A 65,654-nucleotide genomic window follows, 5' to 3' on the forward strand; every position below is an offset into this window, starting at 1 on the left:
CTATGCTGTACCTTGCGTTTGGTTTCTCTTGCCTAAGTGTAAAAAAACCGTACTTTTCTCACCAATAAATTGCATTTTGTTGGATAGGGTCCAGTGTTCCAGTCCGTCAAAATCCTTCTGAATCTTGAGCCTGTCTTCTCCAGTCTTAACCCTCTTCTCCCCGGGGTTAGTGTCGCTTGCCATTTTTTCTATCCCCTTACCTGAGCCACGTAGGAAGATGTTGAGAGTCCTGGGCCCAAGACAGAAACTAGGGGTAGCCCACCCCGTCCCTCCCTCCCTCCCTCCCTCCCTCCCTCCCTGTAGCTGTCGTTCCACTGAGGGCTACACATACGGAGTTTGGTTGGTCAGCCAATCCATCTGGTCGTGATGCTGTTTAACCCACTTTTTTCTAGCCTACCAATTTTGGCCAACGGTGACGTCCAAGTCTATACTTACTTCCCTGCATTTCTCACCTCCACTAATTTAGTCACTTTATTAAAGAGGGCAGAGAAGGTTTGTCTGGCATGACCTGTAAAAACAGGTGCAAAGAGAGAATTAGGCGGTTCCTCTTTCTCCAAGCTGCCCGTCCTTTCCTTGCCATTGTCTCCCCTTAGTGGACCGGTCCTTGCCTGGCCTTTCCCTGACCTCCCCTCCCCCTCCTTCAACCTTTCCCTGCAAAGGAAGGTGGTCCCTGGGAATTCTTGATCAGCCAGGTCAAGGTTGCCTCAAAGGGGCCTTTTTCAAAAAGTAACCTGACTTTCTTGGGTTGACTTTCTCCGAAGAGCTCCTTGAGTTGATGTGTTGTGCAAAGGAAGACCCCTGTTCCCAGTGGAGGAGCATCTTCCAGGCAAGGACAACCTGAGGCTGGCCTGGTTCTTGGTCCCAGGTGAGCAGTGCTGGCGGCTCTCCTGCCATCAGCTCCCAAAGGCCAGGAGGCCCCGAGCAACTTGGCAACTCCAGGGCAGGTCCCCAAAGGGAGCCAGGCTGCTGTGCCTCTGAGGAGGGCTGTTTGGGGGGCGGGGGGGGGAGGCCTCGGGGAGGAGGAGCGGTGACAGCAGCAGCCAGGAGGAGCTCCGCAGGAGACCTGTGGGAGGCAAGGAGGCCTGTGGGAGGTTGCAGGGAAGGTGGGTGCCTTGGAAGCAGCCGAGGCCGGGAGCTCTCTTTGCACGGAATGTCCCTCCCTTTTCTTCAGCTGGCTCCGAATTCACGGCTCAGTCGCCCTGGCCGGTCTCTGCCCCTTTCAAGTACCTGTGACCAGAAGGTGGAGGAGGACCTGGGGGGCTTCTCCTAACCTGTTTGCAAGGGGATGATGAGTTGGTCAGCTGAAGAAACAGCCTCAAAACTCCACCGCGGTGGGGAAGCAGGAGGTGTGTGTGTGCGTGTGCGTGTGTGTCTCTCTCTCTCTCTCCTCTTTATGGACAAGGAATTTGTGCCGCCAGCGTGGATGAGGATGTTCTTTTCTCCTGGGTGGCTCCTCACCGCAATTAGGCTGTTCTTGGTGGAATTGGTAGTTCTACGGTTGAGGTGTTATTTGCCGCTTGGTGTTCATCCGGGTATTGAGGCTGGCTAAGTGGCACTTTGGTCTTTCCTTTGGGGGTTTTTTAATTGTCTCTTTGGCATGGTGCGTAGATGGGCGTTTATCTCTGTGTGCCTGTCGATAGCTACTGTGCCTGAGTGGAAGGCTGCAGGAATCCTCCGGCTCTTTTGGGCTTGGCTTGAACTGGGATGCTTCCACTGCCTCCCAGTGGAAACGATGGCAAAGTCTGTCCGTGCGTTGTGCAAGTAAGGAGTTCTTATTGTGTCTTCTGACTGCTGGTTGGTAATGGTGACTGCTGTGCTGTGCTGGCACAAATTCTGAGCCCCCCCCCCCCATTTTTGTTTCAACCTGCAGCACGTCTCCCCCCCCCCCCACTCTCCTTTGGGCTGCCTTCACTGTCCCCCGAGGAGAGAACAGGGCTGGTTTTCACCCTCTTTCGTGCAGCAGCCACACCGTGAATTTCTTGGGGCGGGGGCGGGGGGGGTATCTTGAGACTGGAATGAGGAGGAGCCGCCGTGTTTGCTGCCCCAGACCCTGACCCAGCTGGGCCTTGAACCAGGCACCCCGGGCTCCCTTCCAAGCAGTGGTGGGGTTCAAAAACTTTTACTACTGGTTCTGTGGGTGTGGCTTGGTGGGCATGGTCATGTGACTGGGTGGGCGTGGCTTTTGGGGGGAGCTTCCTAGCCTCAGAGGAGCCTCTGGGGGGGGCGTTTTTGCTCCCCTAAAGCTCCTCTGGGGCTGAGCTCCTCCCTCCCTTGTTGCCCTTCCTGGGCCTCCGCGAGGGGAATCCCGGCACAGCTGATCTTATCTATGGCTGATTGTCAGTAGCGGGGGAAAAAAAAGAAATACCTTAGGTGAATGTCGGGCAGGTGGGGTAAGCGAGCGTCGGGTGGGAGGGCGACCGGGTCGGGGGCATGGCCAGCCAGAACTTACTACTGGTTCAGCGACCCACCCCAAATTCTAGCTACCGGTTCGCCTGATCCGGTGCGAACCGGCTGAATAGCACCACTGCTTCCCAGCCCAGGCGCAGCTTCTGTTTGGGGCTGGGGGTGGAAAGAGGCAGGTGGGCTCTGCGTAGGGATGTCCCGGGAATGGGCTGCCCCTCGGCCAGGTGTCCCTGGTTCCCTTTTAAGCCCCGCCCAATTTTACCGATCCAGACTCAGGAGAGGCACAAAGGCTCAGACTCTGGGCCAACCGGGGGTTTCCTTTGGAGCTCCCCAGAAGGGAGAGGAAGGCAGCTCGCTCGGCCCAAGGAAAGCATTGGATGAAAGTGAGGGGCAGGGAGTCCTCGACTTACGACCTTATTTGAGCCCCAGATTTCTGCTGCCACTTTATCCACTTGTTCCTCCCTTCAAGGACTGTCTGATGCTCAGAAATATCCTCGGATAATGTTGCAGGATCCAATCTGAGTCGGTCACCGTGGCCAAAGGTTTACTGTTCCCCCAGGCCTTTGGCCCCTGCTGGAGCCCGTCCCCAGGGAGGCCCCCCCCTCTCTCTCCAGAATATGAGCCCTGAGCTGCTCTACCTGTTTCATTTATGGGTTCCTGTGTCGAGCCCAAAATTGACATCTATGCAGCAGAGGTGGGATTCAGCCGGTTCTGACCAGCTCTGGATAACTGGTAGTGGAAACTTTGAGTAGTTGGGAGAACCGGCCAATCCCGCCTCCGACTGGCCCCGCCAACCCCCATCTCTTCTCTGCCTCCCATTGGGTCCCAGCTGATCAGCCGGGTCTCCTTTGGTTGCCCTGCACAGGAGAACGGAGCTGGAAAGCAGGTTAGTGGGGTGGGGAGGGAAGGGGGATTTTGCAATATATCCTTCCCCTGCCACGCCCACCAAGCCACGCCCACAGAACTGGTGGTAAAAAATTTGAATTCCACCACTGATATGCAGCCATTTTATTTAGCTCTATATACTCTATATAGTTGTGTGTAGCTTTTAATTGTTAACTAGGGATTTTCATGACTGTTGATTGTTGTTTCCTTGTGCTGTTGCGCCCTCGACTCCCAAATTCCGGATCGTCTGGTGGTCCATCAGCACTCCTGACTGACAAGGGGCCCCTTTTCCAGGTTTCAGCCATTTCCTTTGCTGATGGTTGCTCAGCCGCAATCTTAGCAGCTGCGGAATTGAATGCACGTCCTTGTTCATTGCAATGGGAGGCAACCAGTGAGTATAAATACGATGAAATGCGTAGCCCCCTGACCGTATTCTGGAGAGGCCAAATTTCCCTGATGATGGAGTCCAGCAGGAGCCCGAAAGCTTGGAAGAGAAAAAGCTTTGTGATTGGCTCAGGCAGGATCCTGCACCTGATGTTCAAGCGATGGTCCATCACCGATAATCGCAGCACGTCGTCTTGCCTTGCCTCCTGGGCAGGATCAAAGCACCAGCAACACAGACACAATGCTCAGTGTTAATTTTCACGTACCTGCAGGTGCTGGAGGGGGGGGGGAAGACACCCACGGCCCCCCTGAGAAGCTGGGGTGCCCCCTCCCCCCTTCCTCCTGGTCGGAATCCGAGGACTGGAGGCGAGCAGCGCCTGGATCCCCCCCCTTTTCTGCTTCCTCTGTGCTGCTGCCATCTTGGGAAACAGCGCTGTTCTCCTTGCAATTGTGAAGAACCACAACTTACACAACCCCAGGTACCTCTTCCTCTCACGCTGGCCGTGAGCGAGCTGGGGGTGTCCCTCTCCACCCTCCCCACCGTGCTGGGCGCCTTGGTCTTCGGTGCCCGGGAGGTTGGCCTTGGCGCTTGCCTCAGTCAGCTCTTCTTCATCCACTGCTTCTCCATCGTGGACTCAGGGGTGCTCTGGGCCCTTGACCGCTTTGTCATCTACAAGCCGCTGCAGCAGGCCTCCCTCCTGGCCACTGACCGGATCGCCCGGATAGGCTTGGGCGCTGCAGTGGAAAGCGTCGTCTTACTCATCCCACGGCCTCTTCTCAGGGGGCAGCTGCCTCTCCCCTGCTGCCTGCGCCCCAACCCGATCCGGCTCCCGTGTGCCGACCCCACGGCCTTTACGGTCTCTTTGTCTTGCTCTGCGCTTTTGGCCTGGATTCCCTCTTGACCTCCTTGTCCTCTGCGATGCTTCTTAAGACCGTCCTGAGCATCAGCTCAAGAGAAGGTCGCCTGAAGGCCCTCAGCACCTGCATCTCCCACATCTCTGCCGGGGTGCTTTGCCGCACCCCAATGATTGGCCTCTGCGCGGCGCATAGATTTGTCTGGCATGGGTCCCCTCTGGTGCGCTCCCTCCTGGCCCACGTCTCCCTCCTGCTTCCTCTGTTGCTGAACCCCATCATCTACGGCATCAGGACGTAAATCAGGACATAAAAGAGCTCATGTGCCAATCTTCCTGGGTCGGTTGCAATAAGCAATATCTTTTGCAGAAGCAGGAGCTGCGATCCTATATTAGTGAGAGGTGTAAAAGACCAGGTCCACGCGTGAAGGTCCAATTACACGGATTTATTGCTACAAGGCCTCTGCACAGGGCTCTTCTCCACTCAGGGCAGAGGCCCGTTTGGAGGTAGAGAAGGGCCAATGAAACTCAAGGGAGGCTGGACTTGGTTCACTTGTAGCTACGCAGGGATTCTGGGCTGATGCCTTTTTCAATCCTGCCCCAGGTTCCGCCAGCCCTTCTCCTATAATTATCTGTCTGTAAAACATGCGGGGGAAATCAGAATGACAGCGTTGGAGGGGACCTTGGAGGTCTTCTAGTCCACCCCCCTGCTCAAGCAGGAGACCCTATGCCGTTTCAGACACATCACTGTCTAGTCTCGTCTTCAAAGTCTCCAGTGTTGGAGCACCCAGAACTTCTGAAGGCCAGCGGTTCCATCGGTGGTTTTCAAGTCTAAGTTGGGTCTCCTCCGGAAGAGTTTCCATCCATTGCTTCAGGTTGACCCCCCCCCCCCTCTCTGATAGGCCCTCGAACATGGGAAGACGGCTATCATGTCGCTCTTAGTCCTTCTTCTCACTAGGTGAGATCAACCCAATTCCCTCAACTCTTCTTCATATGTTTCAGATTCCAGCCCCCTAATCATCTTCGTTGCTCTTCTCTGCACTTTTCCCAGACTTTCAACATCCTTTTTATAATCAGGTGACCAAAATTGGGTGCGGTTTCCCAAGTGTGGTCTTACTAAGGAGTTATAAAGCGGTACTAATATTTCACGTTATTTTGATTCTATGCGTCTGTTTATACAACCAAGGATTATATTAGGGGTTGTTGTTTTTTGCCTATTGTCGCAAACTGCTAGCTCATGTTTAAGTCATCATCCGCTAGGACTCCAAGGTCCCACTCACAGTTACTGTTTTTGCCTAATCTGTACTTGTACCTTGGTTTTTTTTCTGCCTAAGTGTAAAATCTTGCTTTTCTCCACATTAAATTTCATTTTATTGGATAGGGCCCATTGTTCAAGCCTGTCAAGATCTTTTTGGACCCTGAGTTTGTCTTCTAGGATGTTGACTATTCCTGCCTGCTTAGTGTCATCTGAGAAATGGATGAATTCCCCTTCTATTCCCTCATCTAAGTCATTTATGAAGAGATCGAAGAGTCCGGGGCCTAACACGGAACCTGGTGGCACCCCATTGCTTACTTCCCTCTATGTAGGTGTAGTACCATTAAGGACTACTCGTTGAATACTGTTTGTCAGCCCGTTACAAATTCATCTGGTGGTGATGCTGACTATCCCACCTTTTTTTTAACTTACCAAGAAGTAAGTTGTGGTCTACTTTGTCGAATGCCTTACTGAAATCCAAGGATACCCTGTCCACTGCATTTCGCTGGTCCACAAAGAGCGTTCTTTATTGTCCTCCGTCTTGACAAGAGACCGGCAATGACTTGGCTGGCTGATAGGCTTCTTCTGTCATTACCCAAGACCCCCGAGCTGAGTAGGAATCTCAGAGAGGGAGTGGAACTAAGGTAGACTGGAGCCAGGCGGGGTCTCTGTGGAGGTTTCCAGATTGTCTTCTGTCTCCGGCAGCTCCTGAGGACTCCGTCCTTCCCTTGGGCTGGCCTTAGGCTGGCCAGGAAGCGCCTGCGGATCCTGAGGTTGAACTCCCGGAGTCTGTGAGGCTGGAGACTCCGTTGCTGGGGCTTCTCCATCCTGCCAGAAAGGGGGGGGGCTCTCTGGGCTGGCACCTGGCGCTTCAGCTAAGTCCTCAGTCTGGCTGCTTTCGTCAGTCTGGCTGCTTTCCAAACTAAAATCCACTTGGGTCCCCCTTGAGACCTTCTCTGGATGGAGGTTTCCCTCTTCCGCAACACCTCTCTGGTGGTTGGCCTTGCCCGTCGCCTGAGGCCTGGTCTGCAGCTGCCCAGCAACCCAGGGGTCCGGCAGAGGCGTTCGGTTCTCTATCCTGGGGGGAAGAACGGCCGGATTCGGAGCCGGACTCCCACCCGGTGTAGCGAAAGGATTTGGGTGCTGTTGTTCCATCACGCTCCAGAGGGGCTCCTCCATCTCCTTATACACGCGTTGCAAGATGTTATAGCCTCCCGGGAAACTTTCCATGTTGCTCAGGATCCGATCACAGTGCCTGTCCATTTCCTGCTTGACTTCCGGCTTCCGGATGTACCGGATTATTTCTCCCACGACCTTCGGATCGCTCAGCAGGTGGCCCATCCTGGCATTTTCTTTAGCAAGTTGGATTAAGGAAGGGCTGGTCTCGATAGTGCGCCTCAGCATCCTTTCCTCAAGTTCATCCTGGACCTCTGGACCAGAGAGGACTTGGCGGATGTCCACAAACAACTGGCGGAAGGACTGCAGATCATCCAGCATGTCCGCTTCAAGGCTCATGTCCGGTGTGGGGATGGTGCCCGCCAGTTGCGGAAGCTTCTTATAGATGGCCATCATCTTAGTTAAGCCACTGAGGCTCAACAGCCGGCCAAACTGTGGCGTCTCTTGAGCAAATGTTTTCAGCTCTGGGTTCTCTGACAAGAACTGGGCCATCTCCTTTGTGTTGGCGAGGATGTTCTGGACGACAGGTTCCTCCAGAGCCTCGGCCACCACCTTGCCACTAAAGTCCTCCTCCTCTTTCTCGGCTCTTGACTGCATTGTTCTCAGGCTGACCAGGCCGGAGACTCCCAGGATTGTGGTGGACTGGCAATTGAAAAAATGATGGGAGACGCAGGGAAGACGTCTGAGCAACTGCCAGCCCCGAGAGCCCTCGGGTAGCAGTATTTATTAAGAAAATGCAAATACAAAATCAAAACAATGACTTCAACATTAGCTCAGCAACATTATCTAGCTAGGCCTCAGCGAAGGTGATAAAGTTCCCGTGAGAAAGCAGGGCACCAAAGGTCTCATGGGAATGGCTCGGATAGGTACTGTGAACTCCCACGCAGATTCCTGGCCTCTGAGCTTAGCAGACCATAACAGGATCAAACTCTCATCATAAAGACACTACTGCCCTCATGAGGAGCGTTTGTGATACCCCCAGATCTTACAAAGCTGTACAAGAACTTGCAGAATATGATGGATATATTACCACATTCCCTCCTTTTTTATTTATTCAAAGATAGGGGGTGTTTCAGTGGCATAAAACACAGTTCCCTCGCAAACTTGGTTTCGTACACTTAAGGCTGAGGCACACATTTGAAATAGATTAGGAATACATTGAATACAGCAACATAACATAATAAGTGTAATAACAATTATTACAACTAATTGAAACAATAAACGTAACCATGAGCTGTCAAGAAGCCAATCCCATAGCAAAGCCCAAAGTGACTTATTGAAGTCATCTTTTCCTGCTTCGTGTTCAGCTATGCGGTCTTCCATATCATGAACAGTTCTTGTAATGTTAGGCTCATAATTATGTATAAAAACACAACAATGTAAATGAATTAAAGCACAAACTCCTCCTTTAGCAGCTAACATTATATCTAAAGCATAACGATTTTGTAAAGTAACTTGGTGAATTTCAGACACTTCTTCATTTAACATCTTAATATTCTCAACAGTATCATAAAACATAGCAACAGTAAAATTATTTAAAATATGAATATCTCTATAGTTCATAGCTATTCCAAAAGGTGGGTACATGCATACAAAGCTAACAATTAGTTACATTTAAACTCTTTGCTGCAATCCGAACGTCCTTGATGTAGGAATTTTCCTTCCATAAATTATCACCAAAGTCTCTAGTTTCTGAGATAATGGCAGCTCTCCGCCTCCGCATTAGAGTCCGTGGAGGCATAAGACGAATGGAAAAAGAAGTTGTGTAAAGTAACTTAGGCAACTCCAATTGACACCAATATTGTCCATAGTCTGAAACAGAAACATTAAACAGAATCAGAGTTGTAACACAGGCTGAAGATATAATATCCTTATCAGGTCCCGAGTAAAGAATGTCTTGACCCTTATGCCAGGACCAATATGCTGGAAAAATCAAAAGATGCCGCTGTTTGCAGATTAATTTAGTCCGATTCCCCAAAGGAACCTGCTGCATACAAGTTGATAACCTCAGATAAGCAGTCATCTTTTCCCAGCTTTCACAGCGCCACGCCTGGACTGCCGGCATCAAGAGAATCAGGAACCACGGAAACGCCATCCTGAGAATCAGGAACCTCAGGAACGGAATCAGGAACCACAGGAACGGAATCCTGAGAATCAGAAACCTCCCTCACTGGCACCTGCGAAGGCGCTTGTGAATGATCAGGCCGGATACATCGACCAGGAACCCAACGAATTTGACCAAGATGTTCGACTGCTGCATAACCACGTCCCCACGTAATCAGCTCAGCGGGAACCCATGCTGGATCTGGAAGGAATCGCACCAACACTCGAGGCCTCACTGCATCTGTAGAAGGGGAAGAAAAATGCCTGCTGGCCGCGCTCGCAGGGGGGTTACCAGACAAATTTAAAAAATTTAAAGTATACAAAGCAAGATTTAAATGATCTTGAATTGCCGGAAGCCCCAGGAACTTCCCTCCTTTTTTATTTAATTTAGCTAACATGTTCTTGAGCGTGCCATTATAACGCTCCACAATAGCTTGTCCTGTGGAATTGTATGGAATTCCAAATTTATGTTCCACGGACCACTGTTTGCAAAACTGATCAAAGACTGTGCTCCGATAAGCCGCACCATTGTCTGTTTTTAAAGTTTGAGGCGTACCAGCGACTGAAAATGTCTTAATGCAATGATTGATGACATGTTTAACCGCTTCACCTCTTTGAGGAGTAGCCATTAGAAATCCTGAATAAGTATCCACAGTCACATGTATATACTTCCAAGGTGCAAATGATGGATACTGAGTAACATCCATTTGCCAAATCATTGAGGGTTTCAACCCCTGGGGTTGACTCCCATAGGAATAGCTGTGCCTTGCTTTGAACAAGTTGGACATTGTTGAATTATGGCAGCAGCTTCTGCAGCAGTAAGCTTGAATTGATGTGCCAACGCTTTAGCATTTTGATGAAAATAACTATGGCTGTCCCATGGCTGGACAGTGAGAACTGAAGTTACAGCACTGTCAGCTTTGGCATTGCCTTGTGATAAAATTCCAGGTAAATTACTATGACTACGGATATGGGCAATAAAACACACATTCATACGCTGCTCCAAACATTCTTGCAACAACAAAAGCAAACGTAGAATATTAGGTGATATTCCAGGAGACAAATAAGAACCTGCTACAAAGGGTAACAAATTATATACATACAAAGAATCCACTATTAGATTAAAATCCTGATTTTGAAAATTTTGAAAAGCCAAAACTACAGCAGCAAGTTCTGCCTGTTGGGCAGACTTCTGCTCTGATGTCACTTTTGTATGCCAAATTCCAGATTTATCTTTCCAAACACAAGCACCAAATAAAAACAAAAAAAAATGTTTCTCCATCAGTAAAAACTTTAGGAGCATCTGATATACTGATTTAGGTCACATCCTGTCCCATTGATCTCTCATTTTGCTGACTTTGACCCCCCCCAGGAGCCCGACATTGCGCTTTAAAATGTCCAGGCTTCCCACAATTAAAAAAAGTTTCTTTTTTAGCATTTCCTGCCTGGAGAGCCAGAACTAAAGTCTCCATGTTAAAAGTCTGACTCCCCACCTTTTGGCAATCTGCGTTAGCCTGATCTACTGCTAACTTCAAAAGCAATTCATTCCGGGCAAATTGATTGTCAATTTGCCTTTCAATAGCCACTTTCAATCTGCTAATGAAATTTTCATAGGGTTCATTGTTTCCTTGTTTGATGTTAGTAAAGGTCTTCTCACCACCTTCGCCGTCAGGGAGAGTCCGTACGGCTTGAAAAATTAACTGTGGGAGAAGAATGAACCCCTCCTCAGGCATTCTATCTCTCTGTTGATTTAAAGCAACGTCCACACCAATTTCTACTGGATTAAGTTGAATCTCCACTCCAAAATCTACCAAATCATCTCCTGATAATTCCCCTCTATTTGTTGCTTCTTGAATAGCTGCAGTAACTGCATCTACTTGAACTCTTAAAGGCAAACTCTTCTCTTCTGACAAAGTATTTTCAGTGCCTGACAGCCCTCTGGATTTATCTGGAGGTGCTGTCGGTGTGCAATATACGTACCGCATTGTAAGGCGGCAAACCTTCTTCGGGGGTGCTAGGAGCGGTTGTTCATGCGTAGCTAATGCATCCATAACCACCCTCCAGGTTAACAAAATTGAAGAAGGGGCACGAGGCTCCTCGTGCAAAAATTTCCCTATCTTTCTCCAGCGCTCTACTTTAATACTACCTCCCTCTGGATAACACGGAATATGTTTCCAAACATACTGTAATAAGTCCTCAATTTCTTTCTTTCCTACTTCCTGTCCTCTACTATGAACTCCAAACTTAAAACTATTCCCAGCGATCTCTCTCATTTCCCTAAGGTGCTTTGTCTGAGCTTTCGAGAGACCTTCCCCCATACTCACGAAAAGAATCTGTCTCCGTCCAGCGAAGAAGATGAGGGCCCAGTCGACGTCCGCGACGATGAGTATAGGATGCGGGAAACGTATAGCTTTCAAGCTATCACGCCAAAACGTATAGCCTTCCAAACTATCACGTCGGGGTCACCACTTGTGGTGGACTGGCAATTGAAAAATGATGGGAGACGCAGGGAAGACGTCTGAGCAACTGCCAGCCCCGAGAGCCCTCGGGTAGCAGTATTTATTAAGAAAATGCAAATACAAAATCAAAACAATGACTTCAACATTAGCTCAGCAACATTATCTAGCTAGGCCTCAGCGAAGGTGATAAAGTTCCCGTGAGAAAGCAGGGCACCAAAGGTCTCATGGGAATGGCTCGGATAGGTACTGTGAACTCCCACGCAGATTCCTGGTCTCTGAGCTTAGCAGACCATAACAGGATCAAACTCTCATCATAAAGACACTACTGCCCTCATGAGGAGCGTTTGTGATACCCCCAGATCTTACAAAGCTGTACAAGAACTTGCAGAATATGATGGATATATTACCACACAGGATGAAGGCGACAGTGAGAGGATTGGTCTCCTGGGAGAGCAAGCCCTGGACGGTGGAGCTCTGCACCACCTGGAACATGAGCTCTGGGTGGCGCTGGAAGTGCTGAGGCATCTCACTGAAGACGTCTAGCAGGGTCAGCAGGTCTCTCCGGATGCGCCTCAGCAACGGCCGCAAGGTAACCCCTCCAGCAGACTCGGAGGTGCCAGCAGCCGTGCCAGGAGTGCTACTGTAGCCTGGTGCCACTGAGCGTGTGGGCAAGGCATGGTTGGGTCTGAGCTCCAGCCTTTTCGCCACCACGTGCACCAGGTCTCCACTTTGGATGCCGTGCTGGAGAAGACTTTCCTGGTCCTTCAATATTTTCCCCGCAAATATCAGAAGCACCTGCTCCTTGGTGAGCGGGAAATGGCGGGCGGCCTCGATCTTGAGCTCCGCGACGGTGCTCTTCTCGTCGACCTGGCAGTCCTGTGCTTTCCCCGAGCCTTTCAAAGTCACCCTTACGAGTTTGGGTTCGCGGGTGCCCTCCACAGGGCTGGCACTGGGGTCATGGCTCATGGCTGGGGTGCCACCACCGGTCCATTCCTAGCCGAGGGGCAGGCAAGGCCAGGGGGTCCCGGGGAGGCTCCCAGGTGGTCTGCTCTGCCTTCCGAGAGCCGAGAGCCCCTTCAGCAGGCATGCCTTCTCCCCTGGCCTCGCTCCCAACCTGGTCGCCCGCTCTCTTCTTCCTCACCCTGCTCCCCCAAACCCACTGTGGCATCACGGCCATGACATCACAGTCCTGAAGGGACAGCAGTGCCCGGGGGCCTCCCAGCTGGCATTGCCTCACCCACAAGGCCCCCTCGGCCCCCAGGGCATTGACGGACGGCAACACCAGCAGCGTCCGAGGCTCGTTTGGGGGAGTGACGGAGGAGAGGAGCCCAGGGGGAAACGAAGGAAGCGCCCCCTAGTTTGGGTACTTCCCCCATGGAGGTATCCTGCGTGCTGGCAAAGGATGTTGCTGAGGTCCTCCTGGTTGCGTTCTGCTCGGTTGCAGGATCTGTTTGCTTCTGTCCTGGACCTGCCCAGTTCTCACGGCGGAGCTCTTGAGCTAAGCCAGGCGTCTAAGACTTGTGGACTTCAAGTCCCAGAATTCCCCAGCCAGCCAGCCAGCCTGTCCACAAGCCTTAAAGTTGCCCAGTTTGGAGACTCCCGATTTTAGGTTGTGATGAGGATTTTTCTCTGCCCGCTTGTTGCAATGCTGGCACTGATCGGACGACCATGGAGGGTCTCCTGCTTGAGCGGGGGGTTAGGCTAGAAGACCTCCAAGGGCCCTTCCAACTCTCTTGCTCTGATTAGGGCGGAGGGAGGGGTCCTGAGGCTGGCTTCTGCACCTAGTGGGGGACTAGAACTAGCTCTCCCCACTCCTGGCTGGTTAAAACCAGCAGATAAGGAAGGAGGTGAAGATGGAAGGAAAGGCTGATGACCACGAAGTCCCGAAGGCACAGTGGCGGCCATGCACACAACGGCTCGCTTGCGGGTCAAAATCGAGCCAGGAGGGTCTCCTCAGACAGAACAAGGCAGTGAGGATCACGGGTCACTCTTGACCGGTGAGAATCCAACACCCGCCACCTCCACAAAATGAGGAGTCAACTTGGTTTTAGCCTCCGTCTTTACATCCAGAGGAAACAGGGATTTCTGGGGCCCAGGCCGGAAACAAACCAGGCAGCGGAGGGTGCAGATCTGTCTGCAAGGATGTGGCCAAAGATCTCCTGGCTAATTGGAAGGCCTTCAAGTCCCCAGAAGCCGGGATGGAAGAAAAACCTCCCACACTATCCATGGTCCTAGCCGGAGAGCCTCAGGTCCTCTCTCAACTGTCTCTGGAGAGCCTTGGAGCATTGGGGAGAGGCCAGAGGCCCGGAGAAGAGCGACCCTGGTCCCCCTTCTGAAGAAGCAGGGGGTTGGACTAGAAGACCTCCAAGGTCCCTTCCAACTCTGTGATTTGGTTATTCTGAAATTAAAAAGAGGGTTGTGGCAACTTGTGAGCCTTCTGTCGTGACGCAGCTCAGGACTCAAGTTCTGATTTGTTTATTTATATAATACAGTATACAAGATAAAATAGACTATCAAATTAAGATAATGAAACCATCATAATGTAGCACCCTAGAGCCTCAATGGGATGGATGGGATGGTCCACTGTGGCCTAAGGAAGCTAACCATCTCACTGCTTCTGGGGTGGCTGCTGGGCGATCATCCCAGGTGCCTGGTTTCCTTGCGGACGTTTCATGATCCAAACGAGGGAACAGCACCAGTGCTAGTGAGGATAGCACCAGTACTGATGATGTTCCCTAGTTGGGTCATGAAACGTCTGCAAGGAAACCACCACGCTCAGAGAGCACCCAGGACCCCGGAGTTTCAACCCTGAGCTACAAATATTTACTGCTATGTTCACAGTTCTTTTCCCATACTCAGCTCTCACTTCCATGTGGTGAAGGGAGTAGGAACAAGCTCCGGTGCCTGGTTTTTATTTACCATTGGCTTTCTGGCAATATTTTCCCATCTTAAAGTTTTATTTATTTGTTGGTTTGTCTGTTTATTTGTTTGTTCAATTTCTATATCTGCCCATCTCAGTCAATGATTCCAGATAGCTTACAATTCAAATATACATACATATATACATATATGCTTAATCTGGATGTTTTTAGTGTTTTTATTGTTTTAAAATGTATTCAGTATTTTGTGTGTGTGTGTGTATGTACACACACACACACACACACACACAAATACTAAATACAGATTAAGGAAACATAGGAGCAAGATACCAGTTAGCAGTGCAGCCAAAATTTCCACCGCCCATTTCTTATTTTACCAACCATTTTAGCAAGATGTGCGCACATTCCTCTATTTCTTTCAGTTCTTCAGTCTTTCAATCTATCTTGCGATTGTTCGCCCCGTTTTCCTTATCAAAGGGACTATTTTGGCTTTTGATGCATGACTATTCAGATCAGGCCGAGGCCGGCGTGGTCTTGCACTTTTCCCAAAGAGGACACAACCAAGGGAGGGTTGTGCTTCCAGCCTGCGCAATCGGTCAAAGAAAGCCACGTCCTTCCTCCAGAGCAGCTGCTCTGCAAGGAACGCCAATCTTTGGGGCGGGGCGGGTGGGGGGGCATTTGTAAGTCAGGGGGCATTTAATGGCTGCATTTCACATCATAGCAATAGCCCTTAGACTTATATGCCGCTTCACAGGGCTTTGCAGCCCTCTCTGAGCGGTTTACAGTGTCAGCCTGTTGCCCCCAACCACCACCTGGGTCCTCTTTTAACTGCCTTGGAAAGCGGAGTCAACCTCGAGCTCCTGGCAGTGGGCAGAGCTTGCCTGCAATGCTGCAAACTAACCCCTGGGCCACCATGGCTCCTGGCGCCGTGGAGGTCAAGCAGGAGCAAAACATGCGTTTCCTTGCAAATCAACCGAAAAGATCAAAGGACAGTGGTTTGTCCGAGACCTTAAGAGGGGGATCCATCCTTTGGAGCCTACAGTTTTCTACTCCTCCCCCCCAGAAGGGGAACGGATGACGCTCCGAGAGAAATGCTTTGGGCAAGATAAAAAGTTGGAGCTGAGCCCACCGATCAGAACGTTGTTTGGAAATACAGCGAATGCCCTGCCCCCAGAAACACACCCACACAAGCTCTCCTAAGCGACACAAGGGCCCGCTTTCTCTCTTTTTCTCTTCACAGCCCTCTAATCCCTTGCCTCGGGGTGGAGTTGGGGCGATTGAACGGAGCCGGGGTGTTCACTGGCAGGATGCCCTTCGTGAAGCCCATGTGGAGTTCGCAGCAGGCAATTAGTCATCGCGCCCAGAGAGGGAAATATCTGCTGCTACTTAGGATCGAACTCACAGCACCCTGATTGTGAGGCGAGGGGTTCCACCTCTAAGCCACTGCACAGGTCGTCAACACAAAGACACCGACCAGGTTCTGGTCGAACCTCAAGCAAAATATAAACCACGGTTGTCAGGATGTCACGCGAGGGAGACAGACAGAAAGACAGAGAGAGATTATCGTCCACGTTGTTTGTCTCCATGGCTGGAGATGCTACGGAACAAGGCCCTGGATTGCAGCTACCTGGCCGCCCTGGGCGGAAAAGAGCCATGACGGCTGGAGGCCAACCCTTGGCTTTGCAGCAAGCAGATTCCCACCTTAAAATGCCGCTTTTCAAACATTCAACACCTGGAGGGGCAAGGGGGTGGGGGTGGCAGTGGCCTCTGGTGGCCCAGGGATCCACTTTGGGAGCCCGAAGGGAGCAGCCCACCCGCCTGTCCCCGCCGTGCCAGGAGAGCCCTGGGTTTCAGCCGGAGGAAAGGAGCAGCCAAGGCACCGTTTATATCCACCATGCTGACTTTAGTGTGTCAGATGACCCTACAAGAGGCAAAGGTAAATCTGTAGCTAGGATGCACGAGAGTTTGTTAGCTTTTCGATTGCCAGACTGATATCTCCTTCCGTGTCCATGAGAGCCCGCAGGTTCAGGTCCTGGTTGGGGAAGCCCATCGCTCGGAGCTGCTCCAACTGGCCCTGGTAAAGGGCCTCTGGAGCTTGCTCTTCCATGTCCTCCTCCTCCTCCTCCTCCTCTTCATCGTCTGCTTTGGAGGCGTTGCTCCCCAGCTCCAAGCTCTCTTCAATGGAGAGGAAGCTCTCTGCCCCTGATGACGGGCTCTCTCCCTCCTCGGAGTCTTCCATGCTTTCTAGGTCAACATCTGGGTCCGTCAAAGCTTGCAGGAAATCGGGGACTTCCCTGGTGAGGATCAGCAGGCTCATCTGCAACTGGAGGAGAGCCTGGACCGCTCGGGGATTGGTCAGCAGCAGCGCAGAGGCTGACTTGGCCAGCTTGGACGGGAGCTGCTGTGGCCACTCTTGAGGCGGAGGAGCCCCGTGGCAGTGACTGAGGAACATCTGGGTGGGGCCGTTGGGCTTCGTGAGCGCGTTGGAGATGTTCTGCATGAACTCCAGGTTGTCGGTCAGCTGATGAACCATGTTTTGGATGCTCTCAGTCTTGCTAGGCCCTGGCCGGACTCCGGGCCCCAACGCCAGCAGGACGTAACCTTGCTCAGTGCCGTTACCAGCGTTGCTGAGGTCACCGTTACATATGTTGTCCCCGCCGCTGCTGTTGGGCTGGGGTGTCCAGGGGTTCGGCAGGGGTTCCCTGTTCTCTGTCCGGGAGAGGGGGCTGACCCCCCCCAGGGGAGGGCTTTGCCTCTGAGAGGGGAAACGAGCTGCCCTGGAACTGGGCCTGTACCGCGTTCAGCATGGGGACCTCAATGTCGTTGTACAGCTGTTGCAGGGCACTGTAGCCCCCCGGGGTGCTCTCCAGGTTGCTCAGGGCTCGGTCGTGGTTCCGGATGATCTCGTCCATGACGGCCGGGCTGGTGGCCACATCGATCATTTCCCGCAGGAATTCGGAGTTGTTGAGGATGTGGTGGATCTCCGGGTTCTGTTCGGCCAGCTGCTGCATCTGAGGCACAGACATGATCATCTGCCTGACTTGCTCGGTGTCCCCAAAAAGGTTCTGCATGAAGGGGTGCTGCATCACCTCAATGATGAGCTCCTGCCGAGTGGCATCCTGCTCCTGGGCCTCGCCCACAAAGTCAGAGACGTCCTGGGCGTTCAGGTCCAGCACGTTCATGCCCGTGACCCCGATGAGGAAGCCCAGGAGAAGCGGGTTGCTGTTCAGGGCAGAGGCGTCCAGGTTCAGCGTGACCATCTGCAGCAGGAGGTTCTCCATGGTCTGGGCCACTATTTCGTGGCAGGAGGCCATCAGGTCTTCCGGCTGGCTGCTCCAGTCCGAAAGGTCCAGGCTGTGTTCCGAGGAGATCTCGCGCATCGCTGGCATCGGTGGGAAGGCGGTGGGCGCGGCTGGGCGGTCCCCGGGGCTGCCCGAGGGCTTCCTCTGGGACTTGATGAAGAGGTGGACTTTGGACCCATCGCCAATCTTGCGCTGCACGAGCGTGTCCTGGTCGTTGAGAATCTCACCCGCAAAGATGAGGGACAGCTGCTCGGGGGGCGTCTTGAAGCGGTCAGCGATCAGCTTCTTGAACTCCTGGACGTGGGTGCTGTCGGCCACCTCGAATTGCTCCTTGCGCTTGAGGGTCTTGACCGTGACTCTGACCACCCGGCTCCTGTGGCCTGCGGTGGCCCCGGGGGCCCTTTTGCTCTCGGACATGGCCGCTCAGGGGCTGCAGCGGCTGCGGCCTGGGTGGTGACGAAGGACCTTGGCAACGAGAGCGGAGGCTGAGGGAGAAAGCGGAGGGAAGCGGGCAGTCTCTTTCCAGGCAGGCGGCGGGGCTTGTGAGGAGGTGGGGAGGGGCCAGCGGTCTCCTGCCCCCTTGTGTCTCAGCACCAGCCAAGGCCAGAGCACACATACCAGCGAGATGTTGCCCTTCTCTTCCGTGGCTCACAACCTGGCAGGTTCCTTCATTTTCCTTTCCTCCCCTCTGCTGCTGCCCGGGACACTTGCCTCCCTGGGCTTGGCTGGACTGTGATCTCACTGCTGACCTCACAGAGGCCTGTGGCCCAGTTGGTGGGCCACACCTCCAGGGCCTTTGTCCTCCTGAAGTTCGGCCACCCCACCCCCCACCCCCGCAGGGCCGCCCCGTCCTCACTTCTTGGGCTCTTTGCTGCGCCGGCCTTGCACCACACACACCCCTGGCAGCACAGAGTCCTGGGCGACTTGTGGGAGGGAGCCGGCCTGCCTCTCCAGTCCGTGATGATAAGAACCAGCCTGTCAGGGTTGAAACAAGGGGCCCTTTGGTGCCCCTGAGCTCGGCTGTTTCCTTGCAGGGGTTTCATCGACCCGTTTAGGTAACCCCTTCGGTGCTAGAAGGGAGGGGGGTTTGCTCTCTGTTTATATACCACACAACCCACTGATGATGTTACCTGGTTGGGTTACGAGATGTCTGCAAGAAAGCCAAGTTCAGAGAGCACCCAGGACCTCGGTTATAATTCTGGAAGACTCACCTGGAGGACAATTTTGCTGCTCTTGAGTGTCCAAATTGAGGCAGCAGAACTACCTAAGGCAGGGCCTGGTCCAACCTTGGCCGCTAGGAGACTTGTGGTGCTGATGTTCCCTAGTTGGGTCATGAAATGTCTGCAAGGAAACCACCAAGCCCAGAGAGAGCCAAGGACCCCGGAGTTCAGCCGGACACTCCAAACATTCTCTTCTAATGACACATTTATTTTGTTGATGCTGCCCAGCCTGAACCGCCTTCCTTGGCATTTTCACCCTGCTCTTTGGGGCAAAGGGGAACACGCCCCCCCCCCGGGCTCTTTGAAGGCTGCTCATAGGTCTCCCCTCGATCTGTTCTGCAGGCCAAACATCTCCAGACCTTCCAGGTCTCTTCCAGATGCCTTCCCTTCTGAAATTGATGGGGGACGGTGGGGGGAGGCGCTGATAACGGCCTGGGGCTCCACCAAAGGGACGGATGCCTGCCAAACTCCCCAAGAGAGCGTGGAGAAGATGCTCCCTTCAAGAGTGGCTGGTTGATTGATTGGTTGATTGATTGATTTGCTCATTCCATTTGGATGCCAACCACCTTGTGCTGCTCCTGCAGGGAACCACTCGGGGCCTCCTAGGAAACCATCTTTGCAAATCCCTCCCCACGTCCGCTCTGAAGTTCCCCCGGGGCCTTCCTCAAGGGAGGAGCCCATCGGCTTCTCTCCCTCCCCCCACCCCCTCCCCCACTCTGGAGGAGGAGGAGGAAGAGCTCTCTGCCAGATTCTGGCAATCCAGGCCTGGTACCCCCCACCCAGTTCCTGGGCTGAGCCTTCCAGAATTCAGGCCCCAAACCAGAGGTGGGATTCAGCCGGTTCTGACCAGTTCTGGAGAGCCAGTAGAGGAAATGTGGAGTAGTTTGGAGAACCAGCCAACCCCACCTCTACTCTGCCTCCCATCAAGTCCCAGCTGATCGGCTGGGTCTCCTTTGGTTGCCCTGCGCAGGAGAACAGAGCTGGAAAGCAGGTCAGTGGGGAGGGGAGAGGGATCTTGCAGTATATCCTTCCCCTGCCACGCCCACCAAGCCACCCCCACCAAGCCACGCCCACAGAACTGGTAGTAAAAGAAATTGCATCCTACCACTGCCCCAAACCCTGCCTGGGTGTCCCCACCCTCATCCAGGAACAGGCAAGGAGCGTCCTCTCCTCCAAGTGACCAGCCGTGGCCTAGCGGTCATTCCGGCTGGGGCTACTGAGCAGCCCTTTCGGTGCCAGACTGTCCCGAAGGCAATGAGCAGGCGGGAAGGCTGCGAGTCTTTCAGTTGGGGTTTATAACGTGGAGCGGATGTGGAAGAATGCGTGACCAGAAAGCCGCCCCAGCGCAGGGAGATGATCTCCTGGTTTCCTTCTGACTTCCTGGAGCGGCGGCGGCTTCTGGTTCCCAGCAGGCCAGCGCTGTAGGAATGGCATCTCTCCAACTGGCCCTCTGGGCCGCCAATCGGGCCTTGGAGCTGGCGGGGAGGGGCACCCAAGAGAGGAGACACGATGCCCCTACTCTAACGCAGCCGGTTCTCCTTCCGAGGGGGAGCCGATGGCCACGGCTCCCATCGCAGACAGGGGCCCCAAGCCCTTCAAGTGCAGCACGAACCAGGGGATGAGCACCGGGGCCTCCTCCATCAGCGCCTGCAGGCCCTGCTCCATCTGCACCCAGGCCTGGATGGCCTTGGGGCTGGACATGGCAGCCACCATTTCCGGCCGCTGCATCTGCTGGTAGAAGTTTTGCAGCTGCTGCTGGACGTGGTCCTGCTGACTGGCCTGCGATCCTCCGGAGGCGAGCAGCGCGTTCTGCATGAGGGAGAGCATCATGCGCTGGGTGTAGGTTTTGCAGAGGTTCACAATCAGGGCCTGGATGCCCCCCACGTTGCACGGTCCTGCCCCGGGGTTGGGCCCAAGGCTGGGCAGGGGAGGCCCGAGAGGCCCGGGAAGGCTGCCGGAGAGGCCCCCCTCCTCATGGCTGGAGTTGTTGGTGCAAAACCTCCCGTAGCTGTTGGAGGTGGGGAAAGAGTTGGAGCATGGGGATCCTCCCCCCTCGCCCCGCCTGGCCGTGTGCTCCGGATAAGGAGGGTTCCTGGCCAGGGCGCCAAGGGGCTCCTGGCCTGCACTTGGCTCCTGAGCCTCGCTGCTGAGTTGCCTCAAGGGGTTGTCCCCACCAGGAGTGTTGCTCTGGACGCCGATCAGGAGTGGCTCCGGATTCTTCAGGTCCTGCTCCACCTCAGGGTTCTTTGCGAGGTCCATAATTTCCCTCATCTTGTCCAAGATCACCCGCATGATGCCCATGTGGTTCAGGATGTGGCAGATGGCGGGGAACTGCTGGGCCAGCTGCTGGATCTCTGGGTTGGCCAAGATCAGCTGCCGCACCTTCTGAACAACCATCTCTGAGGACGGCATCGGGTGCCACTCCGTGCCGGAGGGATTTCTCGCCAGAGAGCTGGGGCTCACGGCGGGCAGGGCCAGGCTGGTGCCCATTGGTGCCGAGACTTCTGGGTCTCTCTCCAGGGACCGGATGACCAGGTGGACGGTCATCCCATCGCTGATCCCGCACTGCCGGAGGGTGTGCTGGTCCTTCAAGAGCCTCCCGAAGAAGACCAGCACCAGCTGGCGTGCCTCGCACTGGAAGTGCTTCGAGAGCCCCTCCTTGAACTGGCGGATGGGGGTCTCCTGGGGCAGCACAAACTGGGCACTGGCCTTGGGAGACTTCGCAGTGACGCAGATGAAGTTGGGGTTGGCGGCCAGACCGGGGCAGCCACGGGGGGCGCCCTCTTGGTGCAGGTCCAGGGCCTCCATGGCGCAAGGGGGAGGCAGATCAGAAAGGGCCTGGGGTCTCGGGCCTGGCTGGACCAAAGGAATCGGCTGGTGTCAAGTCTCCAAGAGGGAGGGGCTGCTGGGAGGCGAAACGGCACCCTGGAAGCCAAGCATGGGTGGCTGTCGGAGCCCCCTCCCAGGCCTCTGTTTCTCCCCCTCCTCTTACCTTCCTTCCTTCTTGCTGAGCCCAGGAGCTGCTCCCTCCATTACCCAGCTGGGGGGGGGGTCACTGTGACATCACCAGGTGTCACCCATGGCCAAGCTGGTCCAAAGAGCCCCCAGGAAGAGCCGGTCTGGGGGCCTGAGCTGACTTGCAGGGCCAAACCCTCCGCCCCCCCCAGCAGGGCACCTGACCACCTTCTGCTCTGCAGGGACCCTCTTCTCGGGCGCAGGAAACGGGGAACCTTTTCCTCTCTCCAGAAGCTAGAATAGAATTTTCACCACGGCAGCCCCGGTTGGCTGGAAGTGATGGAAACTGGCTGCCCAGATCGGCCATCCCATAATAGGCTGAGTGACAGACTTCTCAGAGGGAGGAGCCTCAGAAAGATGCTTAGAGGGCAGCATTGGAGTCTGACTCTGCCTGTGCACAGCCTGGAGTTCAATCCTGACAGGGACCAGTTTGAACTCGGCCTTCCGCCCTTCTGAGCTCAGGAGGAGGAGGAGGAGGAGGAGGAGGAGGACCCGGATGGCTGGGGGGCGACAGGCACTCAGAAAGGCTGTGATGCACCGTGAGGTGGCATCCAAGTCTAAGGGCCATCGCTGTGGTGATTGGGGTTGTCCGGCCTTCCGCCAGCCTCTTCTAAGCCTGCGACCAGAACGCCCTGTGGTGGTCTCACTCAACTGTGGGGGAGCAGGAGGACGTGGACCACCCAGGGCTCCTCAGAGGAGCTTTTTCCAAGCGGGCTCCACCCAAACCCTCCGCTTTCAGTCAGACAGAAGGGAAGAAAGAGGCAAAGGAACCCCGCCCCCTCCCCAGCGCTCTTGGCAGTGGTCCAATTCCATGCATGCCGCTGTGTTTGTGTGCGTGGAACACACCACGGGCCAGCTGGAACCCTCTGGTGCCCTTGCTGGCCTCAAGCAGATGTCGTCCCCTCGCAAGTCTTCCTCCTCTCAGGGGTCTCCAGCTAGGAGCCAGCCGAGCCAAGCAGCCCCTGGGCCAGATGGCCGTGGAGGCCCCTGCAGGACTGGGATGTCCACCGTGGCAACGGACTCCTGTGGGCCGGGGGCCGTTACTATCCTCCACCACATCGGTGGCCCAGGCTGCTCCTCCGCAGGGGGAAACCCAGGGCCTTTGGACAGGCGAAACGCGGCCCTGAGCGCCCATCACCAAACCAGTGGCCGCCAGGGCAGACCAGAACAGCGTCTCAGTCCTGCAGGTCACGGTGGTCCCAAGGGGGCTTTTTTCCCAAAAGGCAACTGGACTTTCTTGGGGTTTTTTTCCCTTGAAAATATTTTGCTTCTCCAGCAAGAAGTGCCTTCAGAACTGAGAAGCAAAACATTGTCAAGGAAAAACAGTCCCCAAAAGAAGAAAAGCCCCCCGGGGACGACTCCTGCGGTGGCTTCCAGCGATTCCTTGCCAGAGATGGGAGCATGCAAGGAGGGCGGCTGGTCGCCAGGTCGCCAGCCCAGCCCCAGATTTCTCTTCCTGGAAAACGGGGCCAAACTCCCCGAATGCCGTTAGAGGGTTTGGCCCCTTGGCCAAGAGGCAAATTAACCACCTTGAGGACTAGGAGCCCTGGGCGGGGCCCAAGCAGAGGTGACAGGAGACCGGGTGAAAGATTTAAAGCTTTTAATCAGAAACCATGAAATCCATTCCTTTATGAAGCTCCGGCATCCGCCCAGAAGCTGCCCCGAAGGGCCCCACCCCGCCTGCCAAAGGCTCAGCCCCGGCACTTCAGAGCTTGTACGTCTGCTGCTTCGAAGAGGGGGGTTGTGCCGAGCAGCCCCGCAGATGGACGCTGAGCTGTGGGGGCCTGCAGAAGAAGTCGTCCGCCGCCAGGCTCTGCCAGATCTCGGGAGCAGAGAAGTCCTCCTCACCCCCTGGGCCAGGTGGGGGCACCATCCCACAGAGGGAAGTGATGGAATACGCTCTCCGGGCAGGGCGCTCCGATCGGCCGCGCCTTTCCGCCACCGGTTCGTCGGTCGTCAGGGCCTGCAATCTCTGCTGAATTTCCATCAGCCCCTGGATCTCTTTAGGGCTCCAGCTTGCCAGGAGGACATCCGTGTTTTGGATCTGCTGCAGGAGTGCCAGAATCTGCTCCCGGGAGTTTCTGGATCCGGCCACGTACCTCTGGGCAGCTTTGCCCGCCACCTCCGAGCCAAGACCCTGATCAGTGGGGTGCCTGGGGGGGCTGCTCGCCATGCTCTGCACGAGATGCTTAATGATCTGGTGGAACAGGTTCTTCACGGCCGCTGAGGCCAGCTGGCCCGTCTCCCCTCGCAAGTTGCCGCTTTCCCCTTTGCTGTGGTCATTGCCAGCAGCCGTGCCCACGCTTTGGCCGCTAGACCTGGAGGGCCACGGTTTGGGGGAATGCAGCTGCTGCTTGGCCCGCCCAGGCTTCTCACTCTGGGGGCCTCCCGGGGCTCCTGACCAGACCGTGGGGGCCGGCCTCTTGGGCAGGGCCTTCTGCACCAGGCCCTGCACCTTGATCAGCACATCCTGCAAGGCCGTGTTGCCGTCGCCACTGGGGACGCTCCCGGGACACGGGTGAGCCTGGGGCGGGGACTTGATGATCTCCCGCACCGCCGCCGGGTTCCTGGCCAGCTCCAACAACAGCCTCATGCCTTCCGGAGAGCTGAAGACGTGGCTGATCTCGGGGGCCCTCTGGATCACCTGCCGTATCTGGGGGCTCTTGGTGGCCATCTTCTTCATCAGATCGGGGCTGGAGAGTTTGCTCTGGATGAAGGGGTTCTCCAGAAGCTGCAGCATCAGGTCAGGGTTGGACATCAGCTGGCTCTGGAATTCCGCAAAGTTGGCCGTGTTGAGGCCCAGGCTGGCCGTCAGCTCCCGCAAACCATCACTGTCGAAAGTGCCATTCCTGGCAGGGGCTTTGGGGTCTGGGCCCAGGTCAGCTGGCAGGGTGGGCCCCTGCTGGGGCGGGCAGGCTTGTGGGGACCGGACGACGACATAGACGGCAGCATTGCTGTCCAGGTGGATCCCGTGCTGGGCGAGGGACTTGTGGTCTTTCAGGATCCTTCCGGTGTAGACCAGCACAATTTGGGAGGGAGAAGAGGACAGGTGCCGGGCTACGTGCTCCTTGAATTCCCTCACCAGCATGTCCTTGTGGACCAAAAACTCCTCCTCCTGCCAGGGCGTCTTCACAATTATCCGGACAACTTGGGGCTCTTTGGTGGCCCTGAAGTCAACTCCTGGGATTACCTGGCTTTCCACCATGATGGCCCATAAGAGTTTCTCTCCTCTCGTCTGGGCAAAGAATGAAGGCCAAGTGGGTAGCAAGCAGGGACTGAGAGATCTCCCTTGGCTGTGGCCGGGCAGACTCAGAGCGTGCTGCTCATCCCAGCCCAAAGTGCCCCTGCCTGGCTTCCTCCCTCTGCCCACATGCAAGCTATGGGTCTCCTCTTCTACCGGCACCTCCCACCCGCCCACCGGTGCACCACGCCAACCTTCTGAGGTGGAATCCCTCGTCTGTGATGTCACTGAGGAGGCCACTGGCTGGACCTCAGCCCGGCCTTCTAGGCTGCTCTGTGGGGCAGGGACCTCTCCCCGCGGGGGGCCAACCTAGGCAAGCCACCGGTCATGACCTCCTCCGCCCCCAGGTGGCGTCCCAGCACAAAGTCCCTTGCCTCAGGAGACAACCCAGCAGTTGCACCTCCTGCCGCTTCGTCTCACAACTGGCGCTGGGCGGGAAATAGAGTGGAGCGGTCCGAAGCTCAATGCAGGGCACGACTATGGAGGTTTCCCCTTAACCGCCAGCCATCTGGGCCCCCCCTCCCTTCCCTGGAGAGCCCCACAGTTCACCCCCCGTGGCCTCAAGCAGCAGCCTTGCTGACCTTGGAATTACAAGCGACGGTGCGGCAGCCAAATCCCTCGGCTCTCTCCAGCAAGGTGCCACCTAAGCTTAAAAGAGCCAACTTAGGAAGGCCTACCTGGAACCCTGCACCCCGTTTTGGTCACCACATCACACAAAAGAGGGTGAGGCTTTGGGGGGAAGTGCAGAGAAGAGCAACTAGGATGATCAAAGGCCTGGAGACTAAAACACACCAGGAACGGTGGCAGGAATTGGGCCTGGCCAGACTGAAGAAAGAAAGGACCGGGGGGGGGGGCATGACAGCCGTCTTCCAGTATCTGAGGGGCTGCCCCAAAGAAGAGGGGGGGGGGTGTCAAACTATTCCCCAAAGCACCAGAAGGCCAGACAAGAAACAATTGGCGGGAGCTAATCAAGGAGAGAAGCAACCGAGAACTGACATTTCCTGACAGTGGGGACAATTCAGATAATTAAGCAAGTGGAACAACCTGCCTTCAGAGGCTGCGGGCGCTCCGTCACTGGAGGCTTCTAAGAAGAGACTGGACAGCCACTTGTTTCCCATTTGAGCAGGGGGTTGGACTAGAAGACCTCCAAGGTCCCTTCCAAATGTATTCCGATTGATTGATCTAGATGACTGTATGATGATAAATGTATCTATGGTGACTATGATCATGATTTATCACATAGCTTTTATGTACACTGAGAGCTTCTGCACCGAAGACAAATTCCTGTGTGTCCAATCACACTTGGCCAATAAAAGAATTCTCTCCTATTCTATTCAAGATGTGCTGGAGTCCAACACCCCTCCTCCCCCAATGCCCAGTTGGCAGGACCTCCAACCAGAAACAAGGTGATCCAGAAAGTTCTCCTCTCCTGGTCTCCAAGTTCTTTTCCACTTCTGGCTCAAAGGAGCCCGGTGGTGTGGTCCGGTGGTGGCCTGTGGAGCCAGCAGCAGATTCGGACACTGGGGAAGAACATGGGCCAGTCCTGGAGTCTGGGGAGGGCTCGGACGAGGGATCTGCATCCGAAGCAGAGGTGGCGCCAGGGCCATTGGGGAGTTAGGTGCCGACTCCCTTCCAGAATCTGACAGCAGCGAGGCAGAGGAACAGCAGGAGCCTGTTCCCAGCGTGCGCATGCACAGAGCTGCCAGAAGGCAAGAACAGTTAAGACAAAAGGGGCGACTCGGGAGTAAGGCTTGGAGGTGATTGGCCCCTCCCATAAGACATAAAGGAGGAGCATAGGGACAGGAGCCTTTGTGGGAAGCAACTTTGTTCCTTCTGGTCGGTTTAAACTCTGTGTGGATTTTGTGCTCCGTTTGGCCTTGTGCAGCTAACTGGCAATGTAGTCATTGGGAGCATTTCAAGGGAGGTAAAGGTGGGTGCTTATCAGCCTTATCCCAAAGGACTCTGGCAGACTTCTGCTGGGCTATTCATTGACTGTTTGGGACTCATTACTGGCTGTGAACGCATAGAATTCACAGCCGTTGAAATAATAAAAAAAATGGTTTGGGGGAACAGCGTGTGATGGTTCCTGATTCAGGAATCCCTGGACAGAACGCCCAGTTGTCCTCCCTTCCTGGTCTTGGGTGACCGGACACAAGACTGGAAGCTGCCTGGCAAATGGGATTTAAATTATCCCAACAGCCCCCCGGGGACTCCTCCGCTTCAGCCCCCAAAGCTCTCGGGCCTCTGTGGAGGGCTTTCCTCCAGCCAGAGGCCTCCGTGCCAGGACTGGCGGTGCCCAAATGTTGCCAAGGGGGGAGTGCAGAGCCCACCGGGGAGCGTTGGACCTGCCGCAGCCAGCGCTCTCTGGGCCAGCCTGAGCCTCTGGGGGCTCCCAGCCCAGCCCTCCCCCAGCCACTCCAACAAACATGGCCTGCCAAATGCTCCCTCCCCCTTGGGACAGCTGAGCCTGGAGGAGGGTCTGTGGAGGAATGTTCCTGGGCCAACGGACCCTCCCACGCTGCCCCTCCTGTTTGAGCGCCCCTCCTCCAACACCCACAGGCCTAACAGGAGCTGAGGGGGGGGGGTCGGGGGGCTTGTTTGGAATATCCTTTCCTTGGTTGGCAGGAACTTGTCACCTGGCACAGAGCCACCTGGCAGAGGCCTCCTCAGGAGCTGCTCCGCCCCCAGGGGGCCAAGAAGGGCCAGGCGACATCTGAAGCAGGACAACGGGGACCCACGGGGCGGGGCGGGGGGGGGAGCCAGCCGGGCACAGAAGTTGACCTGGGGCAAAAGAAGGGAGTCTCTGGCATTCCTCTGGTGGGGCCCCATTCCCCTGGTCCCCCTCTGTGGTTCTGGGTGTGTGTGTGTGTGCGTGTGTGTGTGTGTGTGTCTCCTCTGCCTTCTTGAGTGGGTCAGTCCAGCAGCCCCACTTCCATGCGCAGCACTGCAAGACAAAAGCCCCCCTCAGCCCCCTCCCCAAAGGCTTCCAAGGGATCTACAGAAAGTACTAGCCAACGGGGGGGGGAGGGGGGGAGGTGGAAAAGGGCCCAGCCCACCCAAACCCTTTCCAGGGACCCCGTCCAGGAGGAGACCAGGCGGCGCAGCCATCCACCCTCACAAAGAAGCCCCGGTTGTGGACTAAGGCCGAAGAGCCCTGGATTGACAGGGTGGGGGCCCCCCTTGTCCAGCGCTCCGGCTCTCAGAGGGGCCGACCGGAGAGATCCGGAGGGCCCACAAGCGGCAGAAGAGAAGGCAGCTGAGAGCTTTGCTGCCCAGCCTGTCGGCGGCCTGCAATGCTCCTTGGAGGCCAGGGAAGGGGCACCACACCAGGGACGGACGGGCGAGGCGGGGGCCGCTTTAATAGATCTGTAGCCACACTGACCAAGGAACAAGGAGTTTTTCCCCCTCCCTGGTGGGGCAGGAGGCAGAAGAGCGGCCACGTCACAAGGCTCCTCGCTTCCTCCGGCCTGGGAGTCCATCACCCGCTCCCCCTAAGGAGGAGGCAGCTTTCGTCCCGCAGCCGCCTTCGCCCCGAGTCCCCCACCGGAGCTTGTTCAGACCTCGGAAGCAGGTCCTGCCCCCTGGAAGAGCATGTGGGAGACCCGCTCCCGGATCTGCTTCGTTCGGACCCCGTAGACGATGGGGTTGAGCATGGGGGGCACGATCACGTAGAGGTCAGCCAGCAAGATGTGGATCCAGCTGGGGATGTTGTGGCCGAAGCGGTGGGTGAGGAAGGAGAAGAAGGCCGGCATGTAGAACATGAGGATGACCGAGATGTGGGAGCCGCAGGTGCGTAGGGCCTTGCGCCGGGCCTCCTTGCAGGGCAGCTGGAAGACGGCCCGGAGGATCAGGGCGTAGGAGGCGGCAATCAGCACCACGTCCACGCCGGAGGAGAGCAGCGTGGTGGTGAAGCCGTACCAGATGTTGACGGTGATGTCCCCGCAGGCCAGGCGGGCGATGCCCATGTGCTCGCAGTAGGTGTGGGGCATGGTGCTGTGGCCGCAGTAGGGCAGCCTCTTCAGGAGGAAGATGGGGGGGAACATGATGGCCAGGCCCCGGACGATGGCGGCGACGGCCACCTTCCCTATGGCGGAAGGCGTGAGAATGGCCAGGTAGCGCAGAGGGTCGCAAACAGCCACGTAGCGGTCGAAGGCCATGGCCAGCAGGATGGTGGACTCCGCGATGAAGCTGAAGTGGGTGAAGAACATCTGGGCAATGCAGGCGTCGAAGGAGATCTCCCTGGAGCCGGACCAGAAGATGGCCAGCATCTCCGGCACCGTGGAGGTGGAGAGCATGAGATCGGCCACTGCCAGCATGGCCAGGAAGAGGAACATGGGCTGGTGGAGGCTGCGCTCTGTGGCGACGAGAAAGAGGAGAAAAGCGTTCCCCGTCAGGGCCACCACGTACATCAGGCAGAAGGGGACCGAGATCCAGACGTGAGACGCCTCCATGCCCGGGATGCCCGTCAGGACGAAGGTTATGGGGTCAAAGCTGCTGTCATTAAAGGCGGCCATGGGGGGGCAGCTTCGCCCAGTGGGATCCTGGCTCCTGGACAAAGAAGAGAAAGCGAGAAGCCTCAGCCCCCTTGCTAAGCCCCCGGGGAAGAGGGGGGTCCTGGGCTCGCTCGCTCGCTCGCTCTCCCGCAGGTGCTTCCTTGCCCCCTCGGAGCAGCAAGCAGCACTCCCCACTAGCCCTGATGGCGTGGCCCAGTTAGGGCAAGGCCACTAGCAAGCTCAGGCAGCCCCGAACGGTCTCCTTTGCTGGCATCTCAAGGAGTTCTGGGCAAGAGGAGCCCCAGTCAGGAGGAAAGAGAGGGTGGGTGACCTCCCCGCGTGGCCTGGAGCAGAAGGAAGGAGCATCTCCAAGGCCTCCCCCTCTTCACTTGAGAGTCTTAGGCCCCCACTGCTGGGAGCCTCCACCCCCTTTGGCTCAGGACCTCAGCTGAACCCGGTGGACTCACCAAGGAGACGCCCGGCCCAGGAGCTGCCCTGCACCCACCTCTTTCCCCCCAGTCCCCCTCTCTCCTACCTGGGCACAGCTCCTGGCTGGCTCCTTCAGCGCCCACCGGAGGACCCGGCTTGCTGGCCGGGGCTCCCGCTGTGGCTGCCTTTCCTGGGGCCTCCTGGCTGCCGCCTTCCTTCGTTCTCCTTCCCGGCAGCAACTGGACGTCCGGCAGAGTTTCTCTGTTTTTGCTGCGGCCTTCTTGCGCCGAATTCCCCCTGCAGTCTCAGGACATGGTAGCAATGGTGGTTGCTGCAACTTCTCTACGAATGTCCAGTCTGCCCCTCCTGCTCTCTGCCCTTGCAAGGCAGCCAAAGCCAGAACCCACCTCAACCTGCTGAGAAGCAGCTGGCACCACGCAAGGTGCCAAGCCAGGGAAGCCCATCCTACCCGCCGGAAGGCAGAAAGGCTGAGCGGGCAGGAAGTTCACTCCGCAAGCTTTGGAAATGATTAACCGGGGAGTCATTAGGGGGTCGCCCCGGGCTGTTCAAGACCCATTTGGGAAACACGTCCAGGGACAACCCCCCCCCCCCAATTAAGAATGAGGAGGCCCCGCCAAAGTAAACCCAGCCGTCCGTCTTTCCCCGCGGCTCCCGCTTTAAGGCGCGTCCTGGGCTTCGTTTAGGTGCAGGTTGTGGGAATGCAGCCTTAGCGCCTTCCCTGACCCGGGTAAGGGGGTCTCGGGGTCAGAGAGCCAAAGGCTGACCACCCACCGCCCGCGACGCCTCCCTGCTGCTGGAGACCAACACGGGACGTCAGCCGACTCTGGATCCCCGCTGGAGGGGAGAGGGGGGTCCTTCGACGGCAGCCAAACGCCCCTTTCCGCGCTCCTTCCCGCTCCAAGCCCCCCGCCCGCCCCCCTCGTTTCTGCCCCGATTCCCGTCCAGGCGGCTGACAAGCCCTGTCCATTGACCGCGCAGCCGGCGGGGCTTAAAGGGTCGCACTGACCCCTTGGCCGCGCCCACCCTCCGGCCAGGCTCAAGGCCCGAGTGCGGGGCCAGCTCGCCGTCTGCACAAAGCTCCGGGGCCGCCCGGGGGGCTCGGCGGCTTCCAGCTGCGGCGCCGGACGCTGCGGAGGTTCCACCCGCAGCCGGGCAAAGGGAGCCCTCCCCGGGCCCGCTCCAAGCTCCGGGCTCCGATGCCGGAGAGCCGCCGCCCCTCGGGCGTGGCCAGGGGAGCTGCCTCCCCGATCCCGGGCGCCCGGTCGGCTCACAGGTGAGGCGGGCGGGGGCGGGGGGGGGGTCCTCGGCGGGGTCAGCTCACCGGTGGCTCCGAGGCGCCTCCGTGCCGCGTCCGCGCTCGGGACCGCTCCTCGGGAAGGCTCCGGCCACCTCGGGAGGGGCGCCGCTATTATTGCCCGTCGCCTCCCCGCCTGGGAACCCAGCCCGCATCCGCCAAGCGCCCCCAGGGACCGTTAACCATTAACCGGGCTGCGCTGCTTCCCGGCTGCCTGACTAAGTTTTATGATATGCTAAAATATCGGCTCCGCTTGGTATCTGCAGAGCAGCTAACAAGGGGTTAAAAGGGAAGAAGGAAGAAAAGGCAACCCGGGCAGATGAAGACCTTGGGCACGTCTGAAGATGCTCAAGGGAGCTGAAATCGGGGGAAGAGCTCCTTGGGGCAAGGGGCCTCAGAAGCCAGGAGAAGAGGTCCGAAGCCCAGCCGAGGAATCTGGGCTCTTAAGGAACTGGGCTCACAGAGCGGCTAAACTCTAAGCCAGGTTAATATTACACAACTCAACAGGGTTGCTTGACGGTGTGATAGGTCGCATATTTAAAAAATAATAATCAAAAAGTTGACTAATAAACTAACCTGGAATGTTCCAACCAATAAACCCTAAGACAATAGGATCCTTGGTGCCCTCTGAACTTGGTGGTTTTCTTGCAAATATTACCCAAACTATCACCAGCACTGATGATGTTCCCTAATTGGGTCATGAAACGTCTGCAAGAAAACCACCCAGCTCAGAGAGCACCCAAGAACCCTCAGTCCGACCCTGAGCTGCAAATATTCCCTTCGAAAAGGTGGAGGGGGCTGCCTGCACCAGATTTGTTGGCAAAAACGGAGAAGCTGAGACATGGAGGAGGAGGAGGAGGAGGAGGAGGAGGAGGAGGAGGAGGAGGAGGAGGAGGAGGAGGAGAAGAAGAAGAAGAAGAAGAAGAAGAAGAAGAAGAAGAAGAAGAAGAAGAAGAAGAAGAAGTTGTTTATTTATCATCCATCTCACATCTGACTCTGAGTGACCGATGAAGATAGAAGCCTCACAGATGCCCCACATTTCAGTCCAAGTGTCTTTAATGGGGCCTGGAAGACCCTCCGGAGGAGTCCTATGTAACAGGGGTGTTAAGGTATTGATTTAATAGCTGTCCAGCTGCTGTAAGGCTGATGCAACCAGGCTGAATCAGCATGGGTATTGCCACTTTGAGGGTGGGTCCACAGGGTTTTACCACTTTAAGGAAGGAGCTGTCTGTATAAAGGCGTCCATGAGAGGGCATACCTCTCTCTCCTTGTGTTCTGTCTCCATTGTGGTTCTCCAGTGCAGAGTAAAGAAGATCGATTGATCGCCAGGTATTTGCCTACCTCATCTATGTATGTATATAGCAGCCTTGTATATAAACCACTGTTAGAAGACAAAGCCTGGGTTGTCTCACAATAGTAGTCACGTTGCAAACACTCTGACATCCAAAGCTCTGTCGACTCCGTAAGTGAAGAGAGGCAGGATCAAGCCTTCCAGATGTTGAGCAGGACAACTTCATAAGCAACCCCGGTGGCAGCTCTGTGATCATGGATGGGGAGAAACGAGGTCACAGAAGGAGAAGGAGAGGCCACTAGGCATCCTCTTCCAATGACTCCTCGCTTTGCTCTCCGTGAAGGTTTCTCAGGGCAGCGACTGAAGGCCATGCCCAGCTCAGCTACAAAACCAAGACTGAAGCTTTGGCCCCTTGAAAAGCACCTGGGAGATTCTCTTATTTGATGGAATCCACGTCGGAAGTTAAACTCAGAGTCACTCAAACCGCAAGATAGATGGCAAATAGAGAGTTGATGATAATAATAATAATAATAATACAGGCACCTGACCACATAATACCCCAGACTTAAGAACAGTCGATAGAAAGAACCAAAAAACCCGAAGTCTGCATAGTGGACGTGGCCAGAGGCAGCAGAAGAGAAAAGAAGGAACCGGAGAAGATAACAGAATACGAAGACCTGCAAACAGAGGTAGAACAACTGCATCGAAGGCAAGCCAGGGTAATACCGATAGTAATAGGCGCCTTGGGAAAGGCCCTGAAAAATATCTTTTCTTTTGGGCTTAAAGGATAGAAAACTTGGGGGGGCGGGGATCTGGAACTTTGATGTTATATATGCTGACAGCAGCAGGAATATTCCATGCACAAGAACGGAAGGACCCATGGGTTTTGGTAAAAAATTCATCCAAGCAATAGAAGCTATATATCATAAGCAGACGGCAAAGGTAATGATAGAGGGAGAATTAACGGACTCTATTGATATAAGAAAAGGAACAAGACAAGGGTGCCCACTGTCACCTTTGTTGTTTGTGTTAACCTTGGAAGTGCTAAACAGATATATTAGAGAAGAAAAGGACATAAAAAAAAAGAATTTAAATTGCAAGCATTTGCAGATAATCTGGTTTTCATCTTAGAAGACCCACTAGAAACAGCATTAAAATTGATAGAAAAGATAGAGGTATGTGGGAAGGTGGCTGGTTTGAAAATAAACAAAGACAAAACAAAGATTTTGACAAAGAATATGTTATCAAGACAAAAGGAAGAACTGGCGGATGTATTAAAAATCCAGACCACGAATAAGATCAAGTACTTGGGGATACATTTGACAGCAAGATGTAGTACACTAAAAGAGAATAACTATATTAAACTTAAGCAGCAGATAGCACTAGATTTGGCGAAACGGGAAAATTTACAACTGTCATTAATAGGGAGAATATCAACAATCAAGATGAATATATTACCCAGAATTTTATATTTGCTTCAAACAATTCCAATGAGGCTTGGAAAAGATTATTTTGAAGATTTAAATAAAATTGTGTTGAAATACATATGGCAAGGTAAGAAAGCGAGAATAAAATTAAAACTTTTGCAAGATGCTAGAATAAAAGGAGGATTTCATTTGCTTAATTGGGAGTTGTACTACCAAGCTACAAATTTGATGTGGGTTAAGGAACGGATAACATTAAGAAATGCTAGATTGTTGACACTAGAAGGACATGATCTGTTGTTGGGGTGGCATGCTTTTTTATGGTATAAAGGAACTAAAACACAGGGGTACTTTAGAAGACATTATATACGGGAGTCTCTGTGGTTAAACTGGGAGAAGACTAAAAGGCAATGTTATTTGAAAATTCCAGTCTGGCTATCGACTATTGAAGCTTTTTCTTATCCCACAATATACAAAAAGGAACAAACAGTTAGATATGGTGAAATGTTGAATGAAAAGTGTGAACTTAAATCTATGCAAATATTAGAAGAACAAGATATAAAGATGAATTGGTTTTCATAAGTGCAAATACATTCAAGGTATGATAAAGATTCTAAAACAGAAGGTTTCTATGATAAATTGACTGATTTAGATAAGATTTTGACAGGTACTGATGAAAAGGTGATTTAAAAAATTGTATGGATATCTATTAGAAGTTAAGCTAGAAGATGAACAAGTTAAAAAAACAATGATTGCTTGGGGGAAGAATTTTGGATATGGGATTGATCTAGAGAAATGGCAAAAATTGTGGTCTCAAAATTATAAAATGACGTTATCAACAGCATATAAAGAAAATTTGTATAAGATGTTTTATAGGTGGCATTTCCCCGCAACAAGAATAGCAAGAATGTTCAAGAATAAATCTGAAAAATGTTGGAAATGTTATCAAGTACCTGGCTCATATTACCATATGTGGTGGACTTGTGCGGACGTTAAAAAATACTGCACTAAAATCCACATGTGGTTGGAAAAAAATGACAAAAAAGCATATAGACTTGAAACCAGAGATATTTATACTGGGAATTTTACCTGAAATATATAGTAAAGAATTGAAATACCTGACTGTAAATGTATTAACAGCGGCTAGGAATTTATTTGCCAAAAACTGGAAAAATGAGAAAGTACCAACACAGGAGGAAGTTATTAAGAAAATAATGGAATGTTCTGAAATGAGTAGATTGACATCTGAAATCAGAGAACAAGATGATAAACAACTTTATAAAATTTGGGATCTATTCTATCAATGGTTAGACAATAAAACATGGTAATGAAATATGTAGATTTTTAGAACATAATGAATATATAAAAATGTATTTTTTTTATTCTATCTACAAAATGATTGTAGGATAGATCTGAGACGATAATATGAACTGTCACAAAACGAATTAAATAAAATATGGAGCCATGTGGTGACCCACACGTACTGCCAGCACTTGGCCGGGGTGAAGCTGGCCTGTGCGGATGTCACCGCCAACAACCTGTACGGGCTGAGCGTGGCCCTCCGTGTGGGCCTCTCCGACATCTGCTCATCTGCCTCTCCTACGCGCTGATCCTGCGGACGGTCAAGGCCTTCGGCACCTGCGGCTCTCAAGTCTGCATCATCCTCGTGACCCTCATGCCGGGCCTCTTCTCCATCCTGACCCACCATTTCGGGCACAGAGTGGCCCCCCACGTCCACGTCCTGCTGGTTAACCTCTTCCTGCTGTTCCCTCCCACCCTCAACCCCATCGTGTACAGCAGGGGTGTCCGACCTTGGCAACTTTGCTGGCTGGGGAATTCTGGGAGTTGAAGTCCTCCAGGCTTAAAGTTGCCAAGGTTGGGCACCCCTGCTGTACAGCGTCAAGACGCGGGAGATCCGGGAGCGGGTGCTCCATGCCTTCCTCGGGAGGAAGAAGAGAGTCTGAAAACCCCGCCCCAGCCATGGGATGCATGTTCCCCCTCCCCCAAAGCCCCAAGGATGCACATCTGGAAGCAAACAGGGAGCCTTGGGGAGCCCCCTCCAAAACCCTCAGCTGGAAATGACAAGCTCCCATTCTCGGGACAGAGAATGAAGACGGGATCCCTCTTACTGGGCGGCACTTTTCAAGTGACTTTGAACGGTTTCCCGCTTAGGAACATTTCATTCTTTGGTTCAGGACTCCTGCTGGGACGATAATCTAACATCGGGGAGAAACTGGCACTTTGATTTATTGCAACCCGTAACCTTTCAAGTACGAAGCACTTGCTACACCAGAATAAAAACTGCCAGTATAAAGTAGGCAAAGGTGTGTCTTATTTTCTGAGAGATTATTTTGGGGAGGTGGGGGGGGGTAGCTGAGCCCCAAGACCAGGCTCTGGTGACCTGCTGTGCATGATGCAAGTTGCCAGCAGAAGAAGCCCCTTACCAAGAGTCTTGCCCTTTTACGACTTCTGGAGAAGTTTTAATAAATGCATCCTGCTCTTTGCCCTTCATTCTTTTCTCACTTTGTAATCGGTGAAGGTGGGTACAAGCATTCTGTAAACAGATCAGTGTACCTCAACACAGGCCGGCACAACTCATGAAGGAGAAAGGCCTCCCTGGCACATTAAAAATAATTGTGGGTCACAGAGAAACAGGAATGCACCAATCCGTTGTTGGGTGGCACCAATGGAGGCTGTTGAGGTAATTCCCCGTTAGGAGAATGAGCGCACACAGGGAAACGTAGTGAGAGTAGTGAAGAAGAACACACAACCAGCACACAGATACACTGTATAGTAAAACGTAGGTTTTTACTTCCAGTAAAAACGGTTAAGCAAAGTTCAACAAACAGTCCAAGTCATTCACGGTGAAAGCAGTCAGTTTTCAGTCCAGGGATAATCCAATTAACAAACTCCAGTGTCATAAACAGTTTAGTAACAGACTTACATCAAATCCAAGAATAACCACGATCATCAAAAGTCAATAGGGAAATGCAGGGGCAACACTCTCAGCAACAACAGAACAACCCAGGTTTCTGGCTCCATCTTATGGCCGTTTGAGGAACCACACCCAATTACAATTTTTAGCATTCCCTTAAAGAGACAGTATTAAAATGTCTATCCTGGCTTGTATATTTTCCAAACCAACTGTTAGGTGATTTACATTTCTAACAGAGACAAACGTATTGAGGAGGCTGGAGGCATTCTGTTATGCCCCTGTCAGAATGTGATTCGGAGGGGAGGCCGAGCAGTTGACAGGGAGTGGGAGTGTGGCTCCGGTGGCTGTGGAAGAAACTGGGGAAGGGCAAAGTCCGCCGGACAGGGCAGGGGAGAGGTAGAGCAAGGCAGAGGGAATGTGGAGGAAGACCCAGGCCCAACCCCTCTTCATCTTAGGATGCACAGGGAGGAACAGAGAAGGGAGCAGCATGGGTTGCCTGGCTTACAGGGGAGGAAAGGGCCCTGATTCCCTTCATTGGCTGTGACACAGTGTTTAAAAGGGAAGCTGTGCACAGCAAACTATTGGGAGCAAATCGTGAATTATCTGGTATTGTGGAGGCTTATCTGTGTTCCTGGCATCTTCCCAACTGTGTGTGTTTTGGCTGTGCTTTGCAATTTCTTCTCCTGCCCTGTCCAGTTAATTAGTGCAGCATGGTTTGTGTGGATTTTTAGTTACAGTTTGTCTATACTTTGTTTTCGGACTGAATTTCCTCCACTTAACGGCTGTTCCTAAGAGTGTTCTTTCTCCAGCCAAGGGGAACTGGACATTGGGGGCAAAGTTGGAGATAATAAAGGGCCTCTTCTGGCTTTGTTGACTCTGTTGCCTTTGTGCCACGCTCCTTTGGGTCATCTCACATTCAGCAAAGGGTTTTTCAGGGTGGGGGTGGCTGTGAAAACCTCCGGGGTCGTGGGAGTTCCTTCTTGGGACAGCAACACTGGGCAACTGTGCGAGAGTGACTTTTCAGAAATCGCCGGCCATGACCACACCTTGAATAGGCTGCTTTAAAGCTTTCTTTCTGGGAGAGTTTTATTTTTTTAACCGTGAAAGCTCTAATCTCTCTAAAGTTATCAAGTTCATCTTCAAAAAGCAAAGCAATTGGGTGAACGGAATCACCGAGTTGGGAGGGACCTTGGAAGCCTTCTGCCCCAACCCCTTCCCCAAGCAGGAGATCCTGTACCATTCGGGCCACAGGGCCGTCCAGTCTCGTCTTGAAAACCTCCAGCGCGGCTTCACCGTTCTGGCCTCTCGCTTCCTGGTTCAAATGCTGACGCAGCAAAGTTGCTCCAGTTTTGTGTCCCGGTTTTTGACAGCGTGCAAAAAATAAATCTAGTCGTTACTTGAATCCATTGAAAGCGTTGCAGATTGTATCCCTGTAAAGTGGGTTAAGAGAAGCTTCCCATCTGGGGCCGTCTATCCCTTCCTCAAGTAAGGAATTCAGTTTAAGGCACAACAGAGAAATGGCCACGCTTGCAAGGTTGCAGGAGATGCCAATCTACACAACGTCCAGCAATCTGGTTTTATTTATTGAAACAATTCGTATGGCCAGTCAAGTCACAAACTGCAGCTCCAGATGTCATAGCATGGGAATCACGGGAATGAAACAAAACCCTACAAAACAGAACCTCAGGAAACAAAGAGACAGGAGGAGAACGTGGTATTGCAGGCTGCCCACAGCCTGGAGTTCGATCCAGATGGGGCTGGGGATGGACTCAGCCTTCCACCCTTCCCAGGTCAGTAAAACGAGGACCCAGATTGTTGGGGGCAAGAGGCTGACTCAGACAGCATGGTAGAGCAGTATATAAGGGCTGTTGCTGTTGCAATGTGGTTTAATTAAGGCCACCCCACCACTGTTTATCCAAAGACCTTTCCATACGTGCCCATCCGTCACTCGTGCCTAATGCCCAGAGGGGAACCCTTGGCCTTCAAGGCCTTACAGAAAGTCAGGAGGGTCGTGGCCATCTAAATTCTGGGGGGGCAAGGTCTTCCAGAGGGCAGGTGCCCCGTCAGGAAAGGCACGGCTCCAGGTTCTCACCAGATGGCATGGCGGAGGGGACCTGGCACATCTCCACCCCCTGCCATCTGAATCAGTGGCGGCCTCCGGGGGGGCTCCAACTGCAGCCCCGATAAAGAGTATTGCAAGAACCCAACCCCAAGAGGCGAGGAAGGTTCGAGGCTGTAAAACCAGGCCTGCTCCTCAGCCTTGCTCTTTCCTACCCACGCCCCCAGAAACTCCACGCCCTGCAACAAGCCTCTGCACCACCCCTTGGTCCAGGTGTGCAATGGAGAACCTTCCGTGTGCTGGTGTTACTTCATTCGTGGTGGTGGATCACCCCACAGGACGTACAGGAGACTCCTTGGGCCTTGGGAGGCTGAAGGCTAAAAGACAGGAAGAAGGGGGTGAATGTGTGCTGTTGCCAGAGTGGAGGGTGATTATTTTCCTTTTTTCTTCTTTTATGTGGTTTTTCTGTTCAGGGAAGCTGCCTTGAGTCTCCACGTGTGAGTAGGGGGCAATATCATTTTTCTAAAACAAAACAAATGTCTAATTTAATGAAAAGAAGGACCAGAGGTGGCACGATAGTATTATTCCACCATTGGAGGGGCTGCCCAAGGAAGGAGGGGTCAACCTATTCCCCAAAGCACCTGAAGGCAGGACACGAAGCAACAGGTGGAAACGAAGGAGAAACTTCCCAACAGGGAGGACAATTAGCCAGGGGAATGACTTCCCACCAGAAGTTGTGGGGGCTCCATCACTGGAGGTTTTTGGGAAGAGACTGGACAGCCATTGGTGTGAAATGGTGTTGAGTTTCCTGCCTGAGCAGGGGGGTTGGACTAGAAGACCTTTAAGGCCCCTTCCAAGTCTATTATTCTATTGTTCTACTGTGGACTTCAACTTCCGGGAGTTCAAGTCCACCACAAGTCTTAAAAGTTGCCAAGTTTGAAGTGCAACCTCCGGCTCAAGGCAGGAGGCCAGTCAAAAGGTTGCCCGGTCTATTTTTGAAAACCTCCTCTTACCTCGACGTCAAATAGAGGAGAAAGCAGAGCAAACCCATCAAGTCGCTTTCACACCTCCTCCCTTCTGGTGTCACTGACTGGAACTGGTCGCAAAGAGAGGAGAACGACTGAAACGCCGTGTCTCCCGTTCCCAGCCCTGGGAGGCCATCCAAAAGAAGGCCAAGATACTGAAGGCCACTAGAGTGTCCAAAGGGTAGAATGAAGGCACCCCCCACCCTCGTGCGGATACTACCAGTTGCAGCACAGAGATTTGTAATGCACACTTGTCAACTGCCCAGAATCACTCGGGTGAGAGGGCAATGTAAAAATTCTCAAGCTGCGGGTCAGTTTTGGACCTCTTGAAACGGTGCAGAGACTCCAGGCTAATGATGCGCTTGAGTCCTCCCTCGCCCGGTGGGTGTTTCCCTACCCTTACAGTTATGCAAATTAAAATATGCCCATGATTGACGAATGTGATTGGGCCAAAGACACACGGGGCTGGCGCATGCGGTTAGTGAGGCCAGACGTGGAAGGATCCTTTGAGGAAAAGGGGTGGAATGACGACAGCAACGGGGTAGTGAGGCAAGCTGCCCATTCATGAGAATTACCTGAGTGGGTCTATCTTGCACCGTCCTTCATTCCGGGGCTTTTTCTTACTTCCAGGCATCCTCCCTGCATTTTATTCAGGTTTCTTGATCTTCCAAGGTTACATGGCTAAACTGACAGAGCTTTGCCCGCCAAAACAACCGGACACAAAGAGAGTTCCCCGCTCCCATGCTAACTACCACTCTGCTGAACAACTAATTCCCACAACCGTCTCTATGCCTCAGAACGTCAAACATAGGAGAGCTGTATGACCTGTTATCCTTCTCTTCTTTCCATCTTTCCCGTTACCTGCATATCCTTCGCTCCGCCCCAGCGGTGTCGCCTAGTTAGGGTAAGGGAACATGTGCAAGGAACAAGCAGAGAGCACCAAGGACCCCCCGATAATTCTGTTGCTCGTGTCTCGTGATTCCTGTGGATTGCCTTTATTTGGTATTTGATTCTCGTTTACCGTGACTGGTTAGTCTCCCACAATCACTGAGCGCTGTCTCTGATGATTTACGGGGATTGTCTTTTATGAGTATGATTTATCACTTGCTGTGTATATATACACTGAGAACTTCTGCACCAGAGACAAATTCCTTGTGTGTCCCGTCCATTTTGGCCAATAAAGAATTCAATTCTATTCTATATTCTGTTCTTATTCCCTATTCTGTTCCCTACTCCCATTCTTTTAAGTTTTTCAAAACCTGAGAACATGACACAGAGAGAGGAGGATGGTTTCCTTGTCCTGACCAAGGTCGTATTTTCTCTTCCACTCTTGCCTTCCCTTCAAAACTCCCACTGGAGCCCAAGGAGCCCCAGTTGGCCAATGTTTTGCCCTCCCTCCCCCAGGGACTAAGGGGAATGGCTGGGTCCACCGGGTGCCTGAGGAGACGGCTCCCAGCCCACTGGGTGCCCCTCTTTGCTCCATCCGTGCCATCTGCAGAGGCTCCGGCCCACCCTGGGCCTCTTCCAGGACTGGCAATACTGCAGGGAGAGCAATTTCTCCCAGGAGGGAAGACTTGAAAAAGCAACGAGGACCCAGAGACGGGCTGAGCTTGAATTCCAGGTGAGGCTTTCTCTTGGTCTGTTTGAGTCTATAAAGGGTTCTTTCCTCATGGAAGGTGCAAGACTTGTGCCGCACAAGGTGGGCTCTGGAGGATGCGTGACACCCCACTCGAAAGGACCCCACAAAGCTGCCTCTGCCTGGTGAGTGTCCAAGCCCAAGAGATGCAGAAATGCAAGCATCCTGTTTGCTAGCATTGTTGGCTTCCTGGTTCGGTTTCTAAATCGGTAGCCAACATTTGCCTGCTTTTTCAGGGGACTGGAGGCTAAAACTTACGAGAGCGGTTGCTGCAACTGGGTATGTCTAGTCTCGTGAAAAGAAGGACTAGGGGAGACAGGATAGCTGTCTGCCAATATTTGAGGGGCTTCCCCAAAGATGAGGAGGGAGGGTCAACTTATTCTCCAGAGCCCCGGAGGGCAGGAGAAGAAGAAACGGTGGAAACTCATCAAGGAGAGAAGCAACCTGGAGTTAAGGAGGAATTTCCTGATGGTCGGAACAACCAACCAGTGGAAACAGCTTCCGATGCTGTAGTTGTTCCATCGGGGAAGTTTTTTAGAAGATGTTGAACAACCATTTCTTTGGAATGGTGCAGGTTCTCCTGCTTGGGCAGGGGCTGGACTAGGCGACCTCCAAGGTCCCTCTTCTTCTTCTGTTATTCATTTGTAAAGTTGCCCCTTTAATTTCCACTCCTACCAAAGCACATTGCTGTCACTGTGGGACCCGAGCTGCCCACTTCTTGTGAAGCTCTTCCAAGCTTCTGCTGGAGATAGTTTAGCCTAGAACAAGATTTGCATAGGATCGGAGGAGACTGAGAAGGTTTCCTGCCCTGGTGGATCCCTGATGCTCTCTGAGCTTGGTGGTTTTCAGTGGAAGATCACAACAGACGATGTTGCCTAGTTGGGGTAATGAAACTTCTGCAAGGAAACCATCAAGCTCAGAGAGGATCGCAAGGATCTCACTGTCCTCCTCCTCCTCCTCCTCCTCCTCCTCCTCCTCCTCCTTTGCTCTGCACATTTTCCAGCGATGTTGCCTCGTTTGGTAATGAAACACTTGCAGGAAAACAGCCAAGCTCCGAGAGCAGCCTCACTGCAACCCTGAGCTACAAAGATTCTGGCTTTCCTGCAGCTCTGAACTTTCTCAACTAAAAGCCACACCCAGCCAGGCACCGCCACGTAAATACTAGACACAGCTCAGTGCATACATCCTGGGGAGAGAGAGAGAGAGAGAGGAGTCCCCAAGGATGGGCTCCAATGAGAGGCTGGAAGCTTGGAGCCTCCACTCCCAGTGACCGTCTTCATCCTCTGCCTCTTTCTCTGCTCTGATTGACAGGTGTTACGATCTCCAGTGAAGCTGGTGGCCAAAGCGATAGGTGCACCTGGGATGACCTGAAGGATGGGCAACTTGACATACTCCTGGTCCTTTCTCTTTGTGCTGCATGGCATCCCGGGGCTGGAGGCCTACCACCTCTGGTTCTCCGTGGCCGTTTGCGCTGGCTATGTGATCCTTATTGCTGGGAATTCTATCATTTTACTCGTCATTGTCTCAGAACCGGCCCTCCACAGGCCCATGTACTACTTCCTCTGCATGCTGTCTACTATCGACTTGGCAGCCACCACCTCTGCCTTGCCCAAGATGCTTTCCATCTTCTGGTTCCAGGCTGGGGAGATCCAGTTTAATGCCTGCTTGACCCAGATGTTCTTCATCCATGCTTTGTGTATGATGGAGTCGGCGGTGCTGCTGGCCATGGCCGTAGACCGTTACGTGGCCATCTGCTTCCCTCTCAGATACAATTCTTTCTTCACCGGCTCCCTAGTTGCCAAGATGGAGATCGCGGCGGTTGTCAGGGGGACCCTGCTGATGTGCCCGTGTCCTTTCCTGATCAAAAGGCTGTCCTTCTGTCGGACAAACGTCATCCACCATACCTACTGCGAGCACATGGCGGTGGTGAAGTTGGCCTGTGGGGACACCAGGATCAACAGTCTTTATGGGCTGAGTGTGGCCTTGATTGTCATTGGAGGGGACCTTCTGTGCATCGGCCTCTCTTACTTCTTCATTGTCCGTGCAGTGCTGCGCCTCTCCTCCAGCGAGGCCAGGCTGAAAGCTTTCGGCACTTGTGGCTCCCACCTCTGTGTCATCACCATATCTTACAGCCCAGCCCTCTTCTCGTTTTTCACCCACCGCTTTGGCCACAACGTGGCCCCCCACGTTCACATCCTCCTGGCCAACTTTTACCTTCTCTTTCCTCCTTTGCTGAATCCCATCGTATACGGAGTGAGAACCAAGGAGATTCGGAACCAGGTCATCAGAGTGTTCCTCCCAAACAAGGTCCTGGTCCAATCCAGGTCTGTCTGAATCTGCTCCCCAGATCTCCTTCTTGCCCGCTTAGCTGCAGCTGGACTGTGGGACCGGTTGGGGATCCCGCGCTTGTAGGCTGCCCCAGGGGGCCTCAGCTGCACGGCAGGCTTGGCCCCCTTTTCCAGAGGCCCCCCAGGGCACACAGGCAAAAAATGGAGAAACTGCCTTGGCTACCAGTGCTGTCAAAATGTACCATCACCAGATTTAGAACTGAATTTCCTCCAGTCACCTTGATTGCTTATGCCAGAAATAAGATCTTGGGAGGAGGAGGTGAATGGAAGGATAGGTGCAGATGTGCCGAGTGGATGGGAGCCTTTGTGCTCAAATCCTGCTTGCGATGAGCTTGTGAGGGGCCTGCTCAGAAGGAACCAGGCAGATCCAACGCAGCCAAACCAAGCGGGCCTCTGGACCAGGCCTGGGTCCTTGCTCCCAAAGGTCAGAATTGCCACGGAGAAGGTCACAGAAACAGCACCCATCAAGATCAGACAATGATCACAGAACCACCACCAGTCATAAGAAGGTTAACCGTTAACTGCCATGCAGTGAGTCACAAATGACCCAGCAATTGTCACTGAAAAGCTGAGGTGTGATATAAAAGTAACCTGTACTAATGATTAATGATAAATAAGGATCATAGGTATTAAGGATAGGTATGAATAGATGTTAAAGGAATAAGCCAATATTAAAGATGTATAATAATAACTGTAATATAAAGGCAATATGTATTGATGATTAATGATAAACAAAGATAATATAGATTAAGATAAGTACGAATAGATGTTAAAGTATAAGATAATATATGTGGATGTCAATACTGTTGAAAAAGTAACTGAGATTTGTACTGGTGGAAAATAATAAAAATTTATTGGGAAAAAAGAAAAGAAAAGCTGAGGTGATGTGAAAAGGAATATGTGAGGGAGGCTTTGGGCAAAGGGAAAGAGGACAAGCTGTTGAAGACCCCAATCCGTGGACATCCCTGTCATCTGCAGAAGACGCTCCGCTCTTCCCCAGTTCTTGGGAAATCCCTGGGCCTGAGCATAGCAGAGCAAGTGAACATGTCTCTGTATGCGCTCTGTACCCACGTATGATGCAGAAGAAATTGTGAACAATAAAGCTTGTGTAGGTTGACAGAGATTCTATGTGTGCTTTGTGCTCCCTGGAGACCTCATCACGGCTTCCGATCCTGAACTCGTCCGTCTCCATTGAAAGGGAGTAACTCCAGAGGAAGGAATGGTAGACTGAAAAAGTCCGTGCAAATCTTTCCTTTGGGGTTCCACCATTTTACTGAAACAGGGGACAACTGCAAGTTTGGTATCATCTACACCTTCTTGTTAGCACCTAACTGAAAATTGGGTGTTGTCCTGTTATTTTCCAGTTCATTTTACCCAGTGCAATTTGAACCAACATTTATTTATTTAGCACAAAGGTCTTCAAACTTGACAAGTTTAAGACTGGTGGACTTCCACTCCCAGAATTCCTGAGCTGACATGACTGGAGGAGGAGGAATTCTGGGAGTGGAAGTCCACCAGTCTGAAAGCTGTCAGATTTGAAGACCCCTGATTTAGCTTATGGCAGTGACGTTCCTGCTCCTCCTCCATCCACCCTGCACCCACAGGGGAGGAACTAGCTCCGCGTTCAAACTGACCGGTGGCATTCTACAGCGTCATCTGGGGCTTTTCCCCTCCACCGCTTCAGCCCCAGCGGGATTCACTCCACTGCATGAAACATCATTATTTTCCCATCAAAGTGGCACTTATTCATCTACTTGCTGTAACGTGCTTTCAAACAGCTAGGTTGGCCGAAGCTGAGGCAAGTACTGGGAGCTCATCCCGTCCCATGGTGCTGGGACTCGAACCCCTGGAGCACAGGCCTCCTCTAATATGTTTAAGCCACCACTCCACCACACCTCGCTTGAATCAATAGCCAAATGTCAGGCTGTGATTTTTCGTTCTGTGATATTTGCTGCTTTCCTCCCCCCCGCACCCCGAAAATCAGGGTCAGCAGTCAAAATCAAAACACTGAAGGAATATCATCCGTCTGGGCTCTCAAATTGACCAAAGCGCTGACCGCATCCCTGAGATCAGAAGGCAAATAGCACATCATAAGTAATAGAATAATATAGGTGACCAGAAGACCAGAAGGCCACCTCCGGGTCATAGTCCTGCCCTCCCCCACATACACTCTAAAGCACAGGGACTCAACCCCCCCCCCCTTCCTATGCCAAGACAAGGAGGACAACTAAGTTTTAATTTTTTATGGACAGTCCCAGGGGTAGGATTCTACCGGTTCGGACCGGTCCTATAGAACCGGTTGTTATGGTTCTGTGCACTTTGGAGAACCGGCAAATTGTGCCCCTGGCTGGCTCTGCCCTCCCTGCCCAGTCAGTCCTTATCGCGCATGTGCAGCATTGCGCACATGCCCGACATGGTTGACTGCATTCTCCCCCACCCAGTCACCTCTTAAGGTCTTTCTTTGTTCCCCTCCCGACAATCAGCTGTTCCTATGATCAGCCGTGCTGGGATTCCCCTCGCTGTCTTCCTGCTTCACCCAGGAGGCTTCCCTGAGGCCCAGAAGGTGCAAAAAATGGGGGAGGGGGGGTTGGTGCCAAAAGAGCCATGCCCACCCAGTCACACGGCCACGCCCACAGAACCAGATTTGAATCCCAGCCCTGGACAGTTCCTAAGATGGGCCCAGAGTGGCCCTCTGGGGGAAGGTCAACCCAAGGGCAGAGGACGTGCAGGAGAATGGCAGGGCTTCTCCCACCTTCGCCATCCTTCCAAGTTACAACTGACACCCAAAAACTGTATATGGCCAAGGAAGGAAGGAAGGAGGGAGGGAGGGAGTTGCTCCAGCAACAGCTTAGTGAGGCCAACAGTAGACCGCCTGGCTGATTCAGCAATCCATTGTATGCTTGGAAAACTCCCGCGATGGGACTGTTTCCTGGCCCTTCCTTCACCTGGGAGGCTGCCTAAGGCGCCTGAGCTGAGGTCCAGGGCTGGGAGACGTCTGCCGTAACCCGGAGAGCCAAGACGCAGATCTCAGTCTCCATGGATGCCCCTCTACTCTTGGCCGAAGAATCCCAGAGGCCTCCCCTCAGCCACCCTCTCCCTTTATAAGGACTTTTAGCAACTCAGGTAACGACCATCACTAGGAGAAAATCTCATCCAAAGAAGGAGGAGGAGAAGGAGGAGAAGGAGAAGAGGGTGGGGGAAGGCATTTCCCCTTCCAGTCTCTCACGCAGCATCTCTGGCTCCCTTGAAGGAGACGGGTCCGCATGGGCTGAAGTGGACAATTAACAACCGGGAAGGGGGTGATGCTTCTGGGTCCACCTCCTGGCCCAAGGAGGAGCCGGGAGAGATCATCACAGGGTCTTCAAGGGCCCCAGGCGGCGGAGTTCAGGCTGTTCTTCTGGGAGGGACAATCTCAAGGAGGCTGTGTGAGAATCCAGCCTCTTACGGAGAGGCCGGTTTCCTTCCGGGATGAAGGGTGAAGACGGAAGGTCCCAATCGGAGGCACGAAGCTCTCCAGGGCAGGGAGGGGAGGGGAGGGGAGGGGAGGCGAAGCTGGGACCTCCTGGGGGGCAGAGCAGGAAGGGCCTTAGGAGATCCGTGAACGGCACTGGCAGGCGCGCACAGTGACTCGCCATGGCATCAGCTCCCCTCCCCAATGTCAGCCTGGCGGTGTTTGCCCTGGGCGGCTTCCCTGGTCTGGAGACAGCCTACGGCTGGATTGGCACCACCATCTTCTGCGTCTACTTGGTGGCCGTGCTGGGCAACTCCTCCATCCTCTACATCATCTGGGTAGAGCCCAGCCTGCATAGGCCCATGTACCAGTTCTTGGCCATGCTGGCTGCGACCGACTTGGGCCTCTGTGCCATCACCCTGCCCACCGTGCTGGGCGTCCTCTGGTTCCGCCTGAGGCAGATTAGCAGCCGGGCCTGCATTGCTCAAGCCTTCTTCCTCCACGCCTTTGCCCTCATGGAGTCGGCCGTGCTCTTTGCCATGGCGGTCGACCGTTTCGTGGCTATCCGGTACCCCCTGAGGTACTCCGAGCTGCTGAGCACCCCCCGGGTCCTGCGAATTGGGCTCGCCCTCTTCCTGAGGAGCACCCTGACCTTACTGCCCGCCTTCTTCTTCCTTGCCCGGTTCCCCTACTGCCCACACCCCAGGCTGTCCCATTCCTACTGCCTGCACCAGGACCTGATTCGCTCGGCTTGCAGCGACACCACTTTCAACAACTTCTATGTGCTGGTCCTGATCTTCCTCAGCATGGGCTCAGACCTCCTCTTCATCCTCCTTTCCTACAGCCTGATCCTGAGGGCCCTCCTGGGCATGGCGTCCAGCGGCCTCAGCCCCATCAAGGCCCTGAGCACCTGTGCCTCCCACCTCTGTGCTGTCCTGGTCTTCTGTGCTCCTGCACTTGGGCTGTCTATCATACACCGGTTTGGGCAGCATGCGCCGCCCTTGGTCTATGCCCTCATGGGCAACGTCTACATCCTCTTCCCACCATTGATGAATCCCGTCCTCTACAGCCTGAAAACCAAGGAGATCTCTGGCCGGCTCCTCCAAATGCTCAGGAGCCTCTGGAAGGTGTAGCGCAAGGGAAGACGGGGGGGCGGGGGGGGTTCGTCTCTGCCCAGACAGACAGGGCCCTCCTCCCTCTCCTTGTTAGAGGGCCAAGCAATGACTGGAAGGACCCTGGCTCACCAACCTCCCGAGGCTTTCAGGGCCACTGCCGGGACCTTCCTGATCTTTGAATAGGTTTTGCACGAGGACAGTGAGGAATTCTAGGATCCCCGTTTTTAAATATATTCCACAGCTTGAGACGATCGACCAAATCCGAGGCCTTTTAACCCCCCTCTTCTCTGGGGCAGCCCCTCAAATATTGGAATACTGCTGGGGGAGAGAAGATTCCAGTATTTGAGGGGCTGCCCCAGAGAAGAGGAAGGGGGCAACCGATTCTCCAGAGCGCTTGAGGGCAGGATAAGAAATGACGAATAGAGACTCATCCAGGAGAAACCAGCTTAGCACCAAGAAATTTCCCGACAGTGAGAGCAATCCACCAGTGGCTGCTCCAACACTGGAGGGTTTGAAGAAGAGACTGGACAGCCGTTGGTCTGGAAGGGTATATAGGGTCTCCTGCTTCAGCAGGGGGCTGGACTAGACGATCTCCAAGGTCCCTTCCAATGCTGTTCTTCTGTTACTCTCAATGTAGCATGCTGATATGTCTTTGATAATGTTTCCTTCTCAGTTATCCTACCTCCCCCTGCCATCAAGTTTCATGTTTTTAGCCTTTTCAAAAGCCACGTTGAACTTTTTTTTCCTCGTGTCAGGTTGTAATCTGCATTGGATGACCTTAAGCATTCTTCTATTAGTGTGTGAAATTAAGGATATTGAATGATAATATGCACACTCAATATATGGGACCACAATGTGAAGTGAGAACCATCAGAAGTCGCCTTCGGAGGTTGTGGGAGCTTCATCCCTGGAAGCTTTCAAGAAGAGACTGGACTGCCCTCTGTCGGAAACGGTATAGGGTCTCCTGCTTGGGCAAGGGGGTTGGACTGGATGACCTACAAGGTCCCTTCCAACTCTATCAATCTGTATCTGTATCTGCCATCAAATTCTCCCCACTGAATATAATCTTCTTCTAGACACTGAAGTCTCTGAGTTATAATGCAAGATTAGAAAGAGTGCCCAGTGCAGGTGTATTTTGTCAAATAAAGCTTTGCTGTTGAGCATTCTGATCTGTGCAGCAAAAACTGGTGATTTGCAACTGGACAATGGAAAGAATTTGGCCTTCGCATAAAGCAAAACTGAGGCTGTCAGGCTCTGATTTCTTGTTGTTTTGGAAAGTTTGCTGCTTCCCCCACCACCACCACCAAAAAAAATATCAGTGCCAGTAATCCACATTTTCTCACCTATCACTCGCTTGTGTCAGGAGGGCACATGACACACAGGTTGGCATTACAGCACAAAAAAAAAAAAAACCTAGCTTTTTGTGTTTGCATGTTCCAGGGGTCTCCAAAACGGGCAATTTTAAGATCATGCTGGCTGAGGAATTCTGGGAGGTGAAATCCACAAGGCTCGAAGTTGCCAAGTTTGGGGATCCCTGACTTATACATCTCGTTTGCAGGAAGCCAAAGTCATTCCGTTGCGCGTTTCATGCAAACTGGCCCTTCAGGGTTGCCCTGGAGCTTCTTCCCCCCTGTGATATTCCCCCAATCCCTCCCCCAAAAGGAATTCTTGGTTGAAGAGTAATAGTTAAGGAGGCTTCATAATATGAGGGAGGCAAGGCCCCCTTTCTTACTTTCAAGTTTTATTTTGCAAATAAAATGTATCTGCAATTGCATTTACTTTTTACCGTTTGCTAAGCGGAACTCAATTAGCAAGGTAAGAAGAGCTTTGCTGGATCCTGCAAGTATCTCTCAGGGCAAGCAAGGAAGAGAAGCCCTCCGTTCCCCTTCACTGGATCCCTCGGCCATCCCCGCAGGCAGCTTTCTACCAGCTTCCCTCCGGAGGCCGTGGGGGCTCCGTCCCTGGAGGTTTGAAAGAAGAGGCGGGACAAGCCTTGCTCTGAAGTGGTCTGGGGTCTCCTGCCTGAGCAGGAAGGGGCTGGTCTAGAAGACCCCACAAGCTCTCAAAAGGGTCACCACCTCCAACACACATGACATAAACATGACAAAATACACACAAAATTATGCCTATACGCACATGTATGACCTAAGCCAGAGAAACCACACCCTGCCTAGTTCAGAGGGGCAAATGGGAGGCTTTGTTCCAGGCTGACCCAGCATTTAGCAGGAACAGCCCAAAGCCCGGAGGGGCCTCTCTCCAGTGACTAGGCCTTGGGGAAGAGGCGGGGGGGGGGCTGGTCCAGGACACGGGGGCCGTGTTCCCAAGAGGGGGGGCGTATCCCCAAGCCCTTCCCCATTTCTCCTCTGTCTACCATCCCTCCCGGACCCTGCCAGCATCCCCCAGGCCAAAGGGCCCCGTGGGGTCCTCCCATTACTCACGGAGAGATTCCCAACCAATTCAGCACCAGCCCCCAGCCCGCGCCTGCTCTGCACCTCCCAGGCCCCCCCCCGCCCCCCCCATGCATCCCAGGCTTCATTTAATGACTGCATCAGGGAGAGAAGGTGGAGTGGGACGGTGGCCTGGAGGTGGAGCTCTTGCCTCGCAATCAGGAGGCTGTGAGTTCAATCCTAGGTGGAGGCAGGTGTTCCTCTCTGGGCACAATGAGATCGTATCTGCCGAACAAAACTCCGCATTGGCGACAGGAAGGGCATCCAGCCATTAAAACACTCTTGCTAGCTCCATCCCGTTGCCTAGGCTCCGTCCCGCAAGGGATTATGGGGCCATTAAATGAAGATGATCAGGGAGGAGGTATGGGGGTTCACTAAGCGAGGCAATGTTAACAGTCATCACAAACCTGCTTGGCAGGCCCAAAATTGACCTACGCATTGCCATTTCATTTAGCCTTATTATATATTCCTTTTCTTTCTTTCCCTTTGCTGGTTATGGGGTGGGGAGGGTTTGGGGTTTGCCACATTCCTAAGGGGGGGAGGAGTGGGGCTAGAGAGAGTTGTTGAGGCTAGGTGGTCCTTCTTCCCGTGGAAACAAAAGCCGGCCCTGCTGAGACCTGGAGGTGGAGATTGAGGACCTCAGGCAAACGTTGATTTACTTCTATTGGGGAATGTGACTTTTGGGTAGTTGTTTCTAACTTCCAATATTACATGGGGTAATTCCGGGTTGGGTCAGATCCGGAATGACAACAGACTTTGGGAGCCTTAAGGGAGTTTGTCCCTCTAGGAAGGGCTGGAGGAGAGCCCGGGCCATCCCTCCCCAGAAAAGGCCTCGTCCCCCTTTAGGCCTCAAAACCGCCTCCCCAGAAAGCTCGGCAGCTTCTCCCATTTCCACTTTCTATTGTGTTCCCGGATTGTTTTTCCAATGGTTGGAAACTAACCAAGGAGAGAACCAGCCTAGAACTAGGGAGAAACTGCCTAACAGGGAGAACAATTAACCAGTGGAACCGCTTCCTTCCAGCAGCTGTGGGTGCTGCATCACTGGAGGCTTTGAAGGTGAAATTGGACAGCCGTTTGTGGCACAGGGTTGGACTAGAAGCCCTCGCAGGTCCCTTCCAACTCTGTTGATGCCCTTTTTCCCAAGGCCCCCCTCACTTCCGCTGCACAGAAAGCGAAGGACGGGCACCGCTGCTGCTTCTGTCCCCTGAAGGCTCCAAGCCAGGTCTGGCAAGAGGCCTTTTGCCAGGCGCTTCCTGGTCTTCCCAACGCGGAGGAAGGCGCCTGCCGTTAGCAAAAGGACAGCGTTCAAATCACACCAGCTTCTTTATTGATACAAAGAAAAGTACAAATAGCCTTCAAAACTTCTGGAACTGTTTTTTGGTGCCAGCAGCCTTGGTCACCTTGAGCACGTTGAACCGGACAGTCTTGCTGAGGGGGCGGCACTCTCCCACTGTCACAATATCCCCAATCTGCACATCCCTGGAGTGGGGGGAAGAGAAAGGACAGAAGAGAGCTTTAGACTCGCCAACAAGAAATGCAAGCACTGAAAGTAGCTGCCTGCAAGTCAAATGCAGATCGAGGGTGTTGAAGAGGCTGAGTTGGAAGGTGGGGTTAAAGGTGTCATCGGTTTAGACTCCTGACATTGTCACAAAAGAACTAAGCCCCACCTCCCTTGAATGCTGTTCTCCATTCAATCGTGTCCAACTCTGACTTGTTCTATGCTCTGGCTGGTGTCAGCTTTGATGGTGTCCAGTCTAACAATACCACAAAAGGCAGCTTTGCAACTGCAGGACCAGAGCAGTCGCCACCGACCACATCAGGTGGACAGGCAAGGCCGATCCCGCTGTGCCTTAGAGGCAAAGCTTGCCAAGTTGCCAGGCATTTTGGGGCCATGGCGAGCCAAAGCAGAGCAGCTCTTTGGTTCAGTGAGTGCCAGGTTGGCGTTTTCAGCAATGCCCCGTTCACTCGAGGGCTCTGCAGACCATCGTGAGATTATACATCATCACCAAAGGGCTTGCTCTAGGCCGGGGGTGGGGGGGTGGGGGGTGGTGTCTATCCTGGGCAACTTAAAGACCTGCAAACTTCAACTCCCAGAATTCCCTACCAGGCACAGCTGGCTGCGGAATTCTGGGAGAAGTCCAGAAGCCTTAAAGCTGCAAGATGGGAAGCCGTAAAAACGCAGGCTGCCATTGCCCCAACTTCCATGGCAGGGGGCCACGCTGGTCCCCGGGTTCCAGATTGGATCTCAAAGCATAGCAGCTTCTGACCAAAAGGTGCCTGCTAATTCTACCACCTGACCTGAGCGGAGCTAGCCTGGGCTTGCAAGGACCCCACAGGGCAACCAGATCGCCAGCCCCTCTTGCGGCATTTCCTCACCTGAAGCAGGGAGACAGGTGCACCGACATGTTCTTGTGCCGCTTTTCGAAGCGGTTGTATTTGCGGATGTAGTGCAGGTAGTCCCTGCGGATGACGATGGTGCGCTGCATCTTCATCTTGGTGACCACACCTGGGGGGGGAGGGAGAAGTCCGGTGAAGGCCAGAAGCCCCACAGGGGTCCATCCAGGGCTTCAGGGGGAGGCAGGAAGGGCCCCGAGGCTAGGCAGGGCATCAGTCGTGCCAAAGGGCAGCGTCGACAGCACCCTCTCAGGGGCTCCGCAGACCATCGTGAGAAAAGCATCCCTTGCCACAGCAGCCATGGGGGGAGGGGGAGATCAGAAGCAGAGCCCCCATAGCCCTCCAGGGTGACCCAAAAGCACTTTTTCCAAAAGGCAACAGGAGGTTCTTTCTCTTTTCCTTTGGAGACGTTTCACTTCTCATCCAAGAAGCTTCCTCAGTTCTGGCTAAATGGGGGGCTGGGGGCTGGAAGGATTTATATTCTTTGCAGTCATCTGGTCATTAGGTCAGGGGTCGCCAACCTTTTGGACCTCAGGGACCACCAAACTCATAATTTTAAATCCTGTGGACCACTAATACGAATTTTGACTGACGGTGGCTTGCTGACGAAAGTCGGTCCCCTATTCCAGAGCTGCTGCCGGTCACCCTGGAGCAGCTGCTCCTCCCCCGGGGTGCATCCGCCTGCCATGGACTGGAGGGAGCTGCTGCTCCGGGGTGACCAAAGGGCCGGTCCTGGGACTCCTGCGCCTCTGGAATAGGGGACCGACTTTCCCACCCATGTCAGCAAGCCACCCCAGGGGGGATTTCCCCGCCCCGCTGTTGGTCTTGCCTTCCAGGCCCAGCTTGCATTGCTCTGCTCCAGGTAAGGTTTGCGCTCGGCTGAAGAGGGGGGGCCAGCGGGTGGGCGGCCCAGCCTCGAGTTCCCACCCAGCCTGGATTCATTGCTTGGGGGGGGGGACGGGACATTTCTCTGCGGCCCACCGGCTGGCAACGGCTGGACTGGAGGCCCCAGGTAAACGGTGGAGGCTGCCTGGGGGGACCCCGAGGCTCTCAGAGGCAAATCCTGCCAGGCCCGGGCATCCTTCCATTGGGGGAGGGGGGAGCATCTCCGGGACAACCGGGGCCTGGAAGGCGGAGGGGAGGAAAGAGGGGGAGGAAAGAGGAGCGGGACCCCCCGCTCCCTCCCACCGCCTACCGGAGAGGATGCGGCCCCGGATGGAGACGTTGCCGGTGAAGGGGCACTTCTTGTCGATGTAGGAGCCCTCGATGGCCTGCAGGGGGGGGAGAGAGAGACCGCGTGACCCCGCGGGTCCCCCCCATCCAGCGCCGCCCCTCCCGCCCTCCCGCCGCCCGCGGGCACCTCCTTGGGGGTCTTGAAGCCCAGGCCGATGTTCTTGTAGTAGCGGGGCAGCTTCTCCTTGCCGGCGTCGCCCAGCAGGACCCGCTTCTTGTTCTGGAAGATGGTGGGCTGCTTCTGGTAGGCCCGCTCCGTCTGCAGGGGAACCACAGCGCGCTCAGCCGGGAGCCACGGACGCCCAGAGCCCGCCGCCCAAAGCCCCGGACCGGCCCGGAGCCCCCGCGGGACCCACCTGCGTGTCCGCCATCTTGTCCGCGCGGAACGAAAAGAGACCGCGCGCGCGGCACGCCGGGAGGTTTATCCTCGCTGGGGGAAGTGACGCAGAACGCCGCACCTCTTCCGGACGCCGTTCGGCCCTCCGCTCGCGGCCATTGGCCCGGAGACGGGAGGGGGCGGGTCTGGGGAAAAAGGCGAGCCGCCTTAAAGGGAAAGGGCACGTGGACTTCAACTCCCAGAATTCCTCCGCCAGCTCTGCAGGGAGAGGGGGACCCGGAGGAGGCGCGGGCGGGCGGGTAGAAAGTATCGGGCGGGGGAGAAGAAGCGGGCAGACCGGGATTGTCACGCCGGGGTGGGAAACGCCAGGCCTGGAGGTTTTGGCCTGGAGCCCCCGAAGAAGTAGGCGTGGTCCGGTCAGTGTAGGTCCTAGTGAGGAAGAGGAAGAGGCGGGCCTTCCTCTGACCTCGAGGAAAGGAGGGGGCAAGATGGCGGCCCTCCTGAGGCCGGAGGGGGGAGGCCGCTGGTGGCGCCGAGGAGCCTCCCTCAAGGCCCGGCCCGGGAGCGCAGCCCTCCGCCCGCCTGCCCGCTTCCTATCCCGGCGAAGAGCCCTTTGGGAATCCGCCCCGGGGATGGAGGGACGGGCTGGAGGCCTCCCCTCCTGCGCCAGAGGCCCCCCGCCCGGGGATGGGGGGCCTTTTTCCCGTGCGGGCCTCGCAGGGCCCCTCAGCGGCCCCCGCAACCCTGACGGCCCCCGTGGGCTTCCGAGGAGGAGAGGCGGGCGGTGTGTCTCCCGCACGTTTTGCTCTCGTGGGTCCCATTTTCAAGACACGCAAGTTGAGGCGTGTGTGGAAGTTTTAAAACTTGTGGACTTCAACGCCCATAATTCCTTGGGCAACCCCCGTGCTGGCTGGGGGATTCTGGGGCTTGGAGTCCATAGGTCGTCCCAGAGGTGCTTTTTTTTTCTGGAGGCAACTGGATTTTTCTTGTTCTTCTTTTTCTTTTGAAGGCCCAGCTCTGGCTGGATGGTGGGGAATGGAAGGATCTCCACTCCTTTGCATCCAGGGTCGTTGAGGCCACTTGGAGGTTTTTATCTGTGTCCTCAAAGTTACCTGAGTAGAACAGAATAGACAGTAGAGTTCTTTTATTGGCCAAGTGTGATTGGACACACAAGGAATTTGTCTTTGGTGCAAAGGCTCTCAGTAGACATAAAAGAGACATTCGTCAAGAATCATCAGGTACAACACTAAATAGTCATAGGATACAATAAGAATCAAAGCATACTAGGAAACAGTCAGTATAGATTGTAAGGATACAAGTGACAAAGCTACAATCATACAGTCACAAGTGGGAGGAGATGGGTGATAAGGAGGGATGAGAAGATTAACAGTAACAGTAGTGCAGGCTTTGTAAATAGTTGGAGAGTGTGGAGGGAATTATTTATTTAGCAGAGGGATGGTATTCAGGGGAGAAAAAGCTGCCCTTGTGTCTAGTTGTTCTGTTGTGCAGGGCTCTATAGCATCGTTTTGAGGGTGGGAGTTGAAGTGTATTGGGAGTAGAAATCCTTCCATTCCCCACCATCCAGTCAGAGCTGAAGAAGCTTCTTGGATGAGAAGTGAAATGCCTTCAGAAGAAAAAGCAAGAAAGTCCTGTAACCTTTTGGAAAAAGCAACTTTGGAACAACCATGACCAGAATAGAATCAGAATTGGAAGGGACCTTGGAGGTCTGAGAAGCTCTAGACTTTCACAAGTCTTTTTTAAAAAAGTTAAGGTTGGACAGCTCTGCCTTAGAGTGTTATTTTATTTATTTCTTAAATGTACATGCCTCCCCATCTCTCTGTCAAACAACTCTGGGCAGCTCTCAACAGTATAAAAACAATCCAAAACAAACCTTAAAAGATGAAAAGCCTTTAATATTAAGAATTAAAATATTAAAATTAACCAAGAACTAGATAAGGGACTGATGCATAAACAGGGTGGAGACGAGATCTGCTAAGCTATGAAACATCTTCAAAGTGGTTGTTTTTCTGTCCTTTTCATTTCAAAAGCAATGATGGGTCAGCTATGGTTGCTGTGTTTGGGAAATTCAGGCTAAGCAAATAAAATATATTTAATTCTTGTTTTTAACTCTTTTTATATTCACACATATCTTTGTGTGTATTTGTATATCGTCCAGAATTGCTCTAGGAGGGAAATGGGGAGTCTCCAAATGTGATCTATAAATAAATAAACGTTTAGGTGATTTATGTCGGCCTGGCCTTACATTATCGAATGGGCTTCATTTGATCGCTATAACTGCCCATCTCAGCAAGTGATTCTTGCATAGAAGGTCCTGGTGAAGTCCGTCATGAAAGGCCCTTCCTCCTAAGGACGAGGGTGACCACTTGGTCTCGGATCTCCCTGGTCTTCACTCCGTAGACAATGGGGTTCAGCATGGGAGGGAAGAGGAGGTAGAAGTTGGCCAGAAGAATGTGCACGTAGGGTAACACATGGTGGCCAAATCTGTGTGTCAGGATGGTGAAGAGAGCCGGCGTGTAGGACACCAGGATGACCACCAGGTGAGCTGCACAGGTGCTGAAGGCCTTGTAGCGGGCATCTCGTGAGGGCAGGGCCAGGACCGCCCTGGTAATCATGCAGTAGGAAAAGGTGATAAACAGCAGATCCGCCCCGACCACCAGGAGGGCCACCAGGAGCCCGTAGACCACATTGGCCAGGATGCTCGAGCAAGCCAGTTTCACCACCGCCATATGCTCACAATAGGTGTGAGCAATGGTGTTGGTCTTGCAGTATGAAAGGCGTGCGGCTAAGATGGGGATTGGGGCGATGAAGAGGGTGCCTCTCAGGACCACTGTGATGCCAATCTTGGTCAGCAGCGGGGTGGTTAGGATGGAATCGTATCTCAGGGGGTTGCAGATGGCCACAAAACGGTCAAAGGCCATGGCCACCAACACACTGGACTCCATGACCGAGAAGGCGTGGATGAAAAACATCTGGACCAGGCAGGCTGTGGAACTGATTTCTCCAGCTCGGAACCAGAGGATACGGAGCATCTTGGGCAGGGTGGAGGTGGACAGGACCAGATCTATGGTGGACAGCATGCAGAGGAAGAGGTACATGGGCTTGTGGAGTCTCTGCTCAGTGGTGATCACGTACAACAGGGTGCTGTTCCCCAGCAGAGTCACAACGTACAGGGAGGAGAGCGGGATGGAGATCCAGCGGTAAAAGGCTTCCAGGCCAGGAATCCCCAGCAGGAGGAAGGAGGAGGAGGAAGTGCCATGGCTCCCGTTAAGCGCCAACATGGCTCCCGGGAGGCATGGCACACGCTGGATCCACCGTCAGCTTCGTCATCTGATGAAGGAGGGAGGACCACAAAGCCGGAAGGGGTGAACTTGGCTGCACCCTAAACAAGGGCCCACCTGCCACATCAGAATATAGAACCATAGTTTTAGTTTACTTTATTGTCCTTGCAATAAATCAGACACCATCTTCAGTGCATATCATGACCATGACCTTGAAAATAAACACACATCCTTCCCATTCTATACATTGAGGCGAAAACCCACAACACCGCACCAACACTGCACTATACAGCAGGATTCAACAGAGCTACTGCCCTGGGATAGAAGCTGTTTTTCAGCCTATTCGCCCTGTTATTATTATTCTCCTGCACCGTCTGCCAGGTGGTAATAGCTCAAAAAAAGGCTTCCCAGGATGAGATGGATCTTTGAGGACGTTTTGAACTTTCTTGAGGCAGTGGGAGCTATGAAGCTCTTCCAAAGAGGGGAGAAGGCAGCCAATGATCCTCTGGGCAATGACATTCACCCTCTGGAGTGCTGTCCTATCTGCCCCTGTGCAATTGGCAAACCCTACAGATGTGGAGTAAGTTAAGATACTCTCTGTGGTGCAGCGGTAGAAGGTCACCAGCAGTTTTCCATCCAGTTGTTTCCTGAGAAGCCTCAGGTAGTATAATCTCTGCTGGGCCCTTTTGGCCAGGGCTGCAATGCGAGCCCCCCCAGGTCAGGTCCGCTTTTAGGGAAACTTAAAACTGGCCACTTGCTCCCCTCGGTCTCCATGGATAAGCAAGGGCTGGAGGTCTGATCTGTTCCTTCTATAGTCCACTATAGGCTCCTTATGGTGTTGAAGACCAACTTACTGTCTCCACATCATGAAAGCAACCGTTGGTCCACTTCATCTCAGTAGGCAGACTCAACCCCCACCCCCCCCAGGAGATGAGTCCCACCACTGTTGTATCATCTGCAAATTCAGCCATAGTCTTCCTGTTGGAAGGGACCTTGGAGGTTTTCTAGTCCAGCGGTCACCAACTGGTGGTCCATGGACTGCTGGTTGTCCATGAGAAAATTTTGGTGGTCCACAGTAAAATTATTTGCGTTTTTAAAATTGTACTAAGTACTACTTGTCTTTTTAAAAAATTCATATTAATGGTCTGCAGGATTCAACATTATGAATTTAGTGGTCCCTGAGGTCTGAGAGGTTTGTGACCCCTGTTCTAGTCCAACCCCCTGCCCAAGGCAGAAGACCCTACGCCATCCCAGACCAAAGGCTGTGAAGTCTACTTTTGAACACCTCCAACTGTTGGCAGCAACCTCCTCCATTCATCCCAAGGGTGGTTTTTCCAAGAGGCCGCTGGGCTTTCTTGGTGGTTGTTTTTTTCCTTCTTCCGTTTTGCTTCTCATCCAAGCCTGTCTCGGATGGGAAGCAAAACATTTTCAAAGGAAAAAAAAACCTCAATATTAAGCCCAGTCGCCTTTTGGGAAAAGCACCTTTGGGACAACCACCCCCAGGATGATTGAGGAGCCCCATAGACATCCAGCCATCCCACAGATCAAGGGATTTTATTGGGAGGAAGTTGCTCCTGAATGTTAGGTTGGGTCTCTCTTTGGTAAATTTCCGTCCGTGGCTTCTTCTTCTCCTGCCTCTTCAGGGGCTTTGGAGAAGAGGTGGACCCCCTTTCCCTCTTCTCTGGGGCAGCCCCTCAAGTAATGGGAGGCTGCTGTCCTGTCGTGTGTGTCCCCCCCGCCACCCCAATCCTCCTCTTTGCTAGGCGATCCCGGTTCCTGCCGCCACCCGTCCCACATGTGTGCCTCCAGCATCCTTGTTGCTCTTCTCGGCTGCTGATCCCCAAGGGGGGCGGGGGGGGGCTTTGTCGGTTTAATCTCCACATGACCCCCTTTCAGGGGGACTCAGCAAACTCAGCTGCCTTTTCGTGGATCATAAGGCCCTGTAATGGGTGGAGGATATTTCAGGACATTTTGTGAGACACACACACACACACACCCCCAAGAGCAAACCACAACCTCCAGGAGCTGCGTCTTCTCCGTTTCTTTCAACCAAGAGGTCTCCAAACACCTGAAGACTGGTGGATTTCAGCTCTGCTGGCTGGAGAATTCTGGGAGTTGAAGTCCACCAGTCTTCAAGCGGCCAAGGGGGACCCCTGCTTTGAACTAACCAGCCACCCCAGCGAAGCCTCTGGCATCAGTCTCTGGCTCTGCACCCAGCACTGGTGGTCGCAAGAGCGAGGCGCTGGCTAAGATGGCGCTCTGGAATGCATCACTGGAACACACACACACACACACCCTGCCTCACTCACCCCAGTTGTTGGGCAGCTGGTCCTGCAGCGGGTGGAAGAATGAGCTGCTCTGCCTGGAGGGGTCCCCTTTGGGCTCCTCCCGCTGGCTCCTCTCAAGGCTTGAGGGTGAGGAGTCGAGAAGGGAACGTTTATTTATCTGTGTTGCCCCCTCGATGCTCAGAGGGCATCCGGGATCCAGGGGTCTCCTTGGAGCTTCCTCCCTGCGTCCATCGGTCGCTGAGCCACCGTTTCCCCTTCCTTCCCTTGGGCACCGGACTCTGCAGGGGGGAGGGGGTGCTCCTGTGATCTCTGGCTGCCATGGGCCCCCTCTCTCCCTGCTCTGGGATGGGCCGCCTGCAGCCCTGGGCCTTTGGGGTGGCCCTCCGGGCTCTAACCTGCAGAGCAGAGCTTCGGGCTGCTGAGAGAAGGAAGAATTGTGTTTAAGCTCCAATGGGGAGATCCCACTGAAAACACACACACACACACGCACGCACGTACGCACCCTGCACCAGCTAAATGGCTGCCCATCCCAACAGAACATGGCGCAGGCAGGTGAATTGGGAGGGAGGGGGGAGGAGGACATAAACCCTGAATAACAGCACTGGAAGGGACCTTGGAGGTCTTCTAGTCCAGCCCCCGCTCAAACAGGAGATCCTATCCCATTGCAGGCAAGTGGCTGTCCAGTCTCTTCTTGAAAACCTCCAGGGATGAAGCGTCCACAACTTCCGGAGGCAACTGCTGTTCCACGGGCTAATTGTCGCCATTTTCAGGAACTGTCTCTGAGCTCCAGGTTGCTTCTTTCCTTGCTTAGTCTCCCTGCGTTGTTTCTTGTCCTGCCCTCGGGGGCTTTGGAGAACGGCCCCTCAGATACTGGAAGTGCTCCGGTTTGTGTCCTTCTACATTCCCCTTGGATTGTTGGATGGTCCCTGTGGCCCAGTTTCCCTAAACCTGTCCCGAAAGATCTATGACTGCAGCTCGGTTGAGGTCTTCATCCTGACTCAGGGCGTCCCGTGTCTTACGCTCCTCCGAATGAAAACAATCCTCATGGAAACCATTCCCACTGCAAGCCTTGAACCTCTCACAGCCCCCCACCCAAGTCGGCAATTGCAGGGCTGCCAATCATTAATCCTCACCCTGATCTCAGCTCATTTAGAATTTTAGAACTCTTTCCTGGCCAAGCGTGATTGGACTCACAAGGAATTTGTCTTGGTTAGGGTTAGTGGAAAGCCTCTGGCCTGACCCGATGACGTCAACAGAAATCACGAGACTTATGGCCAAGGACAGAACCGTGGCGCGGATTTCAAACTGGGTGTGGAGGGGATGGCCGGAAACCATAGATGGGGACGAACTGAAGCCGTTGAAAAGCAGACAAACTGAGCTATCCGTGATGAAGGCTTGCCTGTTGTGGGGAGAGCGGATGGTCATTCCCTCACCCTTAAGAGCCAGGGTACTGACATTGCTACACAACGGCCACCCTGGAATTGTTCGGATGAAAGCCCCCACCAGAAGTTATGTGTGGTGGCCAGGGCTACATAAGGAAATTGAGGCCTGGGTCGCTGCCTGCCCCCCATGCCAAGTTTCCCAGTCTGCACCACCATCGGCAACACCCTTAAAATGGGAAACACCCACATCCCCGGGTCCAGGTACATGTTGATTTCACCGGGCCCTGCCAAGGACGGGCCTTCTTAATAGTGGCGGACGCATACTCAAAGTGGTTGGAGGTAATCGTGATGGAATCAACGACCACCGAGGCCACCATAAGGGCGCTACAGAGACTGTTCACCACCCATGGACTGCCGGATGTGCTAGTGTCCAACAACGGGCTGCAGTTCACAGCGCAGCCTTTTGAGGGATTCCTACCGGGGTTGGGGATCCGACATGCACTCTCTGCCCTGGGACACCTGGCCACCAATGGGCAGGCAGAGAGAATGGTCAGGCCTACTAAAGAAACACTCAGGCAGATGGGCCCAGGGGATTGGCAGTAAAAGGTTGACAGGATGTTATTATTGTAACACATCACACCCAACGCACCAACACAGCCTGGATGAACTACTGATGGGCTGAAGACTTAGGTCAACCCTAGACCGAATACACCACAACTACAACAGCGAGGCCCCCACAGACTCCATGGGAAGTGTAGACACTTCACAATAGGGGACCCCATTTACACACACAATTACACAGGGGGCCTGACCTGGGTCCCAGCTAAAGTAGTGTGAGTCACCGGCCCCAGATCATACAGAGTAGAGTCCAAAGAGGGAAAACTGTGGAACAGGAACATCGACCAGATCAGAGGCCGGGTCACAGTCTCAGACAACCAGCCAGAAGCCCGACACACGCACACAGAACCAGACCTAGTAAACACCGAAGACAGCTTTGAGACTGTTCCACAGGCAGGGACTGGAGCTACGGTGGGTCCATCCGAACAGGCTGCCATCCCGGGAACGAATGAGGTCCGCAGGTCCAGTCTCACCCAGCGAAGCCCCGCCTACCTACGTGACTACGTAAGGTAGTCAAACACGGATTGGTGGAAGGGAGGGAGGGAGGAGTGAAGGTCTCCACAAATGAGGATTTGCTCTTCCTTTGCTTCCCATTCAGTTTCGGATTCGTGGCACCTTTAGGCAGAGGCCACAATCTCTCTTTCCAAAATCGCATCCAGGAATCACGCCTTCCCACTCAGACTGCCCTGATGGGGAGGGCAGTGGGCTGGAGTTGCAAGGGGGAGGGTGTGATGACCCGTAGTCTCTCAAAATAACCCAAAACCCAAAACATACATTAAAGTCCAGTAAGGCCTTCAACTTAACTTCACTGTTTTATTAGGCACAGTTTAAAGTCACAAAAATAAATAATGAAGCAAAAAGGAAACCAAAACAAACCGCACTGACGAGAGTTCCTAAGCAAGCCAAGATAACTAATCATAAACTCCAGGAAAATAACCGAGGAGAGTCCATGGGAAGAACGCCAGCAAAGATAAACCGCTTTCAAAGTAACCACTAAACTTTGACTCCAGCAATTCTAACTGCGCAGTTGCAAACTTATATACATAGCTCCCACCTGCAAGCCACGAGGAGGATAATGGTAATCTCCTCTTGAGTAGACCTCGCTTTACCCTGATCCTCTCCTCTCTGCGTGCCCTAGGATGGAGAGGGGATGGGCCTGGATCCTCCTCTGACTGCTCAGCTGGCCTCTGCCCTTCCCCAGCCGCCTCCACCACCTCTGGAGTCACACTCCCACTCCCCGTTGGCTGTTCCTCCTCTTCCTCAGAGTCCGTCTCCACCAGGGGCGTGACAGAGGGGACCGAGAAGCTTGGAATCTCTGGTGTGCAGAAAGAGAGTGAAGACGGGTCCTTCCTGGCAGTTCACACGGTGTGCCTGGTGGTTTTATAGATAAGTACTTTCATCTAGCAAGATTCTGTCTCTAGGAGAGCAACAATAAAGAAACTGCTCAGAAGTTACTCCTTGTGTCAGTCTTGATTCCTTGGGACTGATGGCAGGACTCTTTCAGAGTCTCTCTAAACTATCCCCCCGGATCTTCTGTTTTTTCTGACATGCGAATGGTCTCCTGGTGGAACCCTCTGCGGCTCTCTCCTGGCTTGCCCTTTCATGGGATGGGTCAACCAACCTGGAATTGCTCCCCGTTGGGCCCCTGAAGGCCCAAATTCACCTCCTCTCCAGGTCTCTTAAGACCCCATTTCCAGCCCCCAGCCCTTGGCTAAGTCTTCCTCTGCTTTGGGGCCAAAGGGAGGAGGAGGAGGAGGAGGAGTGCCAAGGAAAAGAGGCTCTTATGGCCAGTCTAGAGGCCTCGTTAGGATCCTCTGGTCTCTTTCATGCCCCCCCCCCTCAAAAAACCCCTCCCCTCCATCTTCGTTCCCAGGACAGGGCTAGGATGCCTCCCCTCCTCCTCACTGAGAAGCCCTTCTGTTGCCAGCAGGGGGCGCCAGAGGCCCTCCGGTTGCGGCGGCTGCTTTCCTGTCCTGGGAGCAGGATAATCAAAGGAAGTTAGGTGATGGGGTTCTCCAAGGTGACCTCACTGTGTAGTACCAACGTTTGTTTGCACATCACGATCAAATCGGTAGATTTCAGCAGATGCCTTTGGACCTAGCTAGCGGTGGGTAGCTATTATGGAAAGTATTGAGCCAAGGAATTTCGTTTTATGACATTTATGTTGTGTCTGGCCTGTGGTTTTCGTTGGCCTTGCGTCCCGCTGTTCCCTAGCTAGAGCGTTTTTGTTAATGAAGTAGAAATACACTAAAACAAACTGTCCGGGTGGGGTGGTCAGGAAGCCTTGTGCCCCGCCAGTGCCAGAATCCCAGGAAACCTGAACCCTTCCAGCCTCCTCTGCAAGGGACTCAGCCTGCAGCCTTTAAACCGGTCCCGGGGACTTGGAGGCTGAGGTAGCCCCCCGTATATGACTTCCTGAGCTATTTGCAGGTAGGCCTCGATTACAACAGTTTGTTTAGTGATGTTCAAAATTACCACATCGCTGAAAAGAATGACTTATGACGTAAGTGAGTTTTTCACACTTACGCCCTCTGCAGAATCTCCATGGTCACACGATCAAATTTTAAATGCTGGGTGACTGACTCACAGTTACAACGGCTGCAGTGTCCTGGGGTCCTGGGATTGACTTTTGCAACCTTCTGACCAGCAACAGGGAAGCCTACTTCACTTAACAACCGTGTGACTAACTTAACAACTGGGGCGTTAACGAACGTGGCAAGAGAAGCCACAAAATGGGGCCAAACTCAACAACAGTCTCGCTTAGCAACAGAAGTTTTGGGTTCAGTTGCGGTCATAAGATGAGGTATCGGAGACCCCCAGGAGTCCCGTTGAGCCAGGCAGTTCAGGTGGAGGAGTGAATAAGCAACATGTCTTCGAGAGACGGGCTGAATCCTTGCTGGGCTTTGGGCAGGAAAGGGTTAATCTAGGAAGTGGGTCCCCAGGACTTTGATCAGGGGAGGAA

The 65,654-nt window shown here is 53.7% G+C and overlaps 8 protein-coding genes, 2 non-coding genes and 1 pseudogene across 11 annotated transcripts; 3 read left to right on the plus strand and 8 right to left on the minus strand.

Moving 5' to 3' along the window:
* Positions 1-2,596: 2,596 nt before the first annotated feature.
* On the plus strand, positions 2,597-4,825 carry LOC113450456 (olfactory receptor 51G2-like; annotated as a pseudogene).
* Positions 4,826-16,343: 11,518 nt separating this feature from the next.
* Positions 16,344-18,114, minus strand: LOC113450439 (ubiquilin-1-like). Its single transcript, XM_026721631.2, is given in 2 exon segments — positions 16,344-17,135; positions 17,137-18,114. Coding segments are annotated over 2 exon segments (1,770 nt in total).
* Positions 18,115-20,432: 2,318 nt separating this feature from the next.
* On the minus strand, positions 20,433-21,725 carry LOC113450455 (ubiquilin-1-like). Its single transcript, XM_026721646.1, has one exon. It carries the CDS (start codon positions 21,723-21,725, stop codon positions 20,433-20,435), a length of 1,293 nt encoding a protein of 430 aa, XP_026577431.1.
* A 1,912-nt stretch (positions 21,726-23,637) lies between these two features.
* LOC113450440 (ubiquilin-1-like) lies at positions 23,638-25,137 on the minus strand. The gene has a single exon (XM_026721632.1). The coding sequence runs from the start codon at positions 25,135-25,137 to the stop codon at positions 23,638-23,640; it is 1,500 nt and encodes a 499-aa protein (XP_026577417.1).
* A 3,371-nt stretch (positions 25,138-28,508) lies between these two features.
* On the minus strand, positions 28,509-31,575 carry LOC113450454 (olfactory receptor 52B2-like). Of its 2 annotated transcripts, none has more exons than XM_087936859.1 (3): positions 31,438-31,575; positions 30,202-30,392; positions 28,509-29,721 (listed from the first exon to the last, which is right to left on the minus strand). In XM_087936859.1, exon 3 carries the CDS (start codon positions 29,685-29,687, stop codon positions 28,728-28,730), a length of 960 nt encoding a protein of 319 aa, XP_087792985.1. In that variant the 5' UTR covers positions 29,688-29,721; positions 30,202-30,392; positions 31,438-31,575; the 3' UTR covers positions 28,509-28,727. The 2 variants fall into 2 exon arrangements, with proteins under 2 accessions (XP_087792985.1, XP_026577430.2); XM_026721645.2 differs by having other exon boundaries at positions 30,202-30,399; positions 31,438-31,544.
* An 11,579-nt stretch (positions 31,576-43,154) lies between these two features.
* Positions 43,155-44,114, plus strand: LOC113450453 (olfactory receptor 52P1-like). Its single transcript, XM_026721644.1, has one exon. The coding sequence runs from the start codon at positions 43,155-43,157 to the stop codon at positions 44,112-44,114; it is 960 nt and encodes a 319-aa protein (XP_026577429.1).
* Positions 44,115-47,761: 3,647 nt separating this feature from the next.
* On the plus strand, positions 47,762-48,712 carry LOC113450452 (olfactory receptor 51G2-like). Its single transcript, XM_026721642.1, has one exon. It carries the CDS (start codon positions 47,762-47,764, stop codon positions 48,710-48,712), a length of 951 nt encoding a protein of 316 aa, XP_026577427.1.
* A 3,733-nt stretch (positions 48,713-52,445) lies between these two features.
* On the minus strand, positions 52,446-55,271 carry RPS11 (ribosomal protein S11). The gene is made up of 5 exons (XM_026721619.2): positions 55,125-55,271; positions 54,896-55,027; positions 54,731-54,806; positions 53,518-53,647; positions 52,446-52,620 (listed from the first exon to the last, which is right to left on the minus strand). Exons 1-5 carry the CDS (start codon positions 55,137-55,139, stop codon positions 52,497-52,499), a joined length of 477 nt encoding a protein of 158 aa, XP_026577404.1. The 5' UTR covers positions 55,140-55,271; the 3' UTR covers positions 52,446-52,496.
* LOC113450468 (small nucleolar RNA SNORD35) lies at positions 53,055-53,149 on the minus strand. Its single transcript, XR_003375947.1, has one exon. It is a non-coding gene; the product is annotated as a small nucleolar RNA SNORD35 (small nucleolar RNA).
* On the minus strand, positions 53,740-53,826 carry LOC113450467 (small nucleolar RNA SNORD35). Its single transcript, XR_003375946.1, has one exon. It is a non-coding gene; the product is annotated as a small nucleolar RNA SNORD35 (small nucleolar RNA).
* A 1,973-nt stretch (positions 55,272-57,244) lies between the features above and the next one.
* On the minus strand, positions 57,245-58,404 carry LOC113450427 (olfactory receptor 52P1-like). The gene has a single exon (XM_026721618.2). The coding sequence runs from the start codon at positions 58,402-58,404 to the stop codon at positions 57,451-57,453; it is 954 nt and encodes a 317-aa protein (XP_026577403.1). The 3' UTR covers positions 57,245-57,450.
* Positions 58,405-65,654: the final 7,250 nt, after the last annotated feature.

The sequence above is a fragment of the Pseudonaja textilis genome, chromosome 7 (assembly GCF_049901715.1).
Source record: "Pseudonaja textilis isolate UNSWEBS1 chromosome 7, rPseTex1.2, whole genome shotgun sequence".
Classification (NCBI taxonomy): Eukaryota; Metazoa; Chordata; class Lepidosauria; order Squamata; family Elapidae; genus Pseudonaja; species Pseudonaja textilis.

What these genes read in the sequence shown, in the direction of transcription:
- LOC113450455 (XM_026721646.1), bottom strand. Translation starts at nt 21,725, where the DNA reads ATGGAGGCCCTGGACCTGCACCAAGAGGGCGCCCCCCGTGGCTGCCCC.
- LOC113450440 (XM_026721632.1), bottom strand. Translation starts at nt 25,137, where the DNA reads ATGGTGGAAAGCCAGGTAATCCCAGGAGTTGACTTCAGGGCCACCAAA.
- LOC113450454 (XM_087936859.1), bottom strand. Translation starts at nt 29,687, where the DNA reads ATGGCCGCCTTTAATGACAGCAGCTTTGACCCCATAACCTTCGTCCTG.
- LOC113450453 (XM_026721644.1), top strand. Translation starts at nt 43,155, where the DNA reads ATGGGCAACTTGACATACTCCTGGTCCTTTCTCTTTGTGCTGCATGGC.
- LOC113450452 (XM_026721642.1), top strand. Translation starts at nt 47,762, where the DNA reads ATGGCATCAGCTCCCCTCCCCAATGTCAGCCTGGCGGTGTTTGCCCTG.
- RPS11 (XM_026721619.2), bottom strand. An exon ending in CCGGGGCCGCATCCTCTCCG is followed by an intron (nt 53,648 to 54,730) that starts GTAGGCGGTGGG and finishes CTCCCCCCCCAG; the next exon opens with GTGTGGTCACCAAGATGAAG. An exon ending in CACCTGTCTCCCTGCTTCAG is followed by an intron (nt 52,621 to 53,517) that starts GTGAGGAAATGC and finishes CCCCCACTCCAG; the next exon opens with GGATGTGCAGATTGGGGATA.
- LOC113450427 (XM_026721618.2), bottom strand. Translation starts at nt 58,404, where the DNA reads ATGTTGGCGCTTAACGGGAGCCATGGCACTTCCTCCTCCTCCTTCCTC.